Source organism: Natator depressus, chromosome 13, assembly GCF_965152275.1.
Source record: "Natator depressus isolate rNatDep1 chromosome 13, rNatDep2.hap1, whole genome shotgun sequence".
Taxonomy (NCBI): domain Eukaryota; kingdom Metazoa; phylum Chordata; order Testudines; family Cheloniidae; genus Natator; species Natator depressus.
Genome location: NC_134246.1, coordinates 19710838 through 19764700, shown reverse-complemented (window position 1 = coordinate 19764700; position 53863 = coordinate 19710838). Strand labels below are relative to the sequence as shown.

Genomic DNA, 53863 nt, shown 5'->3' with positions numbered 1-53863 from the left:
AGAACGCAGAACAGGGCAAGATGGGGGAAGATTTGTCGTGTCTCTGTTAACTGTTTTGAAGCCAGGGACTTTAATACCTTATGTGAAAAACGTGAACAGCACAAAGGATATAACAGCCTGCAATGGCCAGGGACATTCTTGTATGCCCCACATGTAACTGTGTTTGTGGTTCTCGCATAGTTCTGACCTCACATATACATGTTTACCAAGAGTGTTTGCTGAATCCTCTCACATCAGCACCCTGAGAGTCCATTATCACAGATGAATTAGGACATAAATACCCTGCTTAGTTACTGGTGCATAGTCCCTTTGACCAATGTGGCTATCCAGTCTGATGACCAGAAAAGTGTGGGGGAGACATACAGTACTGGAACCTGTTACACATAAAAACTCCTTGTGAGACCAATGTTTATATATGACTGGTGACTGGGCAAGAATTACTATTTGCCTGAGTGTTCCCCCATATTAACTATGGAAATTAAGTGAGATAGGTACATTGATTGCTTTGAGATACCTGGAAGATAGGGCTGTGTAAGTAGAAAGTATTATTGTTGTTTCCAGTTCATGTATTAACTGTCTTTAAGTCAAAGAGCAAAATTATGACTGCTCATTCAGACCCTCTGTGCATCCACTCACATATATAGTACCAGCTCTGTGGAGGAAGAGCCAGGTTTACACTGTTGTAGCATTAGGGTGCAAACTATCAATTTGTGCCAGATTATGCTAGTTAACTTAGACTCTTCTGCCTTCTGAGCCTTTCCTGCTGCTAAGAGATGCCAGCACTGAGCTTTGAATATAGCAGTAGGATTTCAGTGAGAAAACTCTGGTTTAATATAAATAGCAGGGCAGTCATAGCAACCACCTGATTAAGTCAAGATGGTAAAGATGGATAGGCAGGATCAAGGTCAGGCCAATTAAAATCCACTTGATTTCCAGAGCGTTGCTCCAGCGAGTTGTGTGCTGTAAACAATGGCACCAATGTTTACATTCTCCTGCAAATGGCTGAATATGCAGCACATGCTTTATTTGCTCAGCAGAAAAAAATAAATTTAATCTTTGCAGCTCTGGTGCCTGAGTCTAAATGTGTAATTCAGCCCACTTTGCATTGCTTTCCTCTGCATTCACGACTTTCCTCCTGGCAGAAAGGTAACTTGATGCTATTTTTATATTTAGTTTATGATGATTTTTTTTAACCCATGAAGTTAAATTTACAGGGGTGCCTACTGAAATCTCAAATAGAAGATTACTGACAGCGACATTCCTTCCATTATCAAGTGGCATCTCTTACCGGCATAGATGTCTATACAAGGCCACTGTGTTGTAAGAGCTCTCAAGAGAGAATATTGTTTTCAGTAGAGATATTAGAGAATAAAAAAAAAAAAATCTCAAAATGGCAACCAAATTGGGAGACTCACTATATATGCAAACAGAACTATATTTTTGAAGGGCCTTTAAAAATATGTATGTATAATTTGGAAGTGTAACTGTTTGCATATGCCAAAACCCAGCTGGTCACACAGATTGGGGAATTTTATACCCAGCTGCCCATTAGCACATTCAGATGTCCAATTTTTGCACAAGTTTGCATGCACAAATGTGGTATTTTCCATGTCTGAATGGAGGACCCGGAAAATCTTTTGGAGTTCTTTGCAAAATGTGGCCTCAAAAGTTTGGATGGTTCAGAGAATCACAGAAACTAGAGCCGGAAAAACCCATTACATCATCCCATGCATCTCCCATTGGCCAATGCAACATATTTCCTACTGTTTAAGTGGCTTTCACTACTTCCGTTGAGAAACTGTCCCACAGTCTAATATATCTCATTCTGTTCTTTGCAGGTTCTCAACTAAATTACACTCTGTCAGAAATGATTTTATAAAGGTTATTGCTGTTTATTGGTTAAATGTCAATAATGCGCTCAGTGCTGTGCAAGATACAAAATCAAAGATCTCAACAAATCCTTGCCATGAGGTGTGGGGAAGGGAGTAGCTAATGAGAACATTTTGGTGAGACTTTTGCCCCCTCCCCCACCAACTACTGCATCCAAGAATTGCTTCAGAGGTTTGAATGTGGGTTTAAAACGCTATCCTTTCCTCATCTGACACTTTCTTCTTTTGATGTTTATGGTTACTATTTATTATTTGTATTATAAACCCCAATCAGGGATCAGGGCCCCACTATGCTAGGCACTATCGATGGGATTTCCAAAAGAGCCCAAGTAATTTAGGAGCACAAGTCTCATTGACTTTCAATGGGACTTCAGCACCTAACTCACTCAGGGACTTTTGAAAATCTCAACCTATACAAACAACTCCTTAAAAAGCTATGGGAAACTTCTATGCGTACACTCTTCAATCAATGCAAACCTGGCTTATATCGATTTTAGCTAAAGTCTATTCCATACTGAAATAGGCTAAATTGATATAAATCAGGTTTAAACTGAGTTAAGAGTGCCTTCACAAGGGTCTGCACTAGATTAGTTAAATCAGTTTAAAACACACCCCTTTAGTTAAACTGCTGCAACTTTCTTTTTACACAACACCTGAGTCTCAGATGTGAAATACCTGCAACCCCAGATTCAAATCTCAGCAGAGCACTCAACAGTTTCTGCTTCTAAGGTATTACATTATAGGTGGGGCTGGCAGCACTGCTAAGGCTGCTCAACACTTCCCATTAGAAGATCCTATTTTCAATTGTTTTTAAATTTATGAAACTTTAACCATTTGGGCTGAAATTTTGCATGCCAGATGCCTGCCTTAGGCTGAATTTTTCTGGAAATTGTCAGCCAAAATATTTCAGCCATGGAAAAAACACTACATGATCATGTAATTAAAGACTATCAATGCATACGCACAAGGGTGCCAAATTAAGGTTGCACAGGCAATCTTAATATTTGCATTTCTTAACTTTTGAATGCTTGACTTTGCAAACTTAATAAAGTTTTTTAACATAGGTTTTTGTGCGTAATATACATGCAGTTTCCTGTGTAGGGGTCTTTTGAATAAGATGTATAGATATTGTAGGTCCCCTGGTAATGGATGCCTTAGTTTGTAAAGAGCTTTGGGATACATAGGAAAGAAAGGTGCTATATACATGTAAAATATTATTACTTGCTATGGTATGTAAGCAAAGAAAGAGGTTAACAGTGTACACATGTATGCTACCACAAATGTTTGGAAAAATAAAGCTTCCTTAAGTTAAACTATTCTCCCTGTCCTAGCTGGGTTTACAATGCATGTATAAACAGGCACAAATATGGTTTAAAAAAGCTTGTGGCATCTCTGTTGTAATTTCCAGCTCAGGGAGTCGTACTTGTGCCAGCTCTGATCGAGCTTGTGCACTAAAAATAGAAGTGTGGCCAAGGCACGATGGGCTACCAACTGTGATTCCTTCTGAAACCTTAGGTAGATACTCGGCAAAGCTAGCCTCTCCAGCTGCTTGCGCAGCCTCAGCGATTCTGCTGTTTTTAGCACATTAGCTCTATCAGAGTTAGCGCAGATCTGTTTCCTCAAGATGGAAATTACACCTTCCAGCTGAAGTAGACATACCCACTGAAGGATTTCGATGTGTTAGGCCTGACACATGCTGTGGGTTTACTGTCCATTGTGAGGAAGCTCGCAGTACTGTTGCCATGTTATATCTGGCTTGCAGATAAACAGACTACTTCAGTATCCAGGGCTTTCAATCCAGCACCTTTCACAAGGGCTAAAATCTACAAATGTATTATATTCATTTAAAATTTGTCACGTAAAGAAAGATAGTAAGAAATGAAACTCTTTCCTGTGATTGACTCGGGCCAAAGCAATAGTAATGTTTCTGTGCCTGCAGTGTCTAAAAACTGTAACGCATGAATGAGGATTAGAGGCCTGTGAAAGGATTAATAAAGAGAAAGAAAGGAAAAGGGTCTGAGAACCTGTGTGTACTTACCTGTCATATATGTGGGCAGGTCAGTGTCTGTGTGGATATGCAGACTTATTAAATTAATAAAGCAGAATCAGAAGAAAATTCCTTGGTGTTTCTTCAATGCCAGTTTAAATGGTGTCCCAATATTGACAAAGAGAAACTCAGTCCTGCCCTCTAAATGGCTCCATTCAGTCTAATACATGATCCTGTCACATGTGTGGGCAGGTCAATATCTGCTTTCTGAGGGGGGGAGCCACATACCTGGGTGCTAGATTTGTATAATTTCTGGTGGTGCCCAGAATGGGTCCAAGCAGAGCCATCCCATCCATAGGACTGACTGGGGCAACCCCCCCGGGCCCTGTGCTTTGGGGGGCTCCACACTTCAGGGGGATGGGGGTCCAGGGCAGCCTGGGGGTTAGCAGGGTGCCTGGTGCCAGCAGCAGCAAGCAATCCAGCCCCAGCCCAATCCGCCCCACCGGCTCCTGGCGTCTCTCAGGGGAGGGGGGTGGAAGCAGGAAAGAGGCAGGACAGGAGCGGGTGCTTGGGGGAAGGGGTGGAATGAGCCAGAGCAGGGGCGGGAAGAGGCAGGGTGGGGGTTTGGGGGAAGGGTTGGAGTGGGGGTGAGGCAGAGGGGGGCAGGCTGGGGCTGGGGTGCTTGCTGTTGCTGGTGCTAGGCCCCCTGTTAACCCCCCAGGTGTAGCCAGACAGCCAGCCCCCCCCCTCAGACCAGCATTGCTGGAAACACACGGGAGCCAAAACACCAGGGCACTCCAGCACAGCCTTTGAAGCTGTGAGAAGCACAGGTGTGCTGCGACAATGTGCCTCTGGGAACGTATACAACAATTGGGCTCACAGCAGGCAGAGGCGCTGTGACAGACATGGCTCTTAGCCCCTACTAAAACAGCATGATGCACACACACCAACATCCTAGGTGGGAAAATATTTACCCTGATAAAAGAAGTGTCCAGTAGTCGAAACTTATTGTTTCTCCCTTGCAAGTGTGAACTACTCTTGCGAGAGCTGGCGTCACCCCGACAGACCAGCCCCAATTTAGCATAGAAAGGAGAAAGAGAATAAAGGAGTACAGAGGTATAAGTAGGGGACCTACAGCACCATGATTTTTGAGTGCTTTTCACTATCTATCTGCTGGTCAGATAAGTGACAGCCTCCCAAGGCTTCTGCAGCTAAGAGGGTCCCTAAGCCTTGTCCCTTATTCGTCTTTCCGCGGAATTGAGTGACCGATCCTGGCTTGGCACCGCTGGAATCGAGAGATGCAAGGAGGGTAAGAAGCACCCACACCTGATCTCCTATCTTTAGTGTACACATATTTTGAAATAGAGCTCTATACTTTGTTTTCTTTCTTTGGGATTGTAGCTTCAGTTTTGTAACTTGTTTGTGTGTGTAACATCTCTACATTTAAATAAGTAGGCACTAGCAATTTTGTAACCACATGATTAGAATCTAGTTTAATAAATTTTGGTAACCATTTATGCATAAGCCTGACTTGTTTCTCTGGTTTACTGTAAAGCAGCCAACACAATTAAAAGAACGTCAGCCGTTTTGGCTATAAAGCCTGGCCATTAGGTGAGAGTACTAAGAGCCTAGCGTTGAGTTGTGCCGCCTCCACGGGGCAAATTCTTGGGGCACCTGTCAGTCAATCCTGACTGCCCGCTGCGAAGGAGCTCTGAGCTCTAGCAGTTAAAGTCACGGGTGTGGAGAGGCTCTTAGTGCTGCCATTGGGGCACCTGTCAGTCAGTGTTGACTGCCCGCTGCGAAGGAGCTCTGAGCTCTAGCAGTTAAAGTCACGGGTGGTTAGGACCTTGGGGCATCCGTCAGCCTAGCCCGGGCTGCCCGCCGCCAAGGGACAGTGCGTCCTAGCGGTTAAAGTCACGGATGGTATAAACGGGCATAGCTGGCACCTCACCAAACATCCCTGGCCATCGGCTAACAGATTTGGCGTCACGAACAGGATTGTGATATAGGCTGCACTACAGTAACACAATGAAACCAGTCATGATAAACACCACAGAATTCCCTGAGCTAGAGAAAAGTTTGACCCAAGAGGGATGGGGAAATCCTCTGTGGAGCAAAGAACTGCTGGAGAAATATTGGGGAAAACCAGCAGAGATCTGGCAGCATTTCTGTAACTGGAGAACTGCCTGCAAGATGAAGAAAGGGAAAGGAAAAGGTGCTTGTATATGGCTGCTTACTAACATTTGGCAAGCTGCCTGTAAGGATTATCATAGTCTGGCAATAGAATTTAATAGGCTACAACAGGAAAGGGACACACTGCGCAAGGAATGCCAGAATTTAGATACCAGAGTAAGAACACTGAATAGGGATATGGAACATCTTCAGAAAAGATTACTTCCCTTAATTGAGAAAGAAGGGATAGAACGAAGGGAAAAGCTGGAGACTAAAACACGCAGAATCAACCGGGCTAAAGTTGAGACTGCTCTCTGGCTAGACCCTGAGGAATGGGATGGAGATATTTGGGATTCAGCAGATGAGTCCCCCTCCTCTGAGGAGGAAGGTCCCTCTGTAAAATTAAGACCAGCTATCACACAGCACAAATCAGAAGAACATGAGGGAAATTTGAGTGGAGCAGAGCAGGATGAAGAAGGGGATGACAATGATCCATCCACCTCTTCAAAAACAAAAAAGGGAGGTAAAAAGGGAAAAGGGAATAAAGCTCCAACACACTTTACCAAAATTACCACCCGCCAATATACTCCCATGGAGTTAAAAACAATCCAGGGAGATTTTGCTAAAAAGCCTGAGGAAGGTATAATAGAGTGGCTGGTCCGCCTCTGGGACCCTGGGGGTGGATATATACGCCTGACAGCCCAAGAAACTGAGCGCCTTAACTTAGGTGCAGGAATATTCCTGGAACACTCAGAGGGGAACACCCATAAAACACTTTGGTCTCTGGCTTGTCGATGGGCAAGAGGAATTTACCCAGCAGACCGAGATGAACCCACAGTAATGCACTGGACCAACATAGATGAGATAAAAGCAGCTCTATTAACTGTGGCTGTCATTAGCATGCTTGGCCAAAACCCTCAAGAGTTAAACTATGAAAGTCCATGGGAGGGTCAGGTAAATGTAGATGATCTCAGACCCCTGCTTAAGGGAGCTCCGAGTAACCATAGGGCTATGGCACTGTCCCTTAGAACAGAAGCTGCAGCACATAACAGTACCTTTCGGGCACTGCTAAACCTTCTGGTGTCATACTTTAGAGAATTCGGAGACATCAGAGCACTGACAGGCAAAGCTAAGATGCGTTCCCTTCAGGGAAACAAGGGGGCACCATCTAAAGGACATAAAAACAAGCGAGAGCCAACCCAGGAGGAAAAGGAGCTTAGAGCCAAGTTGTGGAGACAATGTCTGGCTTTAGGTTATCCCAGAGATGTGATAAATGGACTGCCCACAGAGCGGCTAAAATTATTCACCACCTTTAAAAGAGCTGACTGGGAGACAACTAATGCTACTCCCAGTGCACCTCTGCAGCTCTCTCCTCCCCCGCCACCTACAGACACTCTGTATACTCCATTGCTCCAGCAACTGCAAGAGTTACCAGAGCAGGGAAACTAGCTTGCGGGGGTCAATCTCCTCTCCTAATAAACCAGCTTAAATCCAAAGAGGAGAAAACAACAGCAAAAGACCCCCGGATACATGTAACTGTAAATGACAAACACATTATTCCTTTCTTAATGGACACAGGGGCTCAAATGTCCATGATTAAGCGAGAAAGTTTTCAGGGCTTGCCACTTACTGGCCGAAAGCAGGTACTTGTTACAGGAGTAAATGGCAGTACCATAACTTACCCATTAGTTAAGATAAAACTGGATATCCCATTGCAACCCCACCATCAGCCCCGAAAATATGAGGTGATTTTGGGCAATGCCAACATACTGGGCATGGACATTTTAAGAGGAAAGAAGGGAAGGATTAATGGGGAAGATGGGCTTTTGGAGTCAGTTCTGTTCCTCATGCCACCCACCTGGAAGAGGAGAGCCCTCCCCACTATTCTTTAAACTTACTTAGCAGCGCGCCTGCTCTCCCACCCTCAACAGTAACAAACATAAAGCAGTATAATGTCCCAGCTGAGGCCATAAGCCCTGTTACTGACCTGATCAAAGATTTGGAACAGCGAGGAATTTTAATTCGTACCCACTCTCGCTTTAATTCTCCTGTGTGGCCCATCAAGAAGCCAAATGGCAAATGGAGACTCACTATAGGCTATAGGAAGCTAAACAGTAACACTGGACCATTAACTGCAGCAGTCCCTAGCATAACAGATATTGTAAACACCATACAAACCTGGGATAAACCCTGGCTAGCAGTATTAGATGTAAGGGACATGTTCTTCATGGTCCCTTTGCAACCAGCTGACCAGGAAAGATTTGCTTTTACTTGGAGAGGTGTACAATACACTTTTATCCGAATGCCACAAGGGTTTAAACACTCACCCACTATTTGCCATGGGGCACTGGCAAAGGTCCTAGATGACCTTATACTGCCACCCAATGTACAAACTGTGCAATACATTGATGACATCTTAATAGGTGGGAAAACCTCAGAAGAGGTACAGGAGGCTATGAATCAAATCAAAGGAGCACTAGAAGCCCTTAATTTAGAGTTACCAGCTGAGAAATGCCAAGGTCCCTCCCAAGAGATAAAATTCTTAGGTACTGTATGGATGGGAGGTAGGAGGTCTGTGCCTAATGACACTGTGCAAGAGCTAAATCAGGCACCCTCCCCTGAAAGTAAAGATCAATTGAGACAGATTTTGGGAACCCTGGGGTTTTGGAGAAAACATGTACCTGGCTTTGCCATTATAGCCAGACCATTGTACAATTTGTTAAAGAAAAGTGCTGCCTGGGAATGGGCTCCTGCCCATGAGGAAGCCCTCAGGCAACTGATAGGGGAGATACACACCTATCAGGCTCTGGGTCCCATACATCCTGAAGCCCCATTCCATTTGTACCTAACTGTGGGAGCCACTGGAATGTCTTATGCTCTCTGGCAAGAAAGTGACACTGCTCCCAGACGACCAATTCAGTTTGGTTCCAAGTCATGGCAAGGGTCACAGGCTAACTACACGCCTTATGAGAAGGTGCTTCTGGCAGCTTACACAGCCTTGAGAGAAACTGAGGACTTAACTCAGGATAAGGACATCACAATTCACACTCCTCTTCCAATCATTAAACCTATATTGGAAGGGAAAGAGTTACCACCTGGTGTAGCACAAAAAATGACTATCCAAAGATGGGCACTTTACATACACCACAGGGTAGGTAGTGCAGACACTGCACAAAACCCCCCCTATGATTCAGGAATCCCTATGGAAAGTAGGAATGCCTGATGAATACCGCCTACCTCCACAGCAGTCTCCTATTAAGGATGCTGCCCCATTTGATCCTTCTAAGCCTGAGGGAGTATGGTTCACTGATGGCAGTGCCAGGCTGGTAAAAGGAAAATGGAAGGGAAAAGCTGCAGCAGTGCCTGCAGACACCTCTGCAGCACCCCTAACTGCTGAAATTGATGGGTCAGCACAACTTGCAGAATTGGCTGCAATTAAACTGGCTTGTGAAGCAGGAGCCACCGCAGTATATACGGATTCCTATGCGGTATGGGCAGGTGCCACTCAGTGGATCACTAACTGGAAAAATAACCACTGGGAAATAGGAGGTAAACCAGTATGGGGACTGGAATACTGGAAGTGGTTATATCAGCATGCCCTGCAACAACCTCTGTCTATAGGACATGTCTCAGCTCATCAGAGGAATAATACCCCAGCTGCACAGTTAAACAATTTAGCCGATGCAGCTGCCCAGCTCTTTACCACACAAGTAGAATGGGAACGCTTATATTCATGGTTACATGATAATTTAGGACACACAGGAAGTGATGAGTTAGTTCGGCAAGCACATATCAGGGGGTGGCCTATCACCCACAGACAGGCTAGAGACCTGGTGCAAGCCTGCACTATTTGTGCTGAGACTAGAAAACATATAGCAGAAGGACAAAGATTTGCCAGGCTAAGAGATGGGAAAACACTATGGGCAACCTGGCAGGTCGACTATGTCGGACCACTGCCCACTACAAGGCAGAGGTGGAAATACATCTTGACTGGGGTAGAAATTGTTTCAGGGATTGGTTTTGCATATCCAACCCGATTGGCAACAGGGTTGTCCACAATTATGGGACTAAACCGCTTAACAGCAATTGTCCCAATGCCTCAAGAAATCCAATCAGATAATGGTTCGCATTTTAAGAATAAACTTATAAGGGAATGGACCCTTAACCATGGAGTCCAATGGACCTTCCACCTTCCATATCGACCTCAATCTAATGGCATGGTCGAGCGCTGGAATGGGTTGCTAAAGAATCACTTGAAGCCTACTGATGGCACATGGGGAGACAGACTGGACGAAGTGGTGCAGAGATTAAACAACAGACAGACTCCTACAGGAAGTCCAATCAGCAGGGGATTCTTCCCTACAGGGAAAGCTATCTCCCCTGCCAGAACACCACTGCACAGTTCCAAGTATGCTCCTGGAGACACTGTGGTGATTAAACACCCAGCCCTGGGAACCTTTACCTGCGTTTTGCACGCCTATAAAGAGAAAGGTGTATGGAGTGCCTTAAATGCTGATAAAAGGCTAATAACCATTACAGAGGCTTGGATCGCATCCAAGACCGGCTGACCATGTGATTTATTGCAGGAATGGTCCCATGGTTCCGAGCAACCTGCCAGCTAACCTGTCAGCAAAATGGACCATGCAGCAGACCTGTTTGATCACTAGAGACTACTATGGACTGTTGATATATTTGCCATTACTTATAATAGCAGGTGTAATTTTTGCTTTTGGTTTTAAAATAAGTTTTTTTAGCTAGAACACGACCCACCAGAGATATGTTCCTGCAAGCCCTCATGATCCTTCTGTTGGCTCCAGTCACCTTGGCAATACCAGAACATCCTCTTTGGGGAGCAATCCAAACCATCGCCTCAGCTGCTGGTGCTACAAATTGCTGGATGTGCACCTTGCTAGATTCAACCAATGGACTGGGAATTGAATTTGTACCACTCAGCCTAAATGATTGGTGGAACAAAAGCGACATCTTTCAGTGGAGACCAGTATGATACACCAACAACCCTCGCATTGACTCGGGGGGGGTGGGACAATGGCATCGCACTGTTTGGGGACGGCCTGTGGAATATGTAACGGGATACACTTGGGATTTTCCCTCTCCCCGTTTTTACATTCAGTTGTAAATACTGTTTTAACCATTTTAATTATTGTAATTGTTTTTTGTGTAACTTTATGTATTATGAAGCGTTTGATTCAAACTGCTCTTTCCTCCACACAAATCAGATACCTAGAGCTAAAAAGGGATCCTAACCAATTCCGCGAACCCTCATCCTCTAATTTGGTTGTTGGGTATTTCTAGATTTCCCCAAGGAGGGCAAGAGGTGCTGGCATCACCGCCACCTTGCAATCTGGGATGTAGTGTGGTGCATCAGGGGGTGGAATGTAGCCAGACAGCCAGCCCCCCCCCTCAGACCAGCATTGCTGGAAACACACGGGAGCCAAAACACCAGGGCACTCCAGCACAGCCTTTGAAGCTGTGAGAAGCACAGGTGTGCTGCGACAATGTGCCTCTGGGAACGTATACAACAATTGGGCTCACAGCAGGCAGAGGCGCTGTGACAGACATGGCTCTTAGCCCCTACTAAAACAGCATGATGCACACACACCAACATCCTAGGTGGGAAAATATTTACCCTGATAAAAGAAGTGTCCAGTAGTCGAAACTTATTGTTTCTCCCTTGCAAGTGTGAACTACTCTTGCGAGAGCTGGCGTCACCCCGACAGACCAGCCCCAATTTAGCATAGAAAGGAGAAAGAGAATAAAGGAGTACAGAGGTATAAGTAGGGGACCTACAGCACCATGATTTTTGAGTGCTTTTCACTATCTATCTGCTGGTCAGATAAGTGACAGCCTCCCAAGGCTTCTGCAGCTAAGAGGGTCCCTAAGCCTTGTCCCTTATTCGTCTTTCCGCGGAATTGAGTGACCGATCCTGGCTTGGCACCGCTGGAATCGAGAGATGCAAGGAGGGTAAGAAGCACCCACACCTGATCTCCTATCTTTAGTGTACACATATTTTGAAATAGAGCTCTATACTTTGTTTTCTTTCTTTGGGATTGTAGCTTCAGTTTTGTAACTTGTTTGTGTGTGTAACATCTCTACATTTAAATAAGTAGGCACTAGCAATTTTGTAACCACATGATTAGAATCTAGTTTAATAAATTTTGGTAACCATTTATGCATAAGCCTGACTTGTTTCTCTGGTTTACTGTAAAGCAGCCAACACAATTAAAAGAACGTCAGCCGTTTTGGCTATAAAGCCTGGCCATTAGGTGAGAGTACTAAGAGCCTAGCGTTGAGTTGTGCCGCCTCCACGGGGCAAACTCTTGGGGCACCTGTCAGTCAATCCTGACTGCCCGCTGCGAAGGAGCTCTGAGCTCTAGCAGTTAAAGTCACGGGTGTGGAGAGGCTCTTAGTGCTGCCATTGGGGCACCTGTCAGTCAGTGTTGACTGCCCACTGCGAAGGAGCTCTGAGCTCTAGCAGTTAAAGTCACGGGTGGTTAGGACCTTGGGGCATCCGTCAGCCTAGCCCGGGCTGCCCGCCGCGAAGGGACAGTGCGTCCTAGCGGTTAAAGTCACGGATGGTATAAACGGGCATAGCTGGCACCTCACCAAACATCCCTGGCCATCGGCTAACACCAGGCTGCCGTGGACCCTGCGTCCCCCTGAAGCATAGGGCCTCCCAAAGCGCAGGGCCCGGGGCAGTTGCCCTGGTCCGTCCTATGGACAGGACAACTCTGATTAAATATAAGCCCAAACATTGGTGGAGCCAGGCCCACGTTCCTGAATATTGGTGGAGCATGGGCACCATGGGCCCCTATAACTTGCTGCCTGTGAGAGCACCTTTCAAAGCCTCACCATAGAAAACAGAGTGATATGGTGACAAAGGTAGGCTGCCATGTTCCTGACCAGGTGCTGGGCTTCCTGGTGACTGTAAGGAGAGGGTTTGAGGAAAAATTATCCCCGCCCAGAGTTAGGAAAAAAGATAGCAAAAAGGAAGAGGGGCCGTCTGAGCTATAATAATATTTGATGTTGCTGGTACAGTATTGGAGAGGGAAGGGCGAGGGTTAGCCATAAAGAGAAAACAGAGCTGAGACTAGAGGGTTCATTTTGAAGGGAGATGCAGAGTCTGATTTTAGTTTGGCTTTAAGGGTTAGTGTTGTTATGAAGTGCCAGATCTTTAAAAATAGTTAGGCACCCATTGGGATTTTCAGAATTGCCAAGATCAGGGGTTCTCAAACTTAATTGCATCACGACCCCCTTCTGAGAATAGAAATTACTACATGACCCCAGGAGGGTGGAGCCAAAGCCTGAGCCTCCTCTCCCCCATGCCCCGCTGCCCTGAGGTGTGGGAGCCAAAACCCGGGCCCCACCACCCTGGGTGGGGAGAGGAGGGCCAAAGCTGAAGCTCAGGGGCTTCAGCCCCAAACAGGGTGCCTGTAACCTGAGTCCAGCCACCCAGAGCTGGAGCCCTCGGGCTTCGGCCCTGGGCGGTGGGGCTCGGGCTTTGGCTCCAGGCCCCAGCAAGTCTAAGCCAGCTCTCATGACCCCATTAAAACAGGGTTGTGATCCACTTTGGGGTCCTGACCCACAGTTTGAGAACCACTGGCCTAGATACCTAATACCCATTGATTCCAAATCCTCCTGGGTGCTTATTTTAGGTGCCTAAATATCTTTAAAAATCTGGCCTGAAGAGTCTAGAGTTATGTTTATTTAGCAGTAAAGCATGGCTGGCACGGAACAAGATGTCAGGCCAACAGAGACCTCACCATCTTCCACTAAGAGACACACAGCAACTCCAGGACTGAAAAAACCCCTGTTCAGGCTGCAACCTCATTATTACTATTAATAGTAAGTGCCTGACAAGGTCCCTGCCCTTGATGTTATGGGCTAAAAGGCAAAAACACACGAGGGGCAAGCAGTTTGAGGTTTTCCGTAGCAACTGGAAAAACATCAATACCAGTTGATGATAACTGAGCCAGGCCACTCTATCGACTGAGGGTCAAGGAACTTCAATTTTAAACATCGTCTGTGTAACTCAGAGTTAAATGAATGGTCACATGGCAGCAGATGGAGCTTCACCTTCAGCCCAAGTGGTAGATACCTTTGTTTTTAGAGCTGGATCCCATTAAGCAGATAGGAAAGACAAAGGGAAGGGAAAGGAGTTTAATACACAAACAAAGCAAATAATGTGTTGGCAGCAAATGTCACAACGCTCCCGCTCTCTTGTAACTGCAATGGTGCTGGTTCCTTCTGCACAGTGGTTTGGCACCTGCACACAGGTCTCCCAGGACCGGCTACCCTCCCCGGGCTGCTGTTGTAGGTTGGGCTGCAATGGACCCCTGGTTTTCTCTCTCTTCCCTGCTTTGTGCCAGGGTGCGACGGGTCTGACAGGGTTGGCGATGGTGGCACCGTGGCCCCTGGCTGCAGGCGTCATCTCCTCTCCTTCAACCCAGCAGCCCCCAGCCTCACTCACTGCAGCCCACCTCAGGGCTTCTCCGGACAGCGGGCACCTCCGCAAAGCCTCCAGTAGGGGGCGTGGGGGGGGTTGCAGGGGAGTTGTAGGGGATCTGAGGGACCCGGGTGTCTGGGGGAGAGAGGAGGAAGCTGCTCGCCAGGGAGATTCGTGCGGGAGCCCCGGGCTGCAGAGGGGAGTGGGGTCTGGGGCAGGGCCAGGCTGCAGAGAGCAGCCAGGGGCCGGCGGATCCCAAGCAGCTGGGAGCACCAGAGCCGCGAGCTCTGTCCCGCGAAAAGGGCGCGGGCGGGTGTCCGCGAGGCGGGGCCGGCCCGAGCGCTGGGCGGGGCCGGGCTCCAAGCTCCCGGCAGCCCCGCTGTCCCGCCAGAGCGGGCTGGAGGGGAGCTGCGGCTGCAGCATGGAGCGGGGCGCGGGGCAGGGGGCGCCCGTCTTCGACCTGCCTAAGGTGAGCGAGCGGGTCAGCGCCGCCGGGCCGGGCAGCGAGCTGCGGCTCTGAGCCGGGCGCCGGCTGCCTCCCCCGTGCTGGGTGCTCCTGGGTCCGAGCCGGGGGCTGCGTCCCTTCCGTGGGCGGGCGGCTCCGCGGTGGGGCAGCCCCCCACACCCCGGCACGTGCCTGCCCCCCGGGGCAGTGGGGGTCCCTGCCTAGAGCCAGATTCGTGGCCACCACGCGAGCCGGGCCAGGCCAGCCCCGAACCCCTGGGGCTGGTGGGCGGCGCGAGCCCACCTAGGTCTCCCGGGGACACGCGGAACGCGGGGAGACCCAGCTGTTCCTCTCCCGTCAGAGGCGCCTGCACCGCACGGGAAGGGCCATTGCGCGGAGCCGGGCTTGTATTTATCTGGAGTGGCTTTGCAGAATCTATCGCCACCCATTTTGCTGGTAAGCGTTTGTGTTCTGCTGCTTCCACTTTCTTTCTTGCTCATCCTGCGGACTTATTATTTGTACTGCGGTTAGCAGCACCCACATTGGGCTAGGCGCTGTCTATGCACGCGGGAAGATGCTGTCCGGTTCTCGCCCTAAAGGGACTGTAGTAGGAAGCCTGGTCTGACAGCAGAACTGCAATACCTGTTGCTGCTGAGAGAGTCGCTGACACAGCACTGACACCGTGTAACGGCAAGTGTTTGTAGTTTCCAGCTACAGCTGCACCAGTTGTTGCTGCCTTTTGATAGCAGTGAGCAGGGGCGGCAGGTTTGTATAATTTTTGGTGGTGCCCAGAACAGGTCCAAGTCCGGCCCCCCGGCCTTGTAAGCCAATATACTGTATATTTTTAAAAATAATGTAAAAATGTGAGGGCTCTAGGGTGGGGCTGGTGATGAGGGGTTTGGGGTGTGAGAGGGGGCTCAGGGCTGGGGCAGGGGGTTGGGATGTGGGCTCTGGCTAGGGGTGTGGGCTCTGGCCAGGGGTGCGGGCTCTGAGGTGGGACAGGGCTCAGGATGAGGAGTTTGGGGTGCAGACAGGCTGCCCCGGGGCAAGGGCTTGCGAGGAGGATTCTCCCCAGCCCTCTCCCTGCAGGCAGCAGCGAGCTCCAGGGGAGGGGCCCCCACTTCCCCCCTGCACCACTGTCACTGCACATGCTCCTAGGGCCCCTCTCAGGTACAGGAAGCCCCTTGGATGTTTTTTCAGACTGACTTCAGACAACTAAAAATCACAAAATATTGATTGTAAATTTTGCCATTTTAGAACTAATTTCCATATTGAAAAAAGGTCTAACACTGAGATTTAAACTTTCTGTTAATGTGAGCAAGCAGGAAAAGCAGGCAAGAGAGACGACTTTCTAGGAATGACCTAGAAGATTTTTTGTTGACTACCCAAGCTTACGATATACTCATTAAGCCTCCTAGTGAAATCAGTGCAGGAAAAAGGTGTCAAATTTATGGTCATGGAGCGTAAAGGACTGCGGAAGACTCTATGACGGCCTAGCTAGGGAAGAACGCTTTCTCGTGCAGATGGTTACTATCGGTCAGTGTCGGACATGAGGAACCGGTCCTCAACCGGCCCCTTGCCAGTAAAGGAGCACAACCCTGTAGTAATTATACATGAGCTGATAACGTTAAGTGTATATTAATGCCTGCTACCCGCCCCTTCATTGGACTCCGTCCCAGGCATTGCTCCGGTGCGCTGGGCTCTCCGCCTCTGTGACAGCAACTCTTGGAGTCCCCGTTGCAGGTGTGTCACTTACGTTCAATAAAGCCAATAATTCGCCGCTTTGCCGCGTTTGAGCCTCGCTTTTTCGGAGCACCCCTGCCAGGCCTCCCGGGCCTAGACCAGAACATGGAGTATGAAGTCCTGTTTATTGGGCAGACCAGGGGCACAGCATGGGAAGCAGCAGTGCCAGATTCCTCCAAGCTATCCTGCTATTGTAGCTCAATGCTGAGCTGGAATTCCCCCATTAGGATCAGAGGAGACTTCAGTCTACATGATGCATGTGGTCCTTTGCCTCCTGGTTGCTACTGCCAACAAAGGGGGAAACTAGTGGTAGTATTTTTGGGTGGATAGCTGTCTGCTTTGATCTGGATGGAGGCCACAAAATTACTGTTAGATGATCCCTTTCAGTCACTATCAGTATGAGTTCCATCAGAGCCATTGATATGTAGGTGAAATGCTGTGTATATTCTCAATTCCCTGAGTCATCCAGCCTCCCATCACCTTTACAACCACCATTTAAAACAAAGGATATTTGAGAGTGTTCTGCTTGCAGCACATTGAAAGAATAATTTACACTCTGTGTTAGATGAACATAGACCAAAAAGTTTTCTTGGTCTTATTGAATTTAGATAAATACATCTTTTGTGTAATGTGCAGTATGTTTGACATTAAACTGTTCAGAAATCAAGCATAGGGTCTAAGCTGGTCTCAGTGTGTCTCATTTAATGAAAAATAAAGGTCACGACACACACCACTTTCCTTAATAGCTTATTATTTAAAACTTAGGCTTTCTGGAGAACCTCTAGTGGCTGAGTGGTCCATTGTTAGAAAAAATCAAACTCGGAGCTTACATTTTTTTATATATATAAGCTTCAGTGACAGTGTGCTGATAATCACATGTTGATAGGATTTTGGGATATGTACTAAATATGCTCTGGCTTTGGGTTGTAGAGTGGTTTTTGTTCTCTTAGAACCCTCATTGTTGTAACAGGCTTTCTGTTTCAGATTTTTTGTATTTTTGGGGGTATGTTTTGTTCAGTTCTTTGCTGGTGACAATTTCTGTCTGCCCAAAGACATCACACAGATCACAGCTGTAAAATGTACTCTGATATTTCACTTAGCCATTTGCAGTACAAATACATCTGAAGCAAGGTCATAGGTTACACTTTACTTATACAAATCATGGTGTTCATTGTGTTTATACTTGGACAGAAAACATAAAGAAGGAGAGAGGGAAGAATAGAAAATAGATGCTTAGTTTCATATCTTTGGTCTCTTGCAGAGAACATCACCAAAGAAGCCGCCTCTTGGCTAGCTTCTGATCTCAGTTTCTGTGGTACAAACCTGGCATAAATGATATCAGAATCTGGTTCTCTCTTTGAATCTTCGACTCGCTTCAATCTTTGGTTTACTTTGGTTGCTGCTGGTAGGGCAGAATTCAGCTTTCAACAGGCACTTCATCCAAATGGGTGGCAGCTAATTCTCAATCTGTGGTTAGTTATCCTCAACTGAAAGGAGGAAGAAAGAGAGTGGATGTGAGACATCACATTGTTGAGCGATCTTCCTGGTTTTTCTGCAGGGTGAGAGGTTAAGTAAAAGATAAACATCTGCACAGCTCATTAAAATTTCAAACAGCTGAAAATGCCTCTATTCTTTCAGTTCCTCAGAAGTCAGAAATCATAGAAATGTAGGACTGGAAGGGAGCTCAAGAGGTGTAGTCCAGTCCCTTAACCTGAGGCAGGACCGACTATACGCACCCATTGCAGAGGTTTATCAACATGTTCTTAAAAACCACCAGTGATGGTGATTCAACAACCTCCCTTGGAAGCCTATTCCAGTATTTAATTATCCGTATAGTTAGAAAGCTTTTCCTAATATCTACCCTAAATCTCCTTTGGTTCAGGTTAAACCGATTACTTCTTGTCCTACTTTCAGAGGACATGGAGGACAATGGATCACTGATCTCTTTATAACGGCCCTTAACAGGTTTGAAGACTGTTATCAGGTGTGTGTGTCTCTCCCCCCCCCCTTCTTCTTTTCTCAATACTAAACATGCCCAATTTTTTTAACCTTTCCTCATAAGTCAGGCTTTCTAAATCTTTTGTCATTTTTGTTGCTCTCCTGTCGACACTCTCCGATTTGTCCATGTCTTTCTTAAAATTGGTGTCTAAAACTGGACACGCTACTCAACTGAGGCCTCGCCAGTGCCGAATAGAGCAGGCCAATTATCTCCGATATTTTACATGCGACACTCCTGGTAATACGCCCCAGAATTCTATTAGCCTTTTTTGCAACGGCATCACATATCTCGTATTCAATTTGCGATCCATTATAATCTCCAGATCCTTTTCAGCACTTGATCAGTTGTTATTCTCCATTTGATTTTTTCCTCCCTAAGTGTGGTGCTTTGCGCTTGCCTTTATCGAATTTCATCTTTTTGATTTCAGATCAGTTCTCCAGTTTTTCAAGGTCATTTTGAATTCGAATCCTGCCTTCTAGTTTCCCTGCCATCTTGGTGTCATCCGCAAATTTTATAAGGCTACTCTTCACTCTGTTATCCAAGTCATTAATAAAAATGTTGAATAGTACCAGACCTAATACAGACCCCTGCAGGAACTACTTTTTGAGTACTGTTTTTCAATCAGTTGTGCACCCATATTATAGTAGTTTCATCTAGACCACATTTCCCTAGTTTGTTGATGAGAGTAACATGTGGAACTATGTCAAAAGCCTTACTAAAATCAAGATCTATCACATCTGCTGCTTCCTCCCATCCACTAGGCCTGTAATCCTGTGAAAGAAGGTGTCAAGGTTCCTTCCCCACTCTGAACTCTAGAGTACAGATGTGGGGACCTGCATGAAAGACCCCCTAAGCTTATTCTTACCAGCTTAGGTTAAACGCTGCCACCACCAAAGTGTTACACAAAGAACAGGGGAAGTGCCCACTTGGAAACATCTCCCCCCCTGCCCCCCCCCCCCAAATATCCCCCCAAGCATTACACCCTCTTTCCTGGGGAAGGCTTGATTAAAAATCCTCACCAATTTGCATAGGTGAACACAGACCCAAACCCTTGGATCTTAAGAACAATGAGAAGCAATCAGATTCTTAAAAGAAGAATTTTAATTAAAGAAAAAGTAAAAGAAACATCTCTGTAAAATCAGGATGGAAAATACCTTACAGGGTAATCAGATTCAAAACATAGAGAATCCCTCTAGGCAAAACCTTAAGTTACAAAAAGGTACAAAAACAGGAATATACATTCCATTCAGCACAACTTATTTTATCAGCCATTTAAACAAAACAGAATCTAATGCATATCTAGCTAGATTACTTACTGACTTTTTACAGGAGTTCTGATCTGCATTCCTGCTCTGGTCCCGGCAAAAGCATCATACAGACAGAGAGAGCCCTTTGTTGTCGTCCCCTCCCCCCCTGCTTTGAAAGTATCTTGTCTCCTCATTGGTCATTTTGGTCAGGTGCTTAGCTTCTTAACCCTTTACAAGTGAAAGGAGTTTTCCTCTGGCCAGGAGGGATTTAAAGGTGTTTACCCTTCCCTTTATATTTATGACAGAAGGAAATTAGTTTGGTCTGGCATGATTTGTTTTTGATAAATCTATGGTGGTCATTATTTATCATCTCATTATCCTCTAGATGCTTGTAAGGTTCATGTTCTTTCATTCTGAGTTTTTTCTCCTCTGAGCTTGAGCTGACATCAGAAAAATACAGCTACTTAGAAAAGTCTGTACACAGGTATTCTTATGCATGTTTTATTCCAGTAATATGTGTGCCATCTCCGGTGGGAGATGCCTCTTTACAGTCATGCCATCAAACCCCAGCCATCCTTAGACATTAGACACCAAATCCTCCTTGGAGTTACAATGATGGAACTCCAGAGAATCAGTACATTTCGTCAGTGCCATTAAGAGCAGAAATTGACCCACAGTGATTACTTTAATTTTTTGCCATCTGAAGCATAAATGACTGCTTCTCTCATTTATGCATCTCACTGACTGTTAAAATAGTGGAGTAGCAGGAGCCGGTAAAGACAAGATATGATCCAGGGGAAAAAATGCTGTGTAATTTGGAATCTGATAGGTAGCCAAGTCATGCTTTGCATAACTTTTCCAGATCCTGAATCCGTTAGTGAACCCAGATTGCCTCTTCTCAGTTGTAGCACCGTTTGGTGCCAAGAACTATCATCTTATTTCATAGAGACATTCGCTGATCACTTGGCTGGCTTCATGGGCCACCAAGAACAAGCTAAGCACAGGTCAGGACCAGAAACATAATGCCCTTTTTTCAGGAATTCAGCCTATTCACGTAAGACATAATAAGAAGCATAGAAAGCACCTGTGACTCTGACCCCTTCTCTTTCTGGATTCTAAAAGAGTACAGAACATCTGAGACTCCTCTGAGCAGATAAGGTCAACCCCTGTTTTGACAAGAAGGATCTGTCACTCGGTCTGAAACATGCAATAGACAATACCGAAGAAACTATCTTTTGACCATTGAGACTGTACTAACAACTGCTTGGATGTCTAACCTGTTTTTCCTAAGCAAGCTAATTGAGAAGCTAGAAAAAAGCAGTCTGTAAAACTACTAGTATTCTGGATTCCTCTGTCAGGTTACAGTCTAGGATGTGGTATGGATACAGCCCTTGTTGCTTTAGTGGATGACTTTCTCCTGTTACTCAGAGTCCTTGGGAGGGGACAGATACTACCTATAGTAGAAAAATAGAATTTCTGGCCCAGTGTCTTAGTAGAAAAATGTTGTCCCTTGCTGTCAACATTATGACCAGCATAAGTACTCTGACAAGGACCTCATTTCATGAGTTGTCTCTAATTAGTGTCAAGGTGCCCTCTTTTCATCATAGCTCTTATAACTTCCCTGAGACATAAGGCGTGACTAGTTCCTAACTGACAGCATGCATCTGAACCAGCTGAGCAAGGTGCTTCTGAGAGCAGGAATCTCTGCACTTTCAGTACTTTGTCCATTCAAAAGAACAGCGGTAGCAGACAGAACAGTGGGATGAGAACATAGGCTGGCGTGCGACATGCATATGCTGTCCAACAGACTGTGTAGCATTGCTGTTGAGTTATCAAACCCTAATAAATCCCAGGAACTTCTAATGTAGGGCAGGTGTTACTCCGAACCCTCCAAGGTTCAATGTGTGTGATGGGCCTTTTTTTAATGGTGACATACGCCCAACACGAAGTAACAGAGGAGAGATGAGAAAGCAATATGTGGTGTCTGTCTAACAACAGCATTTTCTGTAACCTTGCTGTAAAGATCTCACATTTCTAATACCGATGACTTACATTAAAAACCCCTAACAGGAAGCTTTCTTCTAGAGACTACATCTAGATGCCATTTCCACAACCATTTCACCATTGTCTTAGTATTAGGGAGTTTTGGGTGAGCTTCCATTTATAAATAGTAGTATCCAAACAAGATGACTGTTTTCTCCCTGTGTGTGTGTGTGATATGCTAAAGAGTGGAATTGCTTTTTGGGAATGGAATTGACAGTTTAATGCTAGATATTGCACATGCTCAGTCACTGCCCAGGAAGCAACAGGCTGCAAGCTGGATGGGTATTTTCTATGACAGAAAGATTTTTGTGACTTCCCAGAATTTTCTCATTTGCTGAAAGACTTTTGACATAGGGACAAAGTACAGTTTACTGGGAAAAAACCAAGAATGGGTGGATGATGCTATCATGCAGCGTCAAACTTTGATTTCGCTTTTCAGATCACTACCTTGGCTTCAGACAGTGGATATTCACGTGTACAGGTCCTCCTTCCTCCTACCACATGCTGAGTTTTGATCTTTCTTAATTTTTTTTACTTGAAGTTTTCAAAGTTATTCAGTAACTGAATGAGTCAACGGATACAGCATGCAATGACTGTAGTTTCCAGTTATTGTTCATGTTAATATATGGTGGTTTAGAAAATGCTGATGATGTGCTGATACATACACCTGAGCAAAGTGACTGATGATTAAAGGCCTTTTTAATTATTAAACAGTCATTGACTGGGTTATCCATTAATACCCACCTCAATTGATCAGCATAATGGGTGGAGTTGTGTGCTCATTAATACAAATTATTTGGATCCTTAGGTTTTGATCAAATCAACCACTGATTGAATTTAGGAAACCCTGAAAGTCAAATTGTTAGGGGAAAGGTTGACAGTGCCTCATTCCCATTTCATTTACACAGTTAGTAAAAATCAGTATTAGAGTAATAGATCTTAAGGCTAGAAGGGACCACTAGATCATTTACTCCAGCCTCCTTCATAGATATCACAGGCCACCAGCACCTGCACACCAAACCCAACAACCAACGTTAGATCAAAGCATTGTAGCCCGGAAGAGAGACTACTATTATATGCCACAGGCATGGGTGGCAGGTGAACCCCACTTTGGGGAGGCTAGCCTGCCAGCCCTGCCCCTTCCACCCAAGGCCCTGCACACTGGAGCCCCAAAACCCCCATCCCACCCCATAAAAGGAGAAGCCCTGACTCTGAGGGGGCCCCCATGACTGGAGGAGCCACGGCCGGCCTGCCCGCCCCAGCCACATTGGGCCAAGCTGCCACCCCCCCGCCATCTCCCCTCCAGCCACCAGGCATCCTCTGCCAGAGTCAGGCCTGCCCCAGCTCCGGGCCAAGCTGCTGGTCTCCCTGAGCACTGGGCCGAGCTGCTGGCCCCCAAGTGCCTGCCGGGCCGAGCTGCCCCCACGCGCCCCCCAGAGTTGGGCCAAGGCCAAGCTGCTGGCCCCTTAGTGCTATCTCCTTGGGTCCCTGAAGTGCACCCCAGCCAAGCTGCTGACCCCAGCACCTGGCTGAGCCTCCTCAGTCTGCCGGCTGCTGGCTCTCCACATCCCTCCTCACTCCCCTGTCTGGAGGACGAGGGACATGGTGAGCAGTGGGGACCTGTATGGGGGTGGGGTGTAGAGTGGAGGAGGCGGTGGGGGTCTCGAGGAAGGGCCGGGGCCACAGCGGCCCAGGTGTCCAGCGGCGGGTCGGCGGCAGCCTTGCCTTCCCTGGCCTATTATACCTGCCACCCATGGCCACAGGCAGACAAGAGGAGGGGCTGAGGCCTCTGCAGTGGCAGGGAAATTAAGTGAGATATACCAAGATAATCCTGACAAGTGACCTGCACCCATATGATACAGAGGAAGGCGAACCCCCGCACCACAGTCAGTGCCTGTTGGACGTGGGGGGGGAACGCCTTCCAGACTACACATGTGGTGATCAGTTAGACCCTGAGCGTGTGAGCAAGATCCAAGCAGCTAAGCATCTCTGAGAGAGACTGCTTGGTGCCACCTGAAAGCCCTGACCCACTCTGTCCAATGTCCCATTCCAGTTGTGGCCATCCTTGACGCTTCTAAGGAGGGAGATTTGAAGCCCACCCACCACCCCAGAATACACTTGGAATCCTTTCCTGACCCCTGCAGCTGGCCAGCTGAAACCCTGGAGCATGAGCATTTAGCGATATAAACTGGAAGTGAGCCCCAGGGCTGTTAAGCCCTGCTTCCTACCATCACAAGCAATCCCGTCATACAGTCACACTTATAAATTTGTCCAGCTCTCTCTCAAAACTAATTAAGTTGTTTGCCCCCACCATTCCTATTGGGACATTGTTCCAGAACCTCATCCCTCTGATTAGAAACCATCCTCTACTTTCCAGCCTGACTTTGTTCATGGCCAGTTCATATCCATTTGTTCTTGTGCCGACGCTATTCTTTAGCTTAAATAGCTCTTCACCCTCCCAGGTATTTACCCTCCTACATATTAACTTCCATGGACCTTTCCCTAACTTTGGTGTAAGTGAAAAGGAAAATCAGGCCTTAAAACAGAATGAGTAAACACTCTGTGTCACCTGGCTCAAAGGCTGCTTTTCTGGGTCACCGTATCTGATGGCCTTTTTTTAAAAGCCATCTGTGAATTTACTGATTATGTAAGTGAAGGGCAAATGGCCCTGTTGAGAGCCAGGTATGCTGGGTACCTGCACTTTCTGTGCACGCTTACCCCTCTTGACCTTCAGTATTGCCTCAGCTAGTCCAGTCTTCTCAACAAGGCTTGAATATTGTGACAGTTTGCAAAGTGGATTTTTGACATGGACCAACCAGGTGATGATCAACAAGCTCACTCTCAGCTAGGGCACAAATAGGATTTGAAGCCAGATCTCCAGAAGGGAAGCAAGTGCACATCATGTCCCATCTACCCAGCCATCTTTAAAGATGGCTTGAAGAACATGTTGCTGGTCGCAATACTGATGAAGACCCATGGACTGAGCAATAGGTCATCATTTGTCAAGCAGCCCTGAAAGAGTTAACACTCAAAGGAATTCAAGAGACAGCTTTATCTGATTTGGCCCACTGTGGAGTTAGTTTTATAAACCAACAAGCACAGTCATCCCTTCCATTGTCCTCTGCCAGTGCAGATGTAGCCTGCTTCTAGCCAAGGGAGGCTTAGCCTATTTGGCAGTACTATGTGAGGGCACCAGCTGGAGGGGTCTTTCAGGGGGAACATTGCGCAACAGGCAAAACCCTGACCGAGAGTTAGTTGATCTGCAGCACATTTATAACTTAGTCCAAACTGCAAGGCCTTACTAGTACTATATCATTTTGTATATACTATAGCTGTTTCCTCTGTCCTGTCATGCAGGGCAATGTATTTGAGAGCATAGCCTCTTCCATCTCTCACTGTTCTGGCCCCTCTAAGGGTATAATATAAATGTTCCTTAGTTCTCTGCTTGCTTTAGCTTATTTGCACTTCTCTGTGTAGAGATGTGGTTCAGTGAAAGCTGATTTATCTAAGTCCTTAGTTGTTGGAGAACTCATTGATCTAAAATAAGGTCATGTCCTTTGCATACGTTGATGATTTTCCCAAACATGCCTAGTCTACTGAGGACCAGTGTGCCAGCCAGAATGACCGTGGTTAATCGTGTCACACCAGGCATCATGTAGCGAAGTTCCCAGATCTGGCTCAATCCTGTGAATCCACCAATCTCTGGAGTGGCCCTGCAGGTGGCGCCAGGTGGGGTCAGCGTGCACCCCTTTGCCCTTCAATGGAAAGTTTGAAGTAGTACCTGATAAGGGCCCCGCTCAGAGTAATGAGCGAGAGCCAACGATGGACCAGTGGATGAGGGCCAAGTTCCCCAGCAGTGGTGAAGCTGGATGAGACATCACTGGATGTTTGAACTGCATAGGGTAGAAGAAGAGCTAGATCTTTGTAACAGTCATCCACGTCCTCAAGAACCAATAGCACCTGGCAGAAGAGTTTCTGGGAAAGGGAATGGTGTTCCCCAGTCCCAAGGAGGCAGAGTGAAACAAAGAGTCGATCAGCCATGATAAACAATGCAAAAAGTTCTGTGCTTATCCAGTTCCCTACTTGTCCATTTCATTTGGATAGACAAGGCTTTTGTCAGATTTTGCTTGTTCCTTGTAGCCCAGGGAATCTGAGGGTGCTGGGCATTTTCCTTGCAAGCTGTACGCTACTTTGCTCAGATGCGCCTCACCCAACTTTATTATCCCTGTTTTATTGCAAGCTATTTGAGGTGGAGAGAACCCTCTCCCGGAGACATGGAGTGGAACCTTGTTACTTTCCTGCTGCAGTTTACCAGTGTCTTGTTTACAATAGCAACAGAGGGTAGAGGCAGATGGCCCACAATTTAAAGGAAGCTACTTAATGTTGCTGTCACTTGTGGGTCGCTTTTGCAGGAAATGTTTGAGATGAGCTAGGAACTTGTAGATGCACGTTGCTAGGATTTTGTACATGGCACAATGTGGAATAAAGATGGATAGTGAGCCTCAAGCCTATAATTCCATCAAAGGGTTGTGTGGCCACCAAAACCCCCAAGGAGTGACACCTCTGTGAAGACTCAATAATTGAATGGAATTGGAGCCCAATAATTCAAAACTTGCCAGGTTTTTACATTTCTGAGGAGGATGGATCCAGGACCTGTATCACTTTGTGCTCTGCATGGTCTACAGCTCCCTCCTGCTGCTGCACTTTCTTCCATCCACATCCTTCACTACTGTCCCTCTTGCTAACTTCTTCCACCTTGACTCCCATCCCTCCTTCCCTGCTGCTACCTCTCTCCTTCTATTGCTTCCCTTGTCCTCTGCGCCCCATCTTCCCCCACAGCTGATTCCATTCTGGGTCCCACTCTGTCCTAATTACTAGAACCGTATAATTCTGGTATGGGTAAAAATCTCATGCCTGTGAAAGACAAGGTCAAAACCTGGTCAGTCTGGGTTCTTGTGTTTGCATCCATCTCCACAGAAACTGAATGCCGCCCTAGAATAAAAAACAGGTAACTAGATCCAGTCCCATTCAGGGATTTGCAAATCGGGGCAGAGAGAAAAGCATTGCCTGTAATCCTGAGGCCACTGCTAAAGATGAGCAGTTCCACCCTTCCCTTACATAGGGTCATAATTAAGGCTGCGAGTCTGTCACAGAGGTCATGGAATTCACGGATTCCATGACTTTCCGTGACTTCTGCAGCGGCCGGTGCGGCTGGCTCTGGGACTCCCCGAGCACTCGGGCAGCCCCTGGGCCAGCAGCAGCAGTTTGGGTGTGGGAGGGGGCTTGGCCCAAGGCTGGGGCAGGAGGTTGGGGTGTGGGGTGGCGCTTACGTCGGGGGGGGGGCTCCCTGTAACTGGCTGGCATGTCCCTGCAGCTCCTAGATGGAAGGGCCTAGGGGCTGTGCACGCTTCCCCTGCCTGCAGGCACTGCCCCCATACCTCCCATTGGCTGCGGTTCCTGGCCAATGGGAGCTGTGGAACCAGTGCTCATGGTGGGAGCAGCACGCGGAGTCCCCCTGACCTTCCCTCCCACTAGGAGCTGCAGGGACATGCTGGCTGCTTCGGGGAAGCTGCGCAGAGCTGGGTAGGGAGCCCACCTCCTCCTACGCTCCCCAGCACCATCAGGGGTCCTAGGCTGTGCACCACCCCCCTTCTTCCTGAGCACCAGCAGGGGTCACGGGCCACTGCCTCCCTGGAGCACCCCCAGCCCAAGTTTTAGTTAGGGGTATATAGTACAATTCATGGACCAGTCACAGGCCATGAATTTTTGTTTACTGCTTGCGACCTGTCCATGACTTTTACTAAAAATACCTGTGACTAAAATGACAGGTTTCAGAGTAACAGCCGTGTTAGTCTGTATTCGTAAAAAGAAAAAAGAAAAGAAGTACTTGTGGCACCTTAGAGACTAACCAGTTTATTTGAGCATGAGCTTTCGTGAGCTACAGCTCACTTCATCGGATGCATAGCATATCGTGGAAACTGCAGAAGACATTATATACACACAGAGACCATGAAACAAAACTTCCTCCCACCCCACTGTCCTGCTCGTAACAGCTTATCTAAAGTGATCATCAAGGAGGGCCATTTCCAGCACAAATCCAGGTTTTCTCACCCTCCCCCCCCCCCCCCCCCCGACACACATACAAACTCACTCTCCTGCTGGTAATAGCCCATCCCTCTTTGAAACCTCTCTTTATAATGCGCATGATAATCAAGGTGGGTCATTTCCAGCACTAATCCAGGTTTTCTCACCACCCCACCCCCCCCCACACACCCCCCTCCAAAAACCACACACACAAACTCACTCTCCTGCTGGCAATAGCTCATCTTACAATGTGCACAGCAATAATCCAAGTTTAACCAGAACGTCTTGGGGGGGGTTTGTAGGAAAAAAACAAGGGGAGATAGGCTACCTTGCATAATGACTTAGCCACTCCCAGTCTCTATTCAAGCCCAAATTAATAGTATCCAATTTGCAAATGAATTCCAATTCAGCAGTTTCTCGCTGGAGTCTGGAAAACCTGGATTTGTGCTGGAAATGGCCCTCCTTGATGATCACTTTAGATAAGCTGTTACCAGCAGGAGAGTGGGGTGGGAGGAAGTTTTGTTTCATGGTCTCTGTGTGTATATAATGTCTTCTGCAGTTTCCACGATATGCTATGCATCCGATGAAGTGAGCTGTAGCTCACGAAAGCTCATGCTCAAATAAACTGGTTAGTCTCTAAGGTGCCACAAGTACTTCTTTTCTTTTTTCTTTTTTCTGTAACTAAAATGTAGCCTTAATCATGATGTAGAATGCTTTGTACTTGGCCGCAGTTATCATATCCATGACATCTAGGCTTGATGATTATAACTGAAAGCTGCAGTTGGTTTTGAATGGAGCAGTCTGTTTGTCCAGCATCTCAGGCCATCAAGAGTCTATCATTCCACTGTTTTTGCTGTCTGCCCTGGCTCCTGTTGTAAGACTGGCTCAAATTCCAGGTTTTAGTCTCACTCAAAGCTCTCCATGTGACCGTGGCTTGCTGCAATGGCATGTTCCAATGGAACTGTGGACCTTGCATCAGACTCATGTGCAGGTAGGGTAGCCACCTCTGTGGTTGGAAAGAAAATGGGACATCCGGGATGCTCCTTAGCCCACAAAACTGGACAGCTGGCAGTGCGTACCGAGCACTCTTAGAGATTTCCCAGGACAGCTACCTCGAAAAAGGGACGATCTTGGGAAAACCTGGATGGGTGGCAACCCCTATATGCAGGAGATAGCTTTCTCAGTGACTGGCCCAAAAGTCTGGAACTCCTGAAAGACAGCAGGATGGGCATGAGCAGAGCAAACTCCAAAACCCACTACTTTAACACAGAGTAGCAGGAATTACCAAATCGGACTGGTAGTCCAGCTAGTTCAGTTCTTGTTTTTTACTTTGCTCAGTAGCAACTGTGTCAGAGGTAAACCCTGAAGGGGACCATTAAGGAATGATTAAGGAATAACGTGTCAGTAGGGGTAGTTTGTTTCTAACCCCTGTCAGTTATTGGTTGGCGTATGCTCTGATGCCAAGAGGATTTATACCTCTTCCTTTTTTTTTTAATAGTATTTAATGTAACTGTGGGTATTCTCATTATCAACATAAATGTCCAGTCTTTTACTGAATCCTATTAAGTTCCTGAGTTCAATATCCTGTAGCAGTGAGTTCGACAGGTTAAATTTGCATTGTATTACATTTTTTTTTATTCTCAGTCTTAAATTTATTGCCTTTAAAATTTCTTTGAATGTCCTCATCTCTCCTATTAATAACAAGCAGACAGGTGTGCCTCATTTACCTCCTCTGTCCCATTCATTACTTTGTCTTTCTTAATTCATACTTTTCTCTAAACTGAACAGTCCAGATCTCTTAAGTGTCTATTCATAGGATAGTCTCTTTGTTTCAAGGTAGGTACATTGCAATCCATGCAGTTGTCAGAAAGACTTGGACACAATAGACATGTAATAACCAAGGTCTTGTGCTCTTCATACTATGACTATCCTCACTCATCTCTCCGCTGAATGCCTGTTGTGATTTTAAAAAATGTTTCATTTGGTCTGGATAACGTTTTAAAAACAACTGAGGGGCGTTTTCTCCTTGAGATTGCAGAGAATTATGTGCACAGCTCCCCTTAGTGCAAGTCAACAAGATGAGAAATTTCCCTTAACGGCTTAGTAATGTGGCAAAAACTTCAATAAAATGAATCTGTTCAATGCTTTTCGCTTTCCAAAAAGTCATTTTTGGTGAACATGATCCCAGGAGATATCAGAAACAGCCTCTGTGGGAGGCCCATGGTACAGAAGAGCATTTGTTTACATGTGCTTCCAAGCACTGGTAAATTGACACTGAACATTTATTATAAAGAAAGATGTAAGCCATGCCTCTCTCCTCTCCACATGCCTGGAATTAATTACAATATCTCATCCCATTCTTCCTCTGTAATTGTGATGGACTTGAGAACTTCTTCACATTTTCCTTTGCAAGTCTCATTCTCTCCCAGTGTTCCCAGAACAATTGTATTTGCACACACAAAATATTACTTAAACATCTTATCATCAAGGTTTTTTCCCCTTAATTTTGTGCTTTCCAAATCATTTTTATCAACTTTCTCCTAAATAATTTGCAACATCCACCAAATGTTGAAAAGGTACCAGTCTTCCATTTTCCAAGAGGTCTTGCTCCTAGCAGAAATTATTTATCTTTGAAAGTGTGTGGCAGCAGGGGTTTAGAATTAAAGGTGATTAGGCCCATTACACATGAGACAATAGCGCAAAACTAAAGCACCATTTTGAAACATGATCAAAGCAGGAGTAGCTTTTGGTTGAGAAATTGACGTGCTTGTGGAATGGTATTCTCGGCAAGCAGAAATCAGGATTAGTCAGCCTTTAAGACCGTGGTTCTCAAGAAGGGGTACGTGTACCCCTGGGGGTACACAGAGGTCTGATGGGGGTGTGACGAAGTGGGACTGTTCTTAATATTTTTCTCTGAATATTGTGGGGGTGCCTCAGTTTCCCCTAATCAGTTCTTAAGTATCTAGGTGGTGGGATAAGGGTGTATGATCGTTGCAGAGGGCAGGTGTCTGGACACAGAGAATGGCCGACACCCTGTTTCCTGGCAACTGATGGCCTGGCCCTTCCCCCCTGCAAGGTGATAGCTAAAGGGTTGAAGACGAAGAGATCAGGTGACCTCCTGGCCCGGGAAAGAGACAAAGCCCAGAGGAGGAAGGGCTGTAAAGAGTTTCAGTTTGGGACTGGCTGGGGAGGAGGAGTGAAGTGCAGACGTGGTTGTCTGGCTCACTGCCCCCCAAAATGGACCTGGCTGAGGGGTCCTGTTCTCTGTACCTACAAGCTCTGTTTTAGACCATGTTCGTGTCATCTAATAAACCTCTGTTTTACTGGCTGGCTAAGAGTCACGTCTGACTGCGAAGTTGGGGTGCAGGACCCTCTGGCTTCCCCAGGACCCCACCTGGGCGGACTCGCTGTGGGAAGCGCACGGAGGGGCAGAGGATGCTGAATGCTCGAAGGTCAGACCCAGGAAGGTGGAAGCTGTGTGAGCTTTTTGCCCTGCAGACAGTCTGCTCACAGATAGGAGACTTCACCAGAGTCCTGCCTGGCTTCATAGGGAGCAGTCCCAAAGCATCACCTGGGGGACTCCATGACAGGGGGTACATCAACTCATCTAGATATTTGCTTAGTTTTTCAACAGGCTACATAAAAAGCACTGGCAAAGTCAGTACAAACTAAAATTTCATACAGAGAACGACTTGTTTATACCACTCTCTATATACTGTACACTGAAATGTAAGTACAATATTTATATTCCATTTGATTTATTTTATAATTATGTGGTAAAAATGAGAGTCAGCAATTTTTCAGTATTAGTGTGCTGTGACACTTATATTTTTATATTTGATTTTGTAAGCAAGTAGTTTTTTAAGTGAGGTGAAACTTGAGGGTACACAAGACCAATCCGACTCCTGAAAGGGGTACAGTGGTTTGGAACGGATGAGGGCTACTGGTTTAAGAGATTATGAATATCAAGATGGAGCAGGATAGAAGCAAATGTTGCTCCCCCGCCCCTACTTATTGGGGGACCAACTATGAGTAGGACAACTTCCTGAGCAGTGTAAACGTTCCTGGAAACAGAGTTTGCTTGTAAAGGAATGTTAAAAATGTGACCTCCAGGAAGAACAATGAATCCAATTCTGTCAATTTTCAGACATTCAATAAATAACTTACACTTATCAAGTATCTTTTCTATATTGTGTAGCTTTCTATGTTCTCTCTCTTAGCTCCCATCTTGTGACTCCACCACACTGGTTGTATTTGTAGCATCTTCTGATCCAGAGATTACTTTCACAGTTATATGAATGTGTCATTGTTGTGTCTTTTTTTAAAATTTTATTTATTTATTTATTTAATTTACTCATTTTTATTACAGGTAGAACTTCATGTCCACCTGGATGGAGCCATTAAGCCAGAAACAATCTTATACTTTGGCAAGTGAGTTGTTTAAGAATAACAATTTGCTTCAGTGTGTTTAGCTGGGTGCTTTGATTTTTAAAGATTTCCTGAACAGAGGCGCCTCCATATAAAAAGGAAAGCTCCTAGAATTTGGCCCTGTCCTTGCTGATTAGGCCCGTGTTAGCTAGAATTATGTTTATACATCCTTTCCATTAGCAAGATTCTAGCTGACAAAGACAAGGATTTTTTGTTTACTAAGCCCTGCCAACAGTCTATCCTATAGATCACTGTATATCCCCGCCCCTGATTCTGACATCCCAATTCTCAGACAAAAAGTTCTCTGTCCATGCCCATTAGGGAAACTCTGCTTGAAATGTGCAAACAACAAATGGCTGTCACTAGCATGTCCTAGTCGGAGTGTAGACCAGTGCTGTGACTGAGTACATGATGCACAGAGCTGACCACTTTCTAATAGTGTGGTAGGGAACCTGGACTGAATTGGTGTCAAATATGTAACCAAACAGTGACCTAGTGCCCCTCTCCTTATGCTCACAAGCCACAGAGCTATAGACAACAACATGAGCAGGTTAGATGAGGAAACAGATTTTGTGGTCAGGCTTCCAAACCAATTTAGAAAGAATGAGTTATTAGCCCATTTCTAAATATATCCATTAAACAGCACGGTGTTCTGTCCCATTAATAACTGCAAGAGTTCTGCAAAGTGCAAACAACCTTAGTGCACCAGCAGTGCCACTGGCTGTCCCTCGTAGTTGACTGCCAGTTCCGGGTCTGCAGAAAGCAATTGGCTGGGTTAGTTGTACTTGCCACACTATTAATGCTAGTATTTGTGTTTTCAACAGAGGTTTTCTCTCTCAGCACTCAGTGTAAATTTTCTGTTTGATCTGCCTTGCCATCTCAAAACCAGGCAGATGGTATAATTCAGGCTGTGTGGATAACAGATATTTGGTTCAGGGGCACATCTGGAAAAAAAATTGTTTTTTTGGTTGACCTGAAATGAAAATGTTTTGAAATTTTTGCCAAACTGAAATGTTGGAAAAAATGGTTTGTCATGTCAACCATAATATTTGGTTTTGATTTTGAAATTTTTAAACTTCTTAAAATTGAGGGACATTCCAAAATGAAGAAAAGTTGAAACTTTTATTCTCAGCATGCCAAATTCAAACCAAATCTATGGGGTCGGGGGTTTTTTTGGCTTTTTGGAGGAGGGAAAAATTGGTTCTGCAGAAAAACAATTGTCTCGTTCTAGTTGTAACACATTGCCAGGGAAAGTCTTCAATGCTATGGCTTCATTGCTGATTTAAGCAAGAAGGAGCAGATGTGCTCTGTCGGGGAGGCAAACTCTGGTTAATTGACGTATACACTTGATGATGAGTGGCTAGATAAATAATTAACAACTTGAGGACCTGGCTCTCTAATTTTAAACAAGATAAACATGAATCTTCTTCCAGGAGTAAACGTTTATTTAAACGTAAAGGACATTGGCAAACAATGCCAGATTTCTTAAGTATGGCAGAAACCCCTCTGATCAAGAACGTCATGATTAGGTTGAATCTAACAACCAGCCTTTGCAGGTTCTTGCCCATGTCCCAACAAATAACACTTCAACATAGTTGAGGAGGCTTTAGCCATGAAAGCAATTTCCGGTAAAAATGGAATAGAAGTGGCATGATCTAAGATGGATGGATTTGAGGATTTGATAAAATATTTTTGTATGGGAAAAAAATTACTTCTCAGGCCATGGCTAAGGTGCCTTCAGAACATACCCTAGTTTCTGCGATGCAGCCAAGATAAATATTCAGAAGGTGCATCAAGAAAATCCTTCTCATTAATTGCTGGATGCCCCTTTGGTATGTTGTATAAGAATTCCCCTTGATTTCACCCATCTGTACATATTGTAGGATCAAAGGAGTGGGTTAAAGATTTCAGTGTATGGATAGGTATCCTGTGCATGTGAGGGATTCATTGACACATCTGACTCGCTGGAGCTCTTCTACTTCCTTATGGCAATGTGGGTGATTGGGTTGTATGGTTACCTGGGGGATTCTCTTGACTCGTGTAGATTGGAGTGTCCATACTTCAACCACCAGAGGGAACTGTGCTGGCAACTTGGCAGGAGCTCAGGGCTGCCCCATGCTTGTATAAAATGGAGGTGACTGGAGCTATTTTCATGTCTGCTATAAAGTTGGCGCCACCCAGCAGATAGTGCTCAGTTCAGGGTAGAGCAAAAATGCATGCTGGTTTTTGTGCAGGGACAGCATTTTGTGGGTGCAGTCTAGGAGTCTGCTTTGAAAATCTGGCCCCAAGCATAGAATGCTGCTTGTGATCATGACTTAGTGATCGTGACACGAAAACTGCTTGGTACAGATCAAACAGCAAATAAATAAAGTTGCTGGGCGGTGATTGACTCAATTTGACTACATCCAAATAATGCAACATTGTAGTGACACGTGAGAGAGACTCTGCATTGGTGCTCTAAGTCTTGTGTTTGCAATCCCTGCCTAGACTCCCTAAAAGCACAGGTTTGAATTCTGTCAGGCTTGACTTCACTCATCCACCTTTTATGGTGCATATGTTGACTTCCACACAGTCTAGTGTGTCTAAGTCTTATATCTTTATATGTGTAGACGATCCCAAATTACCCTGCATCCAGCCCACTGTAGTTAAGTGTACCATAGACAGAGAAAGGCCTGCAGGAAGGATTTGAATGAGGATAGGATAAAGGCCTGTTCACGGGCTCAGGAAGGGCAGTGTTCAATGTAGGGCGTGGCTTGGAGGTGTCTGTCATTTAAACTGGACAAACGATGTGTCATCAGAGTGGAAAGGGCAATGTGGAAAGAGTAATCCTTAACGGTAATGAATGATGTATGCTGAGTGCCAGGGTCTTAATCTGTGGTAACTGCCTTTGAACTCTGAATGTAGTGTAGATTTCCTACACCACAGAGCAATAAAACATGTGTGTACATTGAGCAGAGGAGCAATATCAGTCACGCTATTTTCCTGCAGATAGGTTGTGTGGTTGGCTGTTGGAACTGGAGAAGGCCAAGGCCTTGGTATTGAGATCTGGAGCCTTTCCCCTCCAGCTCACAAGCTCAGAGACAGCCCACTTTTGGTAGCAATGGAAGGGCTTTCCTATCTGGATGCTCTTTGGTGGCTTCTCTGTGAAGGGGCTTGTGGGTGTCAGCCTTGGTTCACAGTGTAAAGATTTCCACATCAGAGAAACGACATCACAATTGTTCGCAGCCTCAGCAGAAAGGTCAAGGATTGACTGGCTCTTGGAGACTAGTAACAGGCAAACCTGAGAAGGTTCCGTGGCTCAGTTCAGATAAAAGCAATCTGATGTTTGGGAGCTCTTGAGCCTATATAAATGGGGCTGGAAATTTCTTTCTTGAAATAATTTGTCATTTATGCTTCCAGGACTAGGAAGTACCAAGGCATCAGGAAAAGAGAGGTTGTGTTTGGCTCAGTTTCTTTGGATAGTTCTGGGTCTGTTGTTGGTGATAGAGATCAGAGTCCTCTCTTATCTGGGTGGGGCTCCAGAGGCACATATGTGAGGTACCTTTTTTCTGTGCTGTATCCGTTCTGTGGAGAAATAGAAAAGTGAAATGTTTATCGATTTCTAGGAAAAGAGGAATTCCGCTCCCTGGTGACACTGTTGAAGACCTCTTGCAGCATATCAGTTACACGGAGCCACTCACTCTCACCCAGTTTCTAGAAAAGTTTGCTATCTACATGCCTGCCATTGCGTAAGTAACTTATTGCCTGGTAACCGCTGCAAGTTTCTTATCGGTCTCAGGCGTCTGCAAGCTAGAATTGCCGATTTGGGGCTTGAATGGTCCTGAGAATGCTTGCTTGGGAGACTCTAAGCTACAAAATGTATTCATTTCCCTTTACTATGATAATGATGATTGATAACATCATGGTATTTTATTTGCTTATCTGAAAAAAATCACTGGTTCCTGGGAAGTGGGGGAGTAGGCTTTTGCCCAGCTGGTTTAGAGATGATGCAGTCAGTCCTGGCACCATGCAGGGAGAGAAGCTAAATGACTCACTAGATAGGTCGCTTCCAAGCCAAAGGACTCTTGCATTCTAATTTCTCTAAGTGTGTGATGAATTTTCATGTGCTGGTGAGACGGGGATGCCTCTTGGGAAGCATTCAGACCCTCAGCAGGTGCACTCTCCCCTATCTTGTTGATCAGCAGCCCATAAGTTGCTGAGAACTCATAAATCAGACTAATCCTGTTCTTTTCCTTACAGGGGGGACCGCGATGCTGTGAGAAGAATAGCCTATGAGTTTGTAGAAATGAAAGCAAAAGAAGGTGTCATCTATGTTGAGGTCAGGTACAGCCCTCACCTCCTAGCCAACTGCAAAGTTCATCCTGTTCCATGGGGCCAAGAAGAGTAAGTGAATCCATAAAGTGTAAGACTGTGCCAACACAGCACGCTGAGATCTGCGCGAAAGCCACTGACCAGCAAATGGAGAACACAGTTTTGCTCCTGGCAGACAATAAGGAGGATCTATAACTTGAGAGCCAGATTTTCATGGTTTTATATGCATAATTTTGTGCCTAATTTACATGTGCAATTACAATAGTTGTATAGGCACATAACTAATTGGACACACTTGCTGGTAATTACCCAGTGAGCAAGCACAATTTTGATAATTGTGCATAGAAATTAGTGTGTGCAGTTCTGCTCCGAAACAAAATGTAGAGCTGAATCCATACAGGTGCATTGGAAAGCACAATTTAGGTTACACTAATATGCCTTAACAAAGATATACACTAGTAGCTGTTTCATCTGTGCTTTGGTAACTGCTCCTTCTCCTGTCTTCCCACTTCCTCAAAGGCTTAATAGCAGAGTGCTGTAGTGACGTCTCGATTATCTTTTTCCAGAACATGCTTCCGCATGCTAACTATTGAGGGTTACAAGCAAAACTAAACTGCTGTTGTCGAAGTAGATGAACCAAGTAAATTTTGAGATGGGGGGTGTGTGTGTGTGTGTGTGTGTATATATATATATATATTGTATATATATATATATATATATATATATATATATATAACAAGAACGTCTGGGGGGGGGGGGTAGGAAAAAACAAGGGGAAATAGGTTACCTTGCATGACCCAACAATTTCCCCTTGTTTTTTCCTACCCCCCCCCCCCCCCCGACATTCTTGTTAAACCCTGGATTTGTGCTGGAAATGGCCCACCTTGATTATCATACACATTGTAAGGAGAGTGATCACTTTAGATAAGCTATTACCAGCAGGAGAGTGGGGTGGGCGGAGAGAAAACCTTTTGTAGTGGTAAACACCCATTTTTTCATGCTTTGTGTGTATAAAAAGATCTTCTATACTTTCCACAGTATGCAGCCAATGAAGTGAGCTGTAGCTCACGAAAGCTTATGCTCAAATAAATTGGTTCGTCTCTAAGGTGCCACAAGTACTCCTTTTCTCACTGAGTTCACTGAAATTTGCAATGACTCTCCCCATCCGTACAAATCAGTGAGGTCCCACTGTTGTCTTCAGCTCCGTGCTAGGCTTCTCCTTGCCTGACCTCAGTTAGTTAATGTATAATCCAATCCCTGTTTATATAGAACCAGAGGAGGGCAGCACATCTTTTATTTCTATCTGGAATGCAGTAATAGTCATGTATACGCTTTTCCTTCCCCCGCCCCCCACCCCTCTAAAAATGTTGTTCTTTTGGTAACCGCTCCATCTGCTGCCCTCTCCTGAGGACAACTTGCCCCAGGGGCATTGTCTTGTCTTTGTGTGGGGAAATAGCTGTTAGATTTTTGGCTTAAGCTGCTCCCCCTTAAAGAAGTCACCAGAGTTCAGATACACATCCCCACCCCAACCCCCCATCCAAAATGTAACCTTTTCTGCCAGCAAAGTTAGTGGGCTGAGCCTTTGGGAGCAGCCCTTGTAGCTCTCAGTCTGTCTTTCTATGTCATCTGTGCTCTTTAGAACAGCGTGTCACTAAGTAAACCAGCACTGAGCTTTGCAAGGAGACTTCTGGGATTTCTCACAAAACATGGTTTGAGGCTTCTGCTGCTTTTTGTGTCACACCACTCACTGCTGCCAGGATAGTGCAAAGCTCTGCATCGTAATCAGACTTTCTGGCCAAAAAATAGAAAAGGGGAAAAAAAAGTTCCTCTTCCCCAGCTGGCAAACTGGTTCATTTACTCAAAGAAATACGGTGATCTAGCGCGGGGTTTTTGAAAGTGCATCTCTCAGGCCAACATGCATCCCACGCAACCTTGCCGTGCCACCTCCCTCATCCTCCAAACAGATGTGGGTCACTGAGGACCGATGCATCAGATGAAGTGAGCTGTAGCTCATGAAAGCTTATGCTCAAATAAATTGGTTAGTCTCTAAGGTGCCACAAGTACTCCTTTTCTTTTTGAGGACCTCAGTTACAAAGGAGGCTAGTGCTGCATATAGGTGCAAAGGGAGATTCACAGATGCACCTAAGGGAGTCGGAGGCCTAACCTGCTTAGATACTTTTGTAAGTGCTACTAAGGGCCTAAATACCTTTGTAAATCTGGCCCTGAAACTACAGTTCCTGGCAGACCGTGCTTCCTCTTGCTCTGAGGGGGTGCAGTGTACTCCTTTTTTTTATATAAATCTGGCCCTTAGCTTTCTGGCATTTTGCCAGTGTGGTCACATTGGTTGGGCAGTGTTTGGATTCTCCTGTATTTTACAGCATACAGCAATAATACAGCCAGCTCAGTGATGTTACATTAGGGAAGCAGTTTCTCTTCCTCTGGGATTGCTGAGGTGTTGAACCTCACGAGCTTGCTAGCTAACTTCTAAGTTTTCTTCCCACAGGGGCGACCTCACTCCGGATGAAGTGGTTCACCTTGTTAATCAGGGATTACAGGATGGAGAAAGGAATTTCAACATCAAAGCCAGGTCTATTCTATGCTGCATGCGCCATATGCCAAGTAATGTATTACAGTTCACCTGCTGCTCTGCTCCCTCCTTTCCTGACCCTTTGAGGGGTGTGTGAAATGCCTTGAATTGTGATCCTTTGGGGAAATGTTAGGGAAGCATCAGTTGCTCAGTTCTGGTTTGAATGTTGTCTCAGTGCCTTGGGAAGGTGATGGCTATTTCCCATGTAGGTGCTGGTGGAAGAGAGAGACGGAGGGAGGAGAAGACACTCTTCATACGCACTCAGTGATTTCCAGGTCTTTTCTCTCTGGGGAGGGGGTAAATCTGACATCTCCCCAGTCTCAAGATTGAAAGGTACCAGCTCAGTTTTCCCTATTTCTGCAGAAAGCAGTTTCTAACCAGCTTAGAGTTGTGCTCAGGTTAGTCTAAGCCGCTTTATGGGGTAGGGTACATGCTCTGGCGTATCAGATGAATAGCAGCATCTCTTAAAGGTGCAAAATAATGGTTAAGTGGAGTGTGCGTTGTTCATTTCCATTTCCTGCAGCTAGCTTTAGAATAAAAACCAAGATCTGGGTAGACTGACGCAGGACAGCTCCAGCTGGGGTTCGAGGAGATGTGGTCTGGTTCAGAGATTGCTCTTTATAACTGGGATTCAGGGCAGACAGGTTCCTTGTGAAGAGACTATTAGTTATGAATTGAAAGACCATGTATAATATGTCTTCTTCTAATTCTGGTATTAAACAAACCAAACCCTTGAAATACACTGCTTCAATCCATACTAGAACCTCATTCAGTATTATTCCCTTCCATGATAAAGATGGGGAAACTTGAACTCCTAGTTGAGAATGAAACTAACTTCTGGACTCCGTTGGAGGGTGGCGTTGGAAATGTTTATCCTCTAGTGCTGTTCCCAGCATCCCAAAGCACAGTGTAGAACAAAAATGATCAGCAGTTAAAAGCAGTAACGAAGGTACCTACCAGTACTTCAGGTAAAGCTGCAGAGTAGATGCTCAAGTTGGAAACATTCCATGGGCAAGGAGAACAATTATATAATGACTGCACTTCCATTGTCTGGTTATGATGAGGGCTAACTAAATAACCTGTTGTTTCCATACTCTATGCAGGACCAGGTCCAAAAAACAGGTGAAATACGCTAAGCCACGTTCACTAAAAGCCAAAATTTTAAATGTATGTAGGTGCCTGAAAATGCAGCCTGGCGCCTAGTGGGATTTCGAAAGGTGCCTGAACATTTTTGAAAATCCCACTAGGTGCCTATCTGCATTTTATACTCCTGGGGGCATTCTGCACTAAAAAATTAAATTCTGTGCACAATATTTTAAAATTCTTTAAATTTTATTTGTCAGAATAACACTACATAATCACACCAGTTTCAGTTATTTTGGTAACTTATTTCAAAATACCTGTCAGCAAGTATGTCTGTAACAATACAGACAAACACAAAAATTCCTCCAGGATTAGAGAATTAAAGAAAACCCTATGACATCCAGTTCCTGTTTCTCTGTTCCCTTCCCCCCGCCCCCAGAGCCCAATCAAGAGTACCAGACACCTACAATCCCTCCCACCATCCAGAGCCCAGCCGTGGCCCCCTCTTGATTCCTGTTACTAGAAAAGCCCCTTCTGCTTTCAGCTCTGCACAAAGCATTGCCCTGCGAAGCGAAGCATTCTATGGGTACTGTGATAATGAGAAAGCAGGGGCTTGGAGCTGGGAGTTCTTCCCATACCATGTAGTCAGGCACATACATTCTAAAGTGCAAAGTCACAACGTAATACAATCTACTGGGGCTGACTCATGGAGTTTTGCTCTTGTCAAGGGCTGTAATGATAATGAAGGGCTGCCCCTTGGAAGGCCTAATAACCAGGGCTAAAACCTGTCATGTCTACCAACTTTACAGGCAGTGAGCTCACTTGTTAGTGGGGCTGTGACTCTGGTCTGTAAATCTGGCTCTCGGGTTTTGTTGCTTTTATAGGGCTTCAAACTCAGGGAAAAATCCCAGAAGGCAAATTAACTAAATTTTTGTATTCATGTGAACAACCACATCTGTTTAGACAAGAGCTCAGGGATGTTTTTCTTAAATCCTGCTGCTCTTCTTTCCAGGCTGGTCATTGGAGGTGGTAGAGCTGTGTAAGAAATACCAGAACAATACGGTGGTAGCCATAGACCTGGCTGGGGATGAGTTGTTGGTGGCTGAGACCTTCCCAGAGCATAGGAAGGCTTATGAGGTTTGTTCAATTAGCTTCTTGAAAAATCTTGTATCAAATTCTTTCTGGTTAGTGCAGAAACCGCACAGTACAAAGGGGATCTGGCAAGTAGTTCAGATCCAAAGTGGCCTGTAAGACTTATACATGTCTTAAAATTACTAGAAGTGTTTTATTGGCATAGTAGAAATATTACTTTTAATTTGGTTTTTAAATTAATTATAGAGTATATACAGGATTTAAGTATAAAGAGATGTATTTATTTCAATGTGTTCCAGCTGCATTTACAATTTTGGTTCTTCAGCGTTGAGCTGGTGCACAGAACCACAAAGTGAAATTGGTGGTAAAATGATCATGCATTCAGATCCGCCTGGGCGCTCCAGTGAATCTGCATAGGGCTGCCTGCTTATGTTGTTTTACAGGATCAGAACTCCATATCAGACATGAAACTGGCTAGTCCCTCTTCACTGTCTCCGGATGAGTAAAATGCAAAAACTAAATCAATCAGATAAACAGTGTAAACATATGTTCAAATTTTTTTTTCCATTGTAATAAACTAAGATGATGGTATTGGAGGAGATTTCTTTCCTCAAATGTATTCTTTTTAACTAGACGGTGTTACTTTACTGTAGCTTAAAAAGGAAGCCCCATGCAAATATCTCCCATCTGTGTATAAGGATTTTAGGACTCTAGGGGTGTTTGTATTTTAAGAAGTTACATGATTGGCATAGGTCAGTGGGAGCTGAGGGTGCTCAGGAACCCAGCCTGAGAGGACACTGGATTTAAAAATCGTGCTAGGTGTCAGATGATTGGTTGAGGTAGAATCAGGAATATCTCAGGGGTATACTGTTGTAGTTAACAGTCCGACTGCCATCTGTGGTTGTCATGGGAATCATTACAAATGTCCTAATGTGAAAGCAAAAACTTGAGAGCGAGGGGAAGAGTATGGAAGAAATATACTTTGTTTTGCATGGCCCTGAACTTCTTTACTTTCATAATCGGTGTCCCCTTGCATAAATGCCCAGTGCCATTTTTGAAATCCATGCAGTTTCTCACTTGCTATCATCTTTCCATTAAGCACTTATTCATAAGGTATTACTTGCGTAGCAGTTTCTTATCCTTTCTAACATGCTGAAGTTCCTTGTCATGAGCACTAATCAAGCAGCTGTACCTTTATCTTGTGCAACTGTTATACTTGCATTATACAAGATGAATCAATTAGTTGCTTATCACGTTACATCCAGGTAGTTTAAAGGCAAATAAAACAAGATGGAAAATCAATTAATATCTAGCTTGCCTATGCGTGGGGTCTCAAAGTCCAAATTTCTCAACCCAAAGGATTTGAATTGTTCTTGTCTGAAAGCCAGCATCTCATTCAGACTCAGAGAAACACGGAAGGAACAAAAGCTCCAATTTGTCAGGCTTTCTCAGCCGACATGAAAGTAGAATGCTCTCTTTCTAAATTGCCCTGACACTGGAGCTTCACACATCAACAGTAACATGGATAATATGACTTATGAAATGAGAGGCTTATGATGAAGGGATCCAATGTCTGCCTTTGGACCCATGTTCCCAGTTTTCAGTTGTGTTGCCATTTAAACTCTGGCTGGGAGAAGTCAATGACTCTCACTACAATTGGGGATAGTAGGGAGAGTTCCGTTTGTGACTTGCCTGCAGTAGGTTGTGGGGAGATCATGGGAAGCCATGTAAAGATCTTGAAGCTGTGACTTTAGATAATTAGCTCGTGCTAAAGTCCTAGGTAAGTGATGTTATAAACCAAAGAAGCATGCAGAGAGGAATGGATAGTCTCCTTGGTTGGGAAGTTCTGGGTTATTTAGAGTCAGAGGATGCTATTTGGAGGGGACGTCTTTATAGCAATCGAGGGGTGTGATTGCAGTTCATGTAGACATACCTGAGCTAAGCTTTAATCCAGCTATCTCAGATCGTGGAGCAGCGAAGGTGTGAGAGCACATGCTTCTGTGCAGACCTGTCTATAACCCTGAGTAATTCTTGGGCAGCTACCCCACACTGAAGCATGCACTGCTGCAGCTTCACTGCTCTGGAACCTGAGCTAGCTAGATTAAATCTACTCCCGTATGTCTACCCAAGCTCCAGTTGCACCTGTGATTGTGGTGTAGACATACCCTGAGAATGGAGGTGTGGGAGAGATTTCTGGCTTCCCCAGTGCACACCCCCACACCCACAGAAATTCCTGCCCATCTCGCTGTTTTCTAATCTGTATAGTGCACCAAAGAGGGATACATAAATGAACAATAAAAGCGAGCAGACACATCTGCTCTTTCATTAAGAGCTAGTAACTGGAACTGATGGAATGGAAGGTGCCATGTGGGGTTGGAGGTAGAATCTTGGAAAGCAGCAGAACCAGTTGTCTCTGCTATTGTCTCTGTGCAGTACGCCACCCCTGACCCCCAGACGGTGCCACTCTTTGATCACAGACGTTAGAGGAGATAAACATAGTTGTTTTCTCTGAAAAATCCTCCTGCAAGCTGCAGATCAGGTTAATTTGCTTTATGCACGTGACCTTGGTAAAGCGAGCTGGCAAAATGATGGGAATTGGGCAGGCAGAGAGACTCGCTCTGGGCGTGAGTGCCCCAAGATCTGGCCTGTGCATTTAACACACGTTGGAAACAAAATAGTGTTTAAATCAAATCTTTGTTTATCTTTAAGACCTCTGGCTTCAGAGCCACCTCCTGCAGTTTTGACACAGTCAAAGCTCCCATAGACTTCAGCAGGAGTTTTGCCAGAGCTTGGAATCTTCTGTCTTTTAAATTGTTGACTCTGGGTTCTGTCAAACTCGTTGCTCGGAGCCCTAACCTGAAGGCCTTGTCATGCTTCATTGAAGTCAATGGCAAAACTCTCATTAACTCTTACTTAATCAGTCTTCGGGATCAGTAGGAGAAGTGTTGCACTCTGATAGTTCAAAGCCCAGTCCAAAGCCCTCTGGATCATTCCATAGATATTGGGGGGGGGGGGGTTGGATTAATCTGTTCATCCTCGGAACTCCCCAAATTAGCAGTTTCTGACACAAATGAAAGGCCAGTGTGAAGGGAAAGACTGGTAAGCTTAGCCCTGACTGAATGGTCAGCCTTCGGGGTAACTGAGTCCCTATTCTGTGCAGGACTTGTGACAAGTGTGTGTTAAAACAAAGCTATCAGTGCAGACACAGGGAGTCTCGATTTAGTTTCAAGTAGACTCATCTAGGGCTTTTCGTATTAACATGCCAAGCGGAGCCGTGTCTTACCCAGTAGTTCAGAGCAAAGCCTGGATATGCAGTGGCTGCAAACTAAGTGGAAAATTCACAAAGCACCTGAAAAATTCAGTAATACAAAACAGCAACCTCCTGAAGGGGGTGTGTGCATGTGCATGCTGCCTCTGGTAAGATCCCTATAACATCTGCTCAGTGCCCATTCACATGCCCAGGACTTTGGGGTTTGGGATTTCCCAGATCCATAGAATCCTGTTTTGTCACTGATGAAAGGTGCCAGGCTGAGAGCCCCCCTAGACATCAGGCCCTGAACAGGTAAGGCTCAGGTCACAGCAGTGGGAACTCCCCCCCGCCATGTCACCTCAGCCAGCGTGCCTCGTGGGGAGGACCATCTCCATGGCTCAGTTAGTCCTTGGCCTGTCTGCTGAGACTGCCAGCAAGAGAGATAGTTGTACGGTAGTTGTTGGGGTGTTTGTGTGATGTGGACATCAGGGACTGGACTGAGACTCACCGAACTCGCTGCATGTGGGCTATGAATAACTGGCAGCTGGCCTGCTAGCCCAGCCTTAACTCCTACATCATTGCCTTCTCAGAGTCAATGATCTGTTTTAAAAAAAAAAAAAAGTTATTTGAGAACATCATTCATAGCTACATATAGCCAGCACTAGGGAATGAATTTGCTTTCATTCCCTAGTGCTGGCTGGGCTTCCCAGACACTCACCTACCCAGCTCCTACGCTGTCCGAGATTGGTAATTGATTTTCTTCTTGTTTTGATTGTGTTGCTCCACAGTCGTTACTCCTGGGATTGGAGCTCTCCGCCTAATGGTCTGTTGAAAGCATTCGCTCTGTCTTGAAGGCAGAGAGTAGTCGGTGGTGGGGTTGCTGTCCTGATAGTTTGTTCACATCCCTTCCCCCACCTGCCCCACCTCTGTGCCTCCTCAAATCCACAGCAGCGTTTTCACTCTTGCTTCATGTGGGCTTTTCCAGGAAGCTGAAAGATGTGGCATTCATCGCACTGTCCATGCTGGGGAGGTTGGGGCACCGTCTATCATCCAGGAGGTAAGAAACCCCAGCGCAGGGCAGTAGAATAAGTTACAGCAGAGCTGCAAAATACTCTGTATTGTAATGCAGGGGACAAAGGTAGCTAGGGCCAAATCCTGGCCCATCACTCAATAGCCTCTTGGAGCCAAATCCCCCCATTGCTTTAAGGGAGCAGAGTCTGTGCATCATACAAAGAGGGAGCCAGAGATTGAGCCTCATATAGCACTTGGAAGGAGCAGGCTCTCCTAGGAACTGGGCCCCCATGTCCTGCATGCAGGAGTGGATTGGAGTCCTGGTTTGGGGCTTGGAGGGCTCAGGAGCTCCTGTGAGCTTGCCTGATCCTCTGGGGAGTAGGAGTCAGGCTCTTGCACAGAGCTAAGAGAGACTTTACATGTTTTCTATTCTCTACAGGCAATCAATGTTCTGAAGACCGAGCGGATTGGCCATGGCTACCATGTCCTGGAAGACCCAGCCCTTTATAGGGAGCTGTTGGGTAGGAAGATGCATTTTGAGGTAATGACTAATTCTGCAGGGGTGGCAGTTGTGTAACGATCATCTTGTTCCGTCTGAGAGTGAGAGATGAGCTTTTGGGTTGCATGACAAGTCAGCATTTTGAACAATGAACATGGACGTAAATGCCTTTACTATAGGGGTGAAATTGCTGCCACCTGGAGTCCAAGTGCTAACAGCGTTTAGAGTGAAATCCGCTCTCCACACCACAGTTTGAATTTAGCTGAGGTGCTTCATGGAAACCAGACATACAAGGCTCCAGCATGTTGCTAACTGGGCTGTTGAGCAGAAATGCAATGTCACCAAGGGGATACAAGTCTGGATCCTTCTCTGTGCTGAGTGCCAGAGGTCACGTCATGCTCAGCCTTGGGGAAAAGGAGCCTGTATTATTTAGTCCATCTTCAGCAGATGCTTGGAACAGCACCGGCTCTCTGAGTAGAACGATGCCTTTACCCCTTCCCAGGCAGAGGATGAGTGGCGATGGTGTTAGGCTCACAGGAGTCACAGGTGGGAGAGTGGTGGCAGGTGAGATGTTGAAGAACCTGGTGGTTCTAAAAGGTTCCAGCTTTGGGAGCATGTCTTCCTCAGATGTGCAAAAGAACAAAACCCAGTCTGGGCCCTTAGTGTATACTAACTAGTACAGTAGAACCTCAAAGATACAAACAGCAGAGTTACAGGCTCACTGGCCAACCGGACACCCTTTGGAACCGGAAGTAATCAGGCAGCAGCAGAGACACGCATGCACAAAAAGCAAATACTTTGCTGACTCGCTTTAGCCCTAGGACTCGGGGCTTCAGCCCGGGGGCGGATGGTTAGGGCTGCAGCCGCAGGGTGAGGGGGGGTCAGGGCTCCAGGCAGGGGGTGGGTATCAGGGCTTCTGACTCTTGGGAGCACCAGGGCTCAGGACTTCAGCCCCATGGCTCCTTTCCTGGCTTCAGCCCCAGCACTCCCCCTGGAGCTAGAGCTCCAGCGCCCGCTGCCCTGCTGAAATGGGGAACGGAGCCATGGGGAGCCCTGGCACGCCCTGCGGGGCAGAAGCCGGGAACAGAGCTGCAGGGCTGAAGCCCTGAGCCCAGGCACCCCCTGCAAGGCTGAAACCGGGAGCGGAGCCAGGGACCTGGAGCCCCAGCGTTCTCCCCAAATCTAAAGTTCTGAGCCCTGGTGCTCCCAAGGGTCAGAAGCCCTGACCCTTCAAACCCCCCCCACACACACACACAGAGCCTTAAAACCCCCTTCCCTGGGGCTGCAGCCCCAACCCCACCAGTGGTTGAAGTCCCTAAGGTCTTGTTCAGAGTTATGGACATTTCAAAGTTACAGGTAATCTCCATTCCTGAGGTGTCTGTAACTCCGAGGGTCTGCTGTAAAAGCGTCCTGAGCAGATGGCTGTGGTCACTTTCCTAGCCAGGCTTTTCTTTATATATGGCAGTCATAGGTCACTGCTTCCTCTGATGCAGGCTGTTCTACGAGAATGGCTGCGGTGGGGTGGGAGGGAGAGGTAGGATGGGAATGACGGGGGCTTCTGTGCTGGGGCAGAAACACATAGCCGGAAAATAAGAGCTCAAAAATGTTTATATCCAGCAGGCATGGGGGTAAAGGCTTGTTGCGGAGGCTGAGATTTAATGATCATTATTTGTTTTCACAGAGCTGTAAATGTAAATGGTGCTTTTCAGGCCCAGCAGTATTATGGAAGAGACTGACTCTGCCTTTTTTTTCCGTACACATATAGGCCTGTCCTTGGTCCAGTATCCTCACCGGAGCATGTGATCCAGATTTCGGGAAACACCCAGTAATTCAGTAAGACGTTTAAATATATTATTTTCAAGTAACTAACTCAGACTTCACTTATGTATAGCTGCTTTATTACTTCACGTGAGAAGCAAGTCCTAACCACTTGTCAGAGTATTGTGCATCAGCTAAGGGACCAGTTCAGAGGCACTGTAACAAATATGCTGATAGATTTTTATCCTTAGAGAGAGCTTTCTGCCCGCCTCAGGCCCCTGCTTTGAGCTGACAAGGGGCTAAGCCCTGGATTGCAGTGCATTGCTGTCTGGCTCTGGAGTGGGTAGTGGGATCAGACACTTTGAACATCCGTCCAACAAATGATTTGTTGTTGCATTTAAAAAGTAGGGTGGCAATAGCAATGTGAAGTTTGCAATGCAAACTACAGCTTTGGTAGGAATTTGTTTATTTAGCTGGATACAAGTAGCCAAACTTGGTGGAAAGCTGTGGGGTTTTTAGTGTATTTTACACTTGGAAAAACACAAACTGTGCGAACTCTAATATTTGTCCCACTTTAAATTCTGTTTTCCCAGGTTTATGAATGATAAAGCCAACTACTCCCTGAACTCTGATGACCCGCTCATTTTTCAGTCTGCAATTGAGACTGATTACAAAATAGCTAAGCAGTTCCTGGACTTCACTGAAGAGGAGTTGAAGAGAGTGGTAAGTTGTCTTGGGATGTTCTGTGCAAAGCCGTGTGTTGGAGCCTAACATGATCCATTTTTTTCTGAGATAAATCTCATTTTTAAACATGAAACCAGAAGAGAGTTCAGCGGAGTTAAAACTGTGGGGAGAAAAAGCTGAATTATGTGGGGGCACAACAGCAGTGTGAAGATAGGGTTTTTTCTGAGTCCGCTTCAGCTGGTGGGGGTGGAGGGGCGCTGGCCAGCACTGAGTCATCGTGACGCATACCAATGGCCATCTGGAATGAATGCCAAAAACAGAGTATAAGTTCTATGGGTGTTTAGACCAGGATGATCTGCAAAGATGCAGCACACTTGACTAGCTTGCTGCATGGAACTTTAGTAAGGATGAATCAAGATGAAAATTGTTCCCTGAATAGTTCCTCAGACTGCAATTGAGCAACAGAAGGTGGGGATGTTGGTCACAGGTCGCTCGCTGCCTTTGACTGTGATCACATGTGCAAAAATATGGACATGTGTGTGTTCAATGGGCGCCTGCAATTAGCCCAATGTAACTGCTATGCAGCAAACCATTTGGTTACAAAGGGGCCATTTGCTTTTGCCATTACTTATAGGGTCACATGGTGTCTGTCATATTTGCATGCAGATTGGCATGAGCAGTGTCCTGAAAACCTAATAATTCTGTTTTTCATCTGCCTTGTACCTAAGATAAAGGGACAGAAAAATAGTCTGATAGAACAAAAACAATGAGGGGTCCTTGTGGCACCTTAGAGACTAAGGACTCCTTATTGTTTTTGCTGATACAGACTAACACGGCTACCACTCTGAAACTAGTCTGATAGTTTCACTTCTTTGTGGGTAACCTCTGATGCTTTCCTGTTTCACCGTTAGAGGTGCACTGCGTTGAAAGGAGATATGTACTGTCCAGGCATTCATGCATCCTACCATATCTTGGAAACCAGTTGATTTTCTTTCTGTGTGTTGAAGATGAATTTGCAGAATGCAGCTGTGCAGGAGAAAGCACTGGGCCTGTATCAGGGGACTCATTTAAGGAGCAAGAGTCTGTCTTCCTGGAGAGTAGACTTATGCGTTAGTTCTTCCTTCCAGCTGTAGAAAGTTCTGAACTTTATACCGTTAAATCCATGGGCAGTTTTGCTGCAGGCTCCTGCAGAAGACGAGCTGTTCCTTTCTGTTTAATGAAAGGAAGCTTATAAATTAAGGGGAGAGAGACGTTTTTGTAAATTGTTAAGGGAAGCCAGTAGTGAACTTTGTTACAACAGCAGCATATCAGGCAGGGCCTGATCCAAAACTCATTGAAGTCAATGAGAGTCTTTCCCTTGACTTTAATAGGCTTTGGATCAGGCCCCTGAACTGCACATCCTGGAACCCGATAAAGGAATTTAAGACACATTGTTTATCTCCTGCTTTTTTTTAAGCCCATTACAGATCCTGAGTAGGAGCAGGTTCCTTTGAAAACTGAGGCTGCTGAAAAGAGCTCAAGAGTAGCAGTGCTAACAAAAGTGTCATTTGACTTACACCAACTCACTCACTAGCTCACACTCACTGATGCACAAAGATTTGTGCACGTAGAACCCCACACTCACACTTGTGGGTATTACCCAGCTATCTCAGTCTTTTTTCTTCTTTTCCTCCCAGAACATCAACGCAGCTAAGTCCAGCTTCCTGCCTGAGAAAGAAAAGAACGAGCTTCTCAGTAAGCTGTATGAAGCCTACGGGATGGTCCCAAACAACCCATCCTAATCCTGCTTCTACCAGCCGGCAGGTTGCATTCACCTCTCCCCATGTGTGCTCGACTCCTCTTTGTTTTAGTGGGAGCATTTGGGGAGGAGGTGCCATGGTATTACTTTGCTGATCTTTACAGTCCGAGGCATACACTATAAAGCAGTATTTCCATGGTTCCTACCGTATATACCTACATACAGCACCCACATACTAAATAGATATCTGATTTCCTAGATTTCTGACTCTCAAATGTACAGGTGGAGTTTTCTGGCATAATTCCATTGTGCTTATGCCAGTTTTGCTCTCATTTACACCAGTTTTACATCCTGGTGTAAATGAGAGCAAAATAAGGCCCTCTTTCTTTGTGGTGGTGGTGGTAACATTTTGATGTGACTTTTTGGTGCTCTAGTTCCCTTGCTGATCTACCTTAGTCCCTCTTTGCACTACAGAAGTAATCATGTTGAGCTGCAGCTGTGGTCAAACCATGGTAAAAGACAGTTTTTTCCCCACCTTGCTCGTGTGCTTCAAACTGGGTGAAATTGTTTCAGCAAATAGTTTATTTGCTGAAAAATGCAGCTTTAATCACCCCAGAGCCATTCACGAATTTCTCTTGCATTTGCTGAATACAATCTGAAAATGCCAGTGACCTAACTCAAAATGTTTTGAATTTGGCCATTTGTCTAGTGTGCAGAGGCCAGAGAGGACCTCCCTTTTACAGGCTTTAGCCCATTGGTTAGGGTACTGTCCTGGGGAGGGCTGCTCAGGCCTACTGATAAGACTGACTGGACCAGAACCCAGGCTGAGCACAGCTGACCTGAAAGTGTCAAGTCTTTTTCAGAACGGACCTCCTGAACCAATCCCCACCTGCATCATCACCGCCACCACCTTGTTCTTAGGGCTCGGCCTGGTAGGAGTTTCCTACTCCCGACTCCTCCTCTCTGGCCACCTCGTGCCCATGGTGGTGCCTGCGTGTCCTACTCTGCCAGCTGCCCCCACCTCGCTGCTCTGAGTGTGCTGCAAAGTGGGAGGTATTGCAACTTGTCAGCATGCTCAACCCAGAGGGTCAGGTTTTTTCAGATCTGGCCCTGACACACCTACTCTTCTGGGATATGGGAGACCCCAGTTCAGTTCCGCTCTCTGCCTGATGGGGAAGAAAGAATTGAACATGGGTCTCACACATTGCAGGAGACGGCCCTACCCACTGGGTTAGGGGATATTCTGGTGTGGGGCTTTCTCTGTCTTGCCTGTGAAAGCTGTTCTGTATATAAATAATTAAATAGTTGTTAGAGCTGGGACTTCAGCTTGGGTCAACATGCTAGGTGAGCGCACTAACAACCAGACTGTCAAGTCATTTTCACTTTATTCCTAGTCCAGTGACTCTTCATTGACATTCAAAGTGGCAGTTCATAGTCATTCATAAAGACATTGAATGTAAGTGAGAATGACTCTATATCCGGATGGGTAGGGCACTTTGCTGCAGTGCAGGGAGACCTATTCAAATTCCTTTTCCACATTTGACAGAGGGGGAACTGAACTCAGGTCTCCCATCACTGGGCTAAAGATAAGTGAGGTGGTCATCCTCCCCCCAACTTCCACCCGGCATTTCATGATTTCTTCTTTGCTTTTGACAGATGCCCCAAATTCAAAAATGTCATGTTGGAATTAAACCTTTTGCTTCAACTTGACTTTTCAACTTTTTGATTCACCAAATTTTTTTTTAAAATACTTGTGTTCAGTTCAACCCAAAATGAATTCTTTTTTAATTTTCTCAGAATGGCCAGTGAACTGAAAAATCCATTATTCACCTAGTTGTAGTGTGCATGTTTATAATCATATGAGAGAACCTGCTTCTGACACTGGTAGATACCTAAATAACTAGTTTATTCTTGTTTGTATGGCTAGAAAAGACAGCGTTAAAACACAATTTTGCCATAACTGTATGTAAACAAAATTTATTTTGTATTGTAAATGGGGACTAATAACAAGATGGAAAATGCAGCAGTGGTTGCACTTAGGCTTTCTGGTTGCAGAAATATAGGAACTTTTTTTTTTTAATTTAACAATTATTTTGTACTTTTTTTCATTTATTTAAAAAACAAAAAAACCTGTGTCGCAAAACCTTAAATCCTCAAAATGTCACTGCAGATGAGAGCATATACCTCGGCTTCAGGACAGCTGGGGGTCTGTTTGGGGAGCCCAGAGGCCTCCAGAGGTTTGCTGCATGTACATATAAAGTTAGTGCACATCTTTACAATTTCAGGACAAAATTCTCCTCTCAGATTCTCCCCTCCAGCATTCTGCACTTTGCATGTGAGTCAAACTCCCAGGGGCTGAATTTTGTTCTTACTCTAGTCTATTTTTTTTTAAAAAGATTCTTTAAAATGTGGTTAACTTCTATGTTCAATCTTTCTGACCTGAGGAAACCTTCAGACACTATTAGTAGAATTAAGAGAATAAACTAATGAGCTAAGGTCCAATATATTGTTAAATGTCCCGGGTGCCACAAGTGTTTCAGAAGGTACTTAGCAGAATTCTTGCTGGAAGTCCTGTCTTTAGTATGTTTGAGAATTTACAAAGAAAATATTAACATAATTCCAATGCCATTTTGGTGCATTATGACACTGTTCTCCTTTTTATGCAAAGAAATTATTACATATTTGATTGACAGTAGGTTTCAGATACTTTTACCTAAGAGTTTGTAAACAGAGCTGAGAAAACTGGGGGGCAGGGAGTAGGGAGAACTCCAGTATCACAAGGGGTTACAGAGACCTGGACCCCAAAGCTACCAACACCAAAAAGTTGCCTTTGATAAAGGGCTACATTCACCATTCTCCTAGACATTGGAAGACGGCTGGGATTTCCTGCTCTGATTTCAGACATCAGCAAGCCAGTGATGGGCTTGATTTTTTTTTTATTTTTTTTTTATAAATGAATACAAAATGCTCTTCTCTTAAATACTTTGTGTGTGTATACACAAATATATAAATGAATTATTTTATTTTTTTTAAAGCTAATGATAAGTTGTCAGTTTTAAGAATGGTTCTAACATTGTCATCCACAATCTTTTTTTGTTTGGAAATCTTTCTTCAGAAATAGCTTGTGAGGAACAGCTGTTTGCATTCTGGAGACTCTAAGTGAAATGTTGTTCTGGTTTAATAAAATAACTTTATATTTAAAAAAATAATTGTATTTCTAATTTCTGCTTAAAGAGCTAAAGGGAAAATGTCAAATTCTGCACCATAATTCTAGCCAAATGTGACCCACATTGTTAGAACCTGGGGGATAATGCGCTCTGCATTTTTTTTATATAAGTATCTAATAGCA

General features: G+C 45.5%; 1 protein-coding gene across 1 annotated transcript; it reads left to right on the top strand.

Annotated features, from left to right (window-relative positions):
- Positions 1-14889: 14889 nt before the first annotated feature.
- LOC141997698 (adenosine deaminase-like) lies at positions 14890-53658 on the top strand. Its single transcript, XM_074970136.1, has 11 exons — positions 14890-14981; positions 32443-32504; positions 36107-36229; positions 36741-36884; positions 39316-39431; positions 41495-41619; positions 45810-45881; positions 46275-46376; positions 48100-48167; positions 48686-48815; positions 50453-53658. The coding sequence occupies exons 1-11, from the start codon at positions 14934-14936 to the stop codon at positions 50555-50557; spliced, it is 1095 nt and encodes a 364-aa protein (XP_074826237.1). The 5' UTR covers positions 14890-14933; the 3' UTR covers positions 50558-53658.
- Positions 53659-53863: the final 205 nt, after the last annotated feature.

Excerpts from the sequence above, each read along its gene's own strand:
- LOC141997698 (XM_074970136.1), top strand. The coding sequence starts at position 14,934 with ATGGAGCGGGGCGCGGGGCAGGGGGCGCCCGTCTTCGACCTGCCTAAG. Across the intron at positions 39,432-41,494 it reads CTGCATGCGCCATATGCCAA|GCTGGTCATTGGAGGTGGTA; the intron begins GTAATGTATTAC and ends TCTTCTTTCCAG. Across the intron at positions 45,882-46,274 it reads CACCGTCTATCATCCAGGAG|GCAATCAATGTTCTGAAGAC; the intron begins GTAAGAAACCCC and ends TATTCTCTACAG.